Source organism: Emydura macquarii, unplaced genomic scaffold (genome assembly GCF_026122565.2).
Source record: "Emydura macquarii macquarii isolate MOO-44397 ecotype Brisbane River unplaced genomic scaffold, CSIRO-AGI_Emac_v2 contig_2452, whole genome shotgun sequence".
NCBI classification, from domain to species: Eukaryota; Metazoa; Chordata; order Testudines; family Chelidae; genus Emydura; species Emydura macquarii.
The window spans coordinates 8838-69785 of record NW_027132589.1 but is presented as its reverse complement, the minus strand read 5'-3'; the positions used below and the strand labels follow the sequence as shown (position 1 = coordinate 69785).

The window sequence follows — 60948 nt, the reverse complement described above, 5'->3', positions numbered from 1 at the left end:
GATTTTTTCCCACTGACTTCATTGGGAGTGTGGATTTGGCCTAATGTTGATTTTCATATGCTTCTATGAACAGTGTTGTTTATTGATTTATTAACACTTTTAGTGCTTATGAACGTACAACGTATGTTCAGCAGACTGACTCCTACATTGTCCAGCATCTGTCTTTTAAATAGAATAGCATAGTTCCAAACTGAATGCTGTGGACAGTATGTAATTAGGTTAAATTTATATTTTAACACTCTGAAAAAACAAAAGAAAATATATTTTGGGTAGGAAAAACTTAATAAAAATACAACTGAAGATAAAAATTGTGAAATTCAGAGCTAATGCTGAATAATCTCTATCATTAACTAGCCTTGTGGTGCCTGGTATTTGCAAATAGGACTTAGTGTGTTTTCAGTTACCTCTTGTATACAGACCTGCAAAATCAGTGAATAGGAGAGCTAACTATTAAGCACTAGACTGTGGTTGGGTCTAATGTGGCCATGGACAATAGTAGCAGAGATTAAGACCCTCCCCAAATCACTCTGCATGACTGCTTTAGACCTGCTCATATCTTATCTCCAGGCATGGGGATGAGGTCATGGCCTGAATACCCAGGTGACTCTGGCTCCCATGAAACTAAACAGGAGAGCAGGCTCGGTGCAATGGGTAGTCTGCTGCACTCTGTAAGGGGCTGCAGTAGATTACTGTCCTCTCCGTGCGACAGAGGAGCACAGGAGAAAATGTGTCTGTGAGGCACAATCACTTCTGAGGCTACTCCGATGGGGGCAGCTTATGCTCAGGGTTCTAACTAAAATCACAAGCTAGACATCTGCTTTGAATTTCAGGCTTCAATTTGTATTTCCCAGTTGCATGGTGAACCTCTGGTGCTATTTAATAACAGAAAGTAATACATTCTAGGGGGAGCAGAATCTGCCAAAGAAGAGGATGCTCTTGGTTTGGTTGTGCCTGATGAAGAAGAGGAAAGGGTGATCTGCCTTAAATTGTACACGATTTACAGATGTTCTCACTACTACAACGGCTGCAGTGGCAGCTGCAGCTTCAGTGCCCTCTTCATTCACCTCAACAAAGGTCTTGTGAAACACTTGTGACACATAGAGATCTTTTTTCTCAGACATCCCCGTGAAGTCAGCTTGGCCCTGATTGAAGGCATCTCGCATCCCCATGCTGCTCAAAGTGGATTTGAGGTCATAGCTCTCTTCCAGCTTGAATCTGGGCAGAAATACCTCCACTTCAATCTTCTCCATCATTTCTGGGCTAGTCCATTTGGATAATTTCTCATAGGTTAATTCCCTCTCAAGCTACAGTTAGTTAAGAAAGAGAGGGAATTAGACAATTAAAGAGCAAAGATGAAATTATGCTTAAATAAAAAAAGCATGAAAGACATGAAACACATACATAGCTACCATCTATGGTTATTGCCATCATTACAGGATATGCCACATACAAATGGGACTTGATCCTGCAAGGTACTAAGCGATTTATGCTCCTGTTTATCTAAAAGGGAGGTGATGTTATATGTGGGATTGGGCCCATAAAGCTGTTCCTTGTTTTTTCTATTTAAACATACATGGGAATGTTTCCCTCTTATGCACATATATAGTCCCCCTTAATATTAATAGAACATCTGCACGTGCATGCAAGAGAGACTTGTATTACGATTATTATATATTACATATGATTGATGGGCACGGGGTCTTGCAGACAAGTAAGAGGATGTGGTCCTCGCCCTGAAGTGCTTGCAAACGGAGCATCTGATTTTTCATGGTGTTGAGATCTCTCAGTTCCCACTGAGTTGAGGGCACTCAGCACCTACTGTGAGGAGCCTAGTCCAATGTGAGATGGGTTGCTAATTACTTCTTTCACTAGAGAATAAAATAAAGAGAGGGCACAGAAAACGGGGAAAGGGAATACAGCTCTTCGAAGTGCATTAACTGCAAGGGCTAGAGAGTCAGATTGTGGTCCACTTTGTGCTATCCAGGCAACAGAAATGGGACAAAAGAACTGGCCTAATGCACCAGTTTGCAATTCTTCTTGTTTAGGGGAATCGCCGTATATAGTAAGCTCTGCACTTCCACTCATAGTAATGCATCCATCACAACATAATGCTGAAAATCATGCATATTACACCAGACAATCATGCATTCACTAAATATAGATATGACTTTGTGGAATTGATAAGATGTGCACATATTAAAACCGATTCTCCCCTTGCTATAAGCCTTCTCCTTCCTCACTCTACTTCCCTATTGTTTGTTATGCTCTCTCATTGCATCACATCTGAAACTAGGCTGTAAGTTCTTTTGGGACACAAATCTGGTCTATTTATTCTGAAAAATTCCTTGCACTCTTTTGGGCTTCATATAGGCCAATGGTACTCCTTAATCTTGTATCTCTTGGTGGATGTCAGAACTGCTCAGTTTCACTTCCCAGTTCTAATCCTGCTGACAAAAAGGCACTTGTATGCCATAAATTTGTCTACAGCCATATGCATTAATGTAAAGGATGTTGCTAAACTCATGCTGAGTATTATCCTATAGCTGTCTCACACTGAAGGAACATTGCATTCCACTTTCATGTATCAGAAGTCTAATGGTTTTACCTGTTCCAGACCAGTAGATTTATCATCAATGTCATCTGGTAGCAGGATGAGCATGCTGAGGTCATTATTGACATATGGGAGCTCAGCGATTTTGACCTTCATTGTTTCCAAGTAGCATATTGGAAATGTATCTTTCAGAAACATCATCTGCACTGGTTTAGTCTTGGTCTGTGAAATTACATATCTCCATAAGAAAATAAATATCACTTCTTCTTCCTTGGAAATGTATGTGTTAGCAGTAAATGTGTATGATTTGCTTCAGATGAAATAAGAATAAAAGTTTGAATACAGTTTTCTTAACCAAAGTGATTGCATGGGGTTCCTTTTGTGAGAAAATGTTAATTGTCCTTTTGTTTGTCTCAAAGCATTGTTTTCTGTGTTCTGGACTGATCTTCCACTCTTCCCCAGTACATGCACAATAACTCACAGAAGGTGGGACAGAAGAGCCAGAAAATTCTGCAAGGATCACCTCAAAGAGTTTCCTGACAGTTGTTCCCATCACAGAGGAAAAGCTTTGGGGAGACAGAGCAGGGGGTGGGGGCACAGCCTCCCAAGACTGAAAGTTCTGTGGAACCTCTAAGTACAAGAAGAAAGAGGTCACTGCATGGAGTGGCTGCTTTGATCTCTTCTCCACCTTGACAGAAAAGAACAATGCTGCTTTTGGCTGACTCTGGTGGCCTAGCAGTAGCAGCTATAGAGTGTATTCCACAGACATTAATGATGCCTCATTGATAATAAATACAAAAATTCAGTGTTTGTAAAGTTTCATAGGCTCACGGAGATCACTTAGTTTCAATTAGGGAGCAGTGCTGTGCAAAAGGGAGGGGCGGCTACATTTAAATGAGAAAGTTAGTAATTTTGGTTTGCAGGAGTTTCATAAAGTCCTTTACAATTTCACTTCCTATGTGTTTGCAGTCCCTGAGTTCCAGTTTGTGTGCAGGTGTGAAGGAACCCAAAAACTTAAAGCGAAAGTCAGACAAAACTGTTAACTTCCCCCAGAAACCAGGAAAAACTTCTGCAAAACCATTGACTTTTTGCACTGTTCCCACACAATCTTTTAAATCCTTCCACGGTACTTGCAATTCAGCCCAGATTTGTTTAAAATGGTATCATTGCTTCATCCAGGTCTATAGACATCACTCATCACTATAGTATTTGAGGACCAGTTTTAAAAGTATTTGGGTGTTGCTCCACTCAGCATTGCAATGCCTAACTTACTTAGAAGCCCAAATCTCATTTTTAGAAGTGACTTTAGGTGCTATATGGAGGTTTCTTACTGTTCAATAGCATGAACATTGGTGGAACATACCTTGCTCATTCTGAAGGGGTGCTCAGATGTGTTTTCATCCAGAAATCTCTTTTCCCACTTTCCTTTGAAGTAAATGGCATTAACAAGGACCAGTGCAGTGTTGGAATCAACAGCACCCTTAGGCAGAAGATTCTGGATTTTCCCTTTCAAGAGGAGAAGAATTTTTAGAGGTATTTTTACTCCAGTGCAGTACTGCAAGTGGCTATTTCTAATCTTACTTTCTCATTGTTTAATTATCCATTGAGAATGTATATGGCTCAGAACCTCCGATCCCTATGTGATTTTCCAGACATCATTAATTTGGCCTTTAAAACCATTTCTGAAACCAACCTTTGTCACTGTGGCACAAGATGACATGTTGGAAAGGGAGTGAAAATAATGTAACAGCTTGGAAATATAAAGCCTGAATCTCCACTGCTTTGCCCCTTGTGGAGTCCTTTCTGCTCGTTGATAGCAGGTGTAAAAATCTGCCAAATCAGAACAGTGGCATTTTATATCCATTTCACCCTTCTTTTGCACAGGAGTAAATGACAACACAAGGGGCAAGGCTGTGAAGAATCAGGTTCATGAAATAGGGAGTCCATGGTCATAAACCCTGCTCCTGTAGTTTAAGCAGTGATGGGGGGTCAGACTCTGCAGGAACTAATGATTCTTTAGATTCTTTCAGGTTCTAAAGACTGCTCCCCTGTTTCTTTTGGGATTTAATCCAAAACTCATTGAAGTCAATGGGAGTCTTTCCACTGAATTCAAAAAATTCTGGTTCAGGCACTTGAAGCTGTTCAGCAGTCCATTTGTCTGCCTGCTGCCTCTCCCTCCTCAATTTCCATATTAGTTCCTCTAGTGCCTGACTACAGGAGGAGCACATGTGGAAATACAGCCACCTACTTAAAAGGAATGAGTAAATATAGTGGGAGAAGAGCAAAGCTGTCATTGTTTGCCCTTAGCTTACCCTCAGTTTGGCTTTCAACCCAGGAATTGATTTCTTTTCTGACTTGTTCTGCAGCTTTTATAAAGTTAACTGCTTGTGGCTCTGCATGGTAATATTCTTTAACAAATTCTATGTATTTCTGAAAGGAGAGAAAATTTGCTTTAAAATAAATTCAAATTGGCATCACGTAAAAAAATTCAGATTGCTCTACAACATAAGTACTGAAATACTAAAGAAAGCTCAATTCAACTTATGCTAGATAAAATGTAAAAGATCTACGGTACAGTATATTTAATAATTAGAGCTGTTTGAATCTCAGAATTTCAATTCCACTGGAAATTCCCACATTTTGAAATTTCCTTTCATCCCTAATTAGAACAAAAAGTTAAAATTTTGAAATTTCCTGTGAAATGATCATTCTGAAAAAAATTATTTAGGAAATATCAAAATGATCTTATCATAAGGATAACTGGAATACTTGTGTCCAGTTCTGGTGCCCACAATTCAAGAAGGATGTTGATAAATTGTAGAGGGTTCAGAGAAGAGCCATGAGAATGATTAAAGGATCAGAAAACGTAGTGATAGATCCAAAAAACTCAATCTAGTTAGCTTAACAAAGAGAAGGTTAAGAGGTTACTTGAATACATTTTATAAGTACCTAAATGGGGAATACATGTTTAATAGTGAGCTCTTCAGTCTAACAGAGAAAGGTATAACACAATCCAATGGCTGGAAGTTGAAGCTAGACAGATTCAGACTGGAAATCAGATGTACATTTTTAACAGTGTGGAGTAATTAACCATTGGAGCAATTTACCAAGGTTTATGGTGGATTGTCTATCACTGACAATTTTTAAATCAGGATTGGATGTTTTTCTAAAAGATCTAATCTAGGAATTATTTTGGGGATGTTCTATGGCCGATGTTATACAGGAGGGCAGACTAGATGATCACTATGGTCCCCTCTGGCCTTAGAAAGCATGAACATTTTCCATTTTCATAACGTTGAAGTGCTTTGTTTCAACTTTGTTGGTTCAACTTTATAGAATATAATATAAAAGTCAAACTGATAAAGTCAAAACAAAGCCCTTTGACTTTATCGAAATGAAGTGTTCTGATAATTTTTCATTGGAAATTTAGACAAAATCTATATCTTCCTGCAAAACATTTCAGTTTTGTCACATGAGCATTTCCTGTTGGCAAACTGTTACTTTGGAAAATTTTCAATCAGTCTGTTAATCTTTCATTTTGATCAGTATTTAGTGTCCTAAACATCTTTCAAAACTTTCTCTTCAGCTTAGTAAAAATATTCAACTTACGCTACAGAACTGGAAAGTCTGTTCCTCATACAGTCTGTTGGCAGTTTTGAGCAAGTAAGAAGTTTGGGGTTTGTTAATTAAAGAGATCAATGCCTGGAATTGAGAATGAATGTCTTCAGCTTTGCTGTCCTCAGGTTCCTTAAAAAGGGACACAATTAACTTGTAAATCACATTTCTGTCTGAAAATGTTGTATAGTTGTAACTCCTAAGATTACTACAATTGAAAGAAGTTAACGGGGGAGAGATTCCTCTATTTTTTCAGTTTATTGGTTTTGTGCATTTGGCTGAATTGTCTGTAATCAGATTAATTGTTTCCACTGAATAGTTTCTCCCTTGCTTCAAAGACCTTTACAAACATCATCAAGTGACTCCTAACAGCTGCAGCTATATTGGGACTCAACGTTTGGACTCCACTCCTGAGCCATAAAGACTGTGATTTTCAACACAGGGTCACATCTCAGGTGGAGGTCACGTCTTCGAAGGAGTACACCTGTATTGGGGATGAAGAATAGCTTTCCCTCAGCATGAGAAGTAGCAAAGGGGTGCTGTTACTGGAGAATTGTAAAAAGGGGGCAAGTTAGGGGGCTTAGCAGGTGTGAGATAGAGGCCTCTGTTTCTCTTAAAAATCAGCAGACCTTGTCTAACAAACCATCCTTAGTTAAGCAAGCATCTTTAGTTCCTTCTGAGGAACTACAGCTGGTTCATCTGCAGGAAATGTTGGTACCAGAGCTTCTGAGACATTTTCAGGGAGAATACCCAACCCAATCTCTGACCTGCTTCCAAAATGATGAGAGGAAAGAGGCTTGTCCGAGGAACAGAACACCTCAGGCAGCTCCACCCTCCCGTCTAATGAAGCAAAGCTGATTCATCAGAATGCATCTGCTGGTTTGTAGGAGAAATAGGGGCATCGTTCCTCCTGCATCTCTCCAGCACCACATGCATCTGGCCATTCTCCTATCTTCCCACAGGCACTTCCCAAATTTTCCCTATACTCAATATATTTGCACATACCCCACTCCCACCTTAACTTCCACATCATGCTTTCTCATTTTAAATCAACACATCATGCCCTTCACAATTGCACATATAGCCTATGTGACTATCCAGTCTCTGAGGTCAGAGTTCAGGCTTTGCATTCCAATGTGAGTTAGAGGAATTCTGTGTGTGTGTTGTGTGTCTGTATGGCTTAGATGGAAGGGATTTCCTTGGGGAGGTGCAGAGTCAGTGATGTGTTGCATTGGTGTTCAGGAGTGTGCATCAAGGTACCTTTCCTGCCTCTGAAGGTTTGAATGAGTGTGTTTTGCACTTAAAGCAACCTTAATTTGTTATTAACTATGATTTTTGGGATGGGAGGAGCAATATAGATGTAGGCTGAAAATAAACAACCAGTAGCATGATTCAAATTAGTGCTGCTGTTGAACTTTCCTATTCCCAGAAGAACAGCAGATTTATTTTTCTTGAGATTTTTGTACTAATGAATACCATCTTCCTTTTCTTTGACCTCCCACGAGAAGTTCTTGTCACCTGCAAAGAGTATCCAGTTCCTGTCATTTTCTTAAAATGAAGCACCTGTAAGCAGAGTTTGTAAACATAGTAAAAATACTTGAAGAAAGCTATCTAAGACAGGTGTACACACAAATTGCTGACTAATTATAACAAATTTCAGGTTTTGACAATTAGGTTACTAGAAATCATTGATGGTTACTACTTAGCCTGCTAAGAACATTATGTCTATGTTTTTCAATGAAGATTGAATGTCATATTCACACAGCCATATTGCTGGCTTAGTAACAGATCATTATTGTGAATCAAATGGAAATTAAATTAGACATATGGTCAGACCACATGTGAGATTCATGACAGCATCAGCCATTTATTATTATACTATATTTATTATTGGGCATCATTGATGTGCTAGATGCTGTACAATATATAAAGGCATAGTGCTGCCCCAAAGGTTTACAACCCATATTAAAAAGACAATACAGTTTAGTTGCATAGTACATCAAATGGCCATATAAAGATGTAATCACAGAGCCATCAATGATCATATAAACTCCTGGTCAAAGCATAGATAGCAGCAGCAATAAAACGCAATTCAAGGTATGATCCCTGCAAATTACAGTGGTTGTGCAACTCTTATTTTTATTAACAACAAAATTCAGACAAATGTAAATAGACTAAAAAAGGACTAAACTGAAAAGATTTCAATTGTGAGTGGAAGCAGACTGTCTGGGAAGAGCTATGGAAGAGTAAAGCCACATTTTCAGTATGGCCATTTATTTATCTATAGAAAGCTGATATTCACATCTTAGAAGCATGTTTAAAAGAAAGTTAAATGGAGTTAAAAAGGAAAGCTAAAATGAAAGGTCAGTTTCTAAACTATTGGGGCAGCTCCTATCTGGCAAACCAGCAGCACCCCTTTGGGAAGTGTGGGAGCAAATGAGATACAGGGGCTAGCGAAGGTGTGGGGAGATGATGGGGTCCTCAGTATGAATAAGGACCTTTCCCCCCTCAGTGTTACCTGTTGGATAATCAGAGAATCTCGATCCAAAGAGCATTCAGGCAAACCAAAATAAATAAATGCAATCTCTGTCCTAGGAGGGTAAGGAGACACCTGGAGAAGTTTCTAGGAGCCATTCAGCTGGCCTAGGATTATTGTGCTCCGACAGTGTGGGGTACAGATAGTTACCAGCAAGATATTTTCTCCTGGTAGAATTCGGTGGCAAACTGTGTGAAATGAGTAAAAATCGCAGTGAATTTGTTATTCCCTAGTCTCTCCAGCATTTCCATTCAACATTCATTCAAGGCTATTGTGTTTAATACTGTGATATCAGGCTGTTGTAGCATGTGTAAGAACCATCTGTCATATCGAGACATGTACAGTGCACAGTCAAATTTCAGAACCTACCTCAGCCATCTGGGTTGCAGTGTTACCTTTTGCACCCACATAAGTCATGGCCAGAGCAGATGAGATACTCCAAGGGGAAAAGAAAATGTTTTTGCCTTTGAAAGATATATTCAGCTTTTTGAAAAGGTCAAGAGTAAAGCTACCATTTGATGCTGAGAGAGAGTCCATTGCTGAAACCTAAGACAAATAGATGAAGACACAGTGTAACAGTTTGACTTCAGTGGGGCCAGAATTTTACCCTTGTTCTCCAGCTTGTGTTGTTTTCTCTGTATCGTGACAAACTAACTTTCCTCGGAAACTGGAAAATGTATCTAAGCAACAATGATTCCAGACTCTCTTACGACATCCGACCTATAATCTATTCTGTAAATCGATCCCTAGGTACTTATATGACACACAAATCATGCAGGGTCTTATTCTTATTTAAAGATTGATTTCAGTAGTACTTAGGCACCTAACCTGCTTATTTGCTTTTGAAAATCTCATTAGACACCTCTCTGCATCTTTAGGTGACTAAATACCTTTGAAAATCTGGCCTTCAGGCCTTGGCCTCTTCGGTTTCCCTGACCGTCAACATGGTGCATTATGGAGTATCCAAACACATACTAAGTCCTGGATTCTTTTGTTATGTGAAGACTAATAGGAGGGTGACAAAATACAAATCTTTCTCTTCCCCCTCAGGAGAACAACAATTTAGTCCTCAACCCACTAATTTACTGTGTTGTACCATCTCACAGCAAGAATTACCACATGCAGAGATATATCCTTATTTATCTAATTCAATATTTTAAGGATTGGTTTGTTATCTACACAAGAAAATTCTCTCTTTGATTCATTTTGCCCCACATCAGCTTCTTTTCTTAAACTCTGTAAATATATAATACTTGCACTCTGTTTCTAAGAACTGAAATCTAAACTAAATTTACAATGAAAATGTGCTAACCTTATTTTCTTGCATGACATGGATGTTATCATTCAATCTCCCCAGGTGGGCAGGCTTTAATTTATTCAGAAGAAGTTTCAAAGAAAGCTCATTATGTCTATACAAATATTTACATTACCTCAGATTCCTGTGAGAGAGAAGAAATTAGTTGTATCCTCGACCAGGTTCTGGATCTGTTTGTTAGGCAATAAATATGTTTGGAAATATAAAACAGTTGTGCTTCCTTCTGGCCTACATGTTTCACCACTGAGATTTTCACCACATAGGTTCATCCCTCCTCCCCACCAGTTTCCAGAACTTTCTGTTGTAAAGTTTGACCAGATTGTTGACATACTGTATATTTGTTTGGCAATAAGTTTAGAAATAAAATAAAATTGCAGCCCCCTTTCTTTCTAGCCTGCATTCTGCACTCCTAGTGCCCTATGTTTCCCCACCTAAACTTACCCCTTCTCCCCACCAGTTTCTAGAACTTTTTGCTGTAAAGTTTGACCTGAAGATTGACCCATTGTATGTATTTTAAACAGCAATCTTAGAGTTAGAAGATGAATACAATGACCTTCTAGAGCTGATATTTTAGGTACAAGGATAAGCAAAAATACCACAAAGTGACCTACTGTAAGAATGGCAGGTTATGTTGTCCATTGCAACTCTCTTTTTGGCAGTGGTGAGACTTTTGTTTAAAATTAGTGCAGTTAGTGTTTAATTTATGACACAAATGTCTGTCTGTCTTCTGGATGGGTGTACTGTGTGGCCTGATTCTCCACTGCATTATTGCAGTTTTAAATCACTGTCACTCTATAAATTTCAGTTGACATCTATGAGGCATATCCATGTAAGACTGGAGTAATGCAGGGATCAATTAGGACCTGGGACTCCACCATCCTCATTGAAAACAGTTAGTAATATAGAGACTGCCATGCCAGATCAGACAAACAGTCCAAGTGAGCCTGGTATTCAGTCTCCAGCAGTGATCAATACTAGACGTTTAAGTGGAGGATGGGAGACCCTCAAAATGGGCCTGTCAAAGAATGTGTGGAATAAGCACTAAAATACTCCCATGTTGGAAGTTTTTCTCTGATTCGATGCAGTCAGTGGTTGCTGTGTGTACTGAAGGATGAGGGCTAATATCCCTTTTTATTTTAAAGGCTGGACTAAAGAACACCCCTTGGTGCAAAAAATGATCCATACTCAGCGCACTGGAGGCTGAGGGATTGAAACATTTTTTTAAAATATAAAGGTTTCTTTTTGCTTCATGCTGAGACCCAGCATGAAAATTAATAGCCCCTATTCAGCCAGGAGTTCCTGCTCTCAGAGATAGCAGAAAAAGAATTCTTAACTGCACAGGTACCCTCACCCTGCATAGGCTGGCTTTCTATTTTGAAAATCCAAGCCTATTAGCTGTATGAAGGAGTGCTTTTCTTGAAAGTATGTCTGTGTAGCCATATACCATAATAGGGACGACTTTGGGGTTACATTTTAGCATTCAGCTTTATCATGTTATATTCAACAGGACAGTATTTAGAGGAAATGTTTGTTCAGTCATAGTGAGAATAATGAAATAAACCAAGTCTGATGTAATGTCATTTCAAGTTTGTTCTTTTCCCATTCAGGAAGCAGAACCCAGAAGAGAGGTGTGTGCTGCTTCCTAGTAGTATTGACTTCCAAAGTGCTTGCAGGCGAGTGGCAATGTTTTGAATATACCTGGAGATTCACCAGTGTACCCAGTTTATTTAATCTCTGCCCTGAATTCAAGGAGATAGAAGCATCTCCAGAGAACCTAGGAAATCCCTCCATAAGCTCTGTGATTCTAGTATTTTATTCCACTGTAAACGATTACTAAATTAGAACAAACAGCACCAACACGAATGATGATATGGTTATTCATAGAAATACTGCAAGATAATTATGGATAAATATTTAGGGCCTGATTCTCCATTGTCTTGTTTTTCACCAGTGTGACTCCATTGATTTCAGTGAGATTACTCCATCATTAAACTAGAGGAAGGCTGTGGAGAATTAGTCCCTAGTATGATGCTGGCTGAAAGTAAAATTCTTATAAAGCAGACTGTTTTAAGAAAAATGCATTTTATTACTTATACTTTACTCAGTTATTTTTTGTATAGCACTTGCCCATTGGTATGTTCCCTGCACAGGAAACAGAACACTTTGAAGCAGTCTGCGAACAAGAAAAAATGCCAGTAGAAATGTAAAGATTACAAAACATTTATATTCAAAATTGTTTTATTGCATTGCTAGCTCAGCCTATGTTAAGTCAGTATAATTCATGAGACTTTTTGGGCCAGATCCTCATCTGGTGTAACTGGTTTAGCTCCAATGACTTCAGTGGAGGTGTTCCAATTTGGACCTGCTGAAGATTTGACCCTGCTTGTGTACTCTTTGTATCCCTTCTGCACAAGTCATGGTTTTATTTCTGAGATGTATTTCTTGATATCGGATTGTTTTTCTGCTTTGTGGTTGTACTGAGAATGACTGTTTATTGAACTCTTTCTAAAAAGCAGCCAGTGCATTTCTACTGAGCATTTGAGAATTATATAGCCAATACTGTCATTATCAAGTTCTCTAACTACATGAACACAAGAGCAGATTGCTTGGCAATTTGCACTATTTGTTGTTTCCCAACATTGGCCAATAATACAGGAAGTGAAGACAAATGATGCAAGCTATTTGGACACCCGAGGCGATGTCTTTGTGGTACAGTCCTGCTGCTGCAAGATCCTGTTTAGTAACAGAAATCTGAGTTTTTACAGGGAGCAGAATCTGCCAAAGAAGAGGATGGTCTTAGTTTTATTATGCCTGATGAAGAAGAGGAAAGGGTGATCTGCTGCAAACTGAATGGCAAAAAGGAGACTTCGTGATGTCATGGAAGCTGGAGTGGCAGCTGCAGCCTCAGTGCCTTCCTCGTTGATCTCCACAAGCACTTGTGAAAAACATGGGACAAAACTAGATCGTTTTCCTCAGACATCCCTCTGAAATCAGCTCGGTCCGGACTGAAGACATCTCGCATCCCCATGCTGCTCAAAGTAGATCTAAGGTCATAACTCTCTTCCATTTTGATCCTGGGCAGATACACGTCTACTTCAGTTTTCTCCATCATTTCTGAGTTGGTCCATTGGGATAATTTCTCATACGTCAAGTCTCTTTCTAGCTACAGTTAGTTAAAAAAGAGAGAATCAAAAATTACACATTGAAAGTAAAACTTTCTAAACCTTGATGTCCTTCATAATCCTAAATGCAGGAATTGTAGAGCTTGTTTATAAATTCAGTGACGATCACTGAAAAGCTTCTTACTAGTTTACAGCTCTCTTCTTCCACTGTAAAGCAGTGTGTTTTCATACAGCAGGTTAGTGCAGTAACTGGAAGATTTTAAACAGTCTTTAAAGCCAGAACAGATGATCATGGTCATCTAGTCTGACGTCTTGCACTTTGCAGGTCACAGAATCATACCCACCCACTCCTGCAATAGACCCATAAGCTCTGGCTGATTTAATGAAATCCTCAAATCTTGATTTAAAGATTTCAAGTTACAAAGTACCCAGCATTTACTTTAGTTCAAACCAGCAAGTGACCCAGGCCCCACGTTGGAGAGGATGGTGAAAACCCCACGCTGCAGAGGGTCTCTGCTAAGCTTACTTGGAAGGACATTCCTTTCTGACCCCACAAAGTGAATATTTTCAGTGTTAAATATTTGTAGCATAATAATAGCAGAGTCCTGTTTACATGATAGTAACGCAATTGCTTTATTGTTGTAGCTGCTCAGCTTTTGGCATTCTAGCTGATGCAAATTCAATATACCAGAAAAGTCTGATTGTTAATTAATTGCACTTATACATAGTCACTATTTGTTAGCTGAGTTGTTCTAAGTGACATTTTTCTTTATTTAAAATATTTATCATATGAAAATACATGTGAAAATCAGGCCATCTAGGATTTCTTCAAGAGGGGAGCTGGAAAAGAACTAGGATGATGGAAATGCCATCAGCTTCATTTCTTCTTGCAACTGATCCAGCAGAGCTTCCGCCCCTCCACTCTCTCCTCCCACAAAACTCCAATTAAAGTTAATGGGAGTCTTGCCTAAGTAAGGACGGCAGGATCAGTACATTGGCGCTGCAGGCTCTGGTGTCCTTATAGATATCTGCTGGGCAAACCTTCAAATATGTAGCGATTGTTTAATATGAAGTGTTCCCATCTATCCTGGCTATTGCCAAGGGTTCTAGTAGTCTCTGGCTTTGCTTGGGCTGAAAGAACTGCCTTTCTTGCAGGATTTTGAGGCTTCTGTTTCTAGGACTGGATGACAGCAGGAAGTGCATAGGTGTCGGGAACATGAAAATCTTGTTAACGTTCTAAAAGGTTCAGGTTCTGAGTGTTAGACAATGTTTTGGGTCTGTCCTTATTTTTTCCTCAGCCAGATTTTTTCACCAGTTCCTAATACAAGATTGTTGCCTGAATTACCATCAGACAGCAGCCATGTGAACATCTAGGGTATAAAAACAATTGAATCCCCCTTTTTAATATGATCAGGGTTTTAATTTCTTTACCATTGCTACGCCAGTGGTGTCATCACTGATGTCATCCAGCAGAAATATGAGCATCCTGAGGTCATTATTGACATATGGGAGCTCAACCATGTGCGTGCGCCTTGTTTTTATGTAGCTCCAATTAAATTTCCGTCTCTGGTACATCATCTGCACAGGCTTAGTTGTGTTCTGCAACAAGGCAGACAACTATCACTTTTAAAGGATCAGGTTAAAACAATATAGTTAAAAATTAAGGTTACATTTTCTTGCCTGTGTTACTCGGTTACTGATACTTCAGTGTCTCAGTTTGACACTGAGGATATGTCTATTCTGCAATTTAAGCCTGGGTCTGAATCTGGGCTCAAGCCAAACCCCCCTTTCCCTCTCCCACACTGCAAATGTGCTAACCTAGGGCTCAGACATAAGGTCCAGGATCCTGCAGATCTGGAGGTTCCCAGACCATGTTAAGTTGGGACCTAGAGTCCGAGCCCTATTGGTTTCCTGTGTGCACATGCCTCTGGCATGACTCAGGTCCCAGAAGTCCTCCTGATGTATCCCAGAGTTCCCAGAGGCTGAGGAACAGGCTGCCACCACAGCGGCTGGAAGTGTCATTACTACCTGGCTGAGTGTGTTCCCATTTCCTGCTCCAGCTACTCTCTGCTGCTGTGTGGACCTTGCCTGGAGAAGGGAGCAAAGCTGATAGGTGGGAGCTGGCTCCCGGCCACTGGGATGTTGGGGGTCATCCCTCCTCCAGCTGTGCTGATCCGAGAGCTTTGCTGCTCCCTCTCCCTGAAGGGCTGTGCTTGGTCCCAATCTGCTCTCTGTCCCTTGCTCCCGGGCCCCCCATCCTCCCTGGGGCTGCGTGTGCAGGGGCACCTGGGCAGCAAGCACTGAGGCTGGAGAGTGGGAGCCAGCCCCAAAACTTCCCTGCAGCCTCCTGGGAATCCCTGGGGGGGGGGGGGGGGCTCTTTTGAAAGCCAAATGTCTTTGCCATTTTGAATGAGCCAAATTGCAACAAACAGCTGGTATTTCCCAGATTTCACAGAGAGAGAGAGAGAGAATACCTCCTACGCCTGGCTTCCCTACCTTCTCTTTACCCCGGCACCCTGCTCTGTCAAGTTGTGCCCCCTCCTTCACGGCGCTGTATCTTCACTATATTTTTCTAGGACAGAATGTGAACAATTCCAGCTCACATTAATGTGTGCTTACCATCTGGCCTCCTTCCCTGTTTATGGGTATTAGAAAGCACTTCTGGTTTATATGGGGAGAAATAAATTAACAGCTTAATAGACACTGAAATATCAGCCCAGTATGGGAGAGGCAGACGTGTTCTTGCGGTGGCTTCTTGCACTGTGCCACATTGACGATGTGGTGGTCAGTACAGCTGCTCCAGCTGGGGCTGGGCATTCTTCATGCCTCGTCTTCAAATATAGAACATCCTCCCCTATCCCTCACCTCCTTCCCTCTGCCCATTCTTAGTAAAAAATAACCCAACTCTGTTTACACTTCTGAACAAACCCGTATATTCATGGAAACATGCAATGATGAAACACACTTATTTTCCCTTTTGCACATCTGACAAACAGTCAAAGGAGCTTTACGTCCTTTATGGACTATGTAGGAGCTGCATGCTGATTCTGCAGAGCCGGAAGGCTTTTCAGTGCTTGTGGCATATTAAAGTGTCTTCTCTCTTCCTCCTACTGAAATATGAACGTTCAAGGTACCGCCCAGCAGGTTCAAGACGGTTCTTTGTTAAAAGTGTCTTGGTGTTCAGTCCGTTTTCTTCTTTTATGGAATGCTTCCAGACTGCTTTGAGACTACTCAACGACTTGTGTACCATTACTGTATTGCAGTTTCTCCATTTTTCTAGCTCCTTGCTGGACAAGCTATTTTCTCTGAAATACCAGGTGTCACTGTACCGCCACTGCACTCTGGCTAAAAAATTTGCACTACTACCCCCTATCCCAGTCAAGGAGGTTTATTCTTTTATGACAACATTTAAGCAACCAGAACAAAATCTTACCTGATCCCCAGGCTTCAGGGCCACCCCTCCCAGGGGTCTCTGACACTTCAGCTACTGTCTGTTTCTTAGCCTCAGCTAACTTTGCTCACCCCCTTGGAACAGCAGCCACAGGGTTGCTTCCCTGATCCACTCCTTGCTTGAAGAATGCACCGTTTGAGTTAGCGCCACTCCTCTGTGGGATTTGTTGCTCAGGACTCAGTTTGCCACAGTCCTTCCCCCCAACTGGCTACTAGCAGCTTTTTATAGACCCAGGTGTAACCCAGCCCTCTTTAATTAGCTGGATTAGATTCACCTGCTCCAGGCCAGGGACGCTGCACTTAGTCTATCTGAAGAGAGCAGCAAACCTGTGACACCAGGAATCTGGTGATTGGAGCTCTGGGTGGCTCATTTTCTTTTGATTCAGCCCAATGGGCTCTGCAAGCTCTTCCAAATTCATCAACACGTACCTCTATATGCTAGTTATTTTCAGATTCTATAATGTCCAGAACCTCAGTTTTATTGTCACATCAACCATTTTCCTGATATCAGCCATTTCTTTACACATCTCTTCTTGAGCTTCTGCATTCCTAATTCTTTGCTCAGTCACATCAAATGTTTTAATAGTTTGTCTTGGAATCAACAGTATACTTTTTTTTTTACTCACCCATAGAGTGAAGTATGACGTTCGGGGAGTTCTTAATGTTCTTTCTGAAATCTAATTTCCATATTTGAGCCCTCAGAGAATCTGGACCTCGATACCATCCTCTCCCCTTGCGTCACTGGGTTACTTGGGCATCAGCAGAAGAATTGCACTGAGTGTGGATGCTGTGGACTGTTTCAACTGATTTCTAGCTCTGGACGGATCTTTTGCTCATATTTATAAATACATGATAATCAAATGGATAGTTGAAATCAGGTTAGGACAGGCTTTTTGGAGCATGGCATTCGTAGGACCAGTCAGAAATGGTGCCCAATCTCACTTCACAAAAACGGTGAGCCCTTCAGTCTACATTACTTTAGCGTACTTATCGGCGTCTTTATTTTTAAAAATATCGTGGCAGGGGGAAGGGAGCACAGGGAAAAGGCATACACTAGCAAAGAGTGTGTGGCGAGAGGGGGAAAACGTCTTTGAAACAAACTAAGAATATGTAGCATGAAACAAATAACGAAGCATTATTTGAGCTACATTTCTATGTAAGGAGTCAAATTCAAATTCAGAATTCAAATTCAGGCCTAGTTCTTTCCTGCTCTTTTAAGTAATGTTACTCACATGAATAAAGTTACTCAGACACATAAGTGTTTGAATAATTGGGCCCTCAACAGGCAATTCGGTCAGATTCTGGGACCCTAACTCACTCACTTTCTTACAGAGTCAGAGTAAGGCCCCAGTCGTGCAAACACGTGCTTAATTTCATGCAGGCAAGTAGTCCCACTGATTTAAATTCAGTGGGACTGTTCACCTGTGTAAGGTTAAAGACATATATAAATATCCATTGTATCAGAGAACTTGAGGTGCCAGAATTTGTCCCAAACCTGAAATTTTTTCAAAGGTGTGAATCTTTGAGCATATAGGACAGAGAATGCCCAGTGACAGTTTGTCAGTTCTTGGTCAGATAAAGATGGACACAATGTAAATGCTTATTTCGCTAGTGTAGAGATTTGTTTGTAGTCTTCATTAAAATCCTCTTTCTAGTCATGCCTGTGCATTACGTCAGTGAATCGGGATGTGGGGGTTGTTTCTACATTTAATTACTTTGCTGCTGAGATGTATTTTTCAAATGAAGCCTGTTTTTACTGTAGTGAACAACTACAAAAGTCTAGAAATGCTGCAGTTTAAAGCAGTCATTGGAAGAAAGAATTAGCACATTACTGTTGAGAATTTAAGTTGAAATTCACTACTACCAGTATCAGGTCCACGCAAAATACATTAGGACAGTAACACCTTTTTCTCTTTAAATGTAATAGGGTCACTTGCCCTGTTTGCTGTTTCTGAATCTCCTATTGACCAAGATATAGGAAAGTGAAGAAAAAGTATTTAGACATTCAAGAAAATAACCTCGTGATACTTTCATGCTTCTGCAAGATCCTGTTTGGTAACAGCAAGTTACACTTCTTAAGGGGCACAGAGGTCTGCTAAAGAAAAGGGTGGTCTTGGTCTTGTTATGCTTCATAAAAAAGAGAGATAAGTGTTCTGCTACAAATTGTGTGTTGGCACCAGACCAATATGGCACCATAAAAGATCCAATGGCAGTGCCTTGTAAAATCAGCTTGGTGTGGATTGAAAGCATCTTTCATTCATGTACAGATCAAAGTGGATTGAAGTAATACTTGCTTCCAACTTGATCCCCAGTGGATGCATGTCTGCTATAGCTTTCTCCATCACTTCTCTGCTACTCCACTTGGAAAACAACTTATTAGCCAGTTCTCTTTCTAGCTTCAGTTATAAAAGAGAGTGAGTAAATCAAAGATGGAAAGCATAACATATTGGCCCTGTCTACATTAAATATTGTTTTTTGCCTTAATATGACTATTCTTTACATATACCCTAGTGCTGTTTGAAAATACACTGAAAATCAATGGAAAACTCCTTGCCAGTTTTATTTACTTGTCCCTGTATTTCGGAAAGCATTGAGTTCTCTTTCAGTATACAAGGTGTGAAATTTTGAATAATCTGGTTTTGTTTGTAAACATATGAAATAAGAACAGTTCTAAATACAAGCCATTTGCATCAGTAAAATCCCCAGAATATATTGTGTGTCTGGTGAGCCATGTGCATAGCCTTCCTCCCAAACTCTTACCCCAACAAGACTAAAGGAAATCATATTGTACACCTAAACTGATATCTGGAACTTGGATAGTTGGAGAGGTGTAAATATAGACAGTATCTGGCACTCTATTCCCCTGGACAGATGGAATGCAGTTTTCACTGACATTTTGTCCAAACCCAGAGCTAGAGCAGAATTTACAGTTTGCGCCTGTCTTTGCAGTGGACTAATCCTAATCCAATCAAATTCCCAATTTTAGGGTGTTTGAAAGATGGTCTAATAGAGCTTGGGATGAACAGATGATTAAATGGGCTAAAGAAGGTGGATTTGGAGAGGAACGGTTTTGGTTAATTTTAGCACCTGTTCAGAGCCTGACCTCTAGTGGCTGACTTGGTTTTTCACAGATATGACTTTTCCGTATACTTCAGTCTGAGTCTCAGTGCTAAGTTATGGGAACTTTCATGTTTATATGTAACAACTTGGGACAAGGAGTGTTTGCTGTTTAATTGTACTACAGTAGTGCTCAGACAACACATCCTGACTGTGGCAAGTGCTATCACACACAGTCCTTTTAATCCCATTAAAAACGTTTAGGAGGCTAAATCAGTACATTTAAATTAAGTAGCCAAACTAGTTATTCAAAGTGTTGCACAAGTCATTTCCTAAAATTTTACAAGACATTAAATGTCTCAACACTATTCTCCTTAATTAGGGCGATGAAAGCTTCTCATACTCTCAGCTCACTCAAAAATTGCATATTTTAAAGTTAGAATGGAAAATATTGCGGTTCAAGTCCTGTTTGGCCCTGACAAAATGTTGATTCTAGGCTGTTTCATTTTTGTTTTCTTTCCCTGATAGTTCCAGAAGTGGGGGCAAGAATTCCTTTTAAGTACAAATTGTTATTGGATGGGCAGCCTGCTTTTCAGTTTAGATTTCTTTGCCAAAATTTGTGAAAGGATAATCATCTGTCTGAGACATCGATGGCCCATCAATTATTTGGACAAAAACATTACTGACACTTCACTGTCACTGCTACTATCAGATATAGAGCTGGAATAACTGGGATTTATTGAGGGAAAGAAATACGTGGATAGTGTGTCCATTTTTCTTGGCTGCTTCATTGGATAATTGTTGTGGCAGGATACAGTGAAAATGGATTGGTTCAAAAAATGTCACTTTGTACAGAAAATAGTATTTCTGGGTTGAATGCTTATCTGCGGAAACACCTACCAGCAGGGTAGAGCATCACTGCAACGCAGGACTCTTTAAAATGACTAGCATTTAATGTAATCTTCATTTGCTAACTCAAGTGAGCACCGAAAGATTTCCAAACGTCTAACAGACGTGTGTAGAGTACAAGTGGAGAAGCTGCCGGTTAGTCTGCTCGCTGGGCCAAGGAAAGTGGCTTTGTGTTTAATACATTGCTAAGAGAGTCCAACAATCTCAGTTGAAATAGACACAGCCACTAGCAGTGCAAAGTGTTCCCATTCAAATCTCTTTAAACAGCACAAGCCAGAACTTTTTTTGTTGTGCTAACACCCAGAGGCCCCAGTCAGGATCCATTCATACGTATAGGACCAGACAGCCCCGGGCCAAAAGTGCTTACAACTTGTAACAAAAACTGCTGTACAAATATGGTTAGTAATTCCAAGGTTCCTTTCTTTGTTTTGTAGAGTTCTGTATTCAGCTTCTTTGTTACCTGCAAAAATAAGGCCTTTCAACGCCCTCTGTGCTTTTTGTATTTACTTCCTTCCTTTTAAATTACACATCTGACATGGCTTTAGATTCATCCTGAAGCTCTGATCCAGTGCTGTTCCTAAGCATGCAGATTGAATCGGTGTCAGTATTTTTGTTACTTAAGCAACTCTCAATAAGCTGGGTGGAGTCTGTTTAAATTTTCAAAAAAATACAAGTCCTCTTTGGGCTCAGACCAAGCAAGTGAAAATCCAGCCCCAAAGGAAATAAACAGCAAGAACCGTTTCAGCCTTAAGTATTCACACTGCTGATAGTCACACTATTATTCTGTAGTTCAGCTAATAATGGGAGGAGAGCAGGAGTGAAATAGACAGACCAGAAAGATTCCTAAAAAAATACAGATAAATGCTATGATTTGTAGATGAGATCAGAACTGCTGAATATCCAGATCTGGTGCAGTCAGTTCCTGTCATTGCTCCTGGTTACTGACAAAGAGCAGACAAAATACAATTAATGTGCTGAGAAAAGAAACAGAAAGGAAATACAGCACTATATATCCAGTTGCTGTTCATAATGAAACTACCAATATGCTGATGCCCTCTGTGTTAATTAATTGTTGCTTTATTAGGGGAGGAGAATCATGTTGGATTTTTTGTGATGTATGAAATGGAAGAAAGGATGATCAGCATGAAGCACTACAGGAGGTATGTAAGAGGTTTTTACAATAACCGCTCCAGTGGCACCTGCTGCCTCAGTGCCCTCTCAATTAATATCGACATAGGACTGATGGATTACTTCTGACACATTCAGGCCCCCTTCTGTAGATATGCCAGAGGGATCAGTTGCATGAGTAAATAGGTCAGCCATATCCAAAGCTGTTAAAATTGATTTGAGATTCTGTTGCTCCTCCAACTTCATCCGGGGTAGGTATACTTTCACTTCTCTCTTCTTCATGTTAGTAGAACTGGTCCACATGGTTAATTTCTCAAAGGTGATTGTACTTTCAGGCTATCAAGACAAAAACAGGGATATCAGAATCATGCAAATATGGATCAAAAGCTGCAAAATACTGAACCAACTGAGGGAAGGCAGCTAATGAATGCATCTATGTTGAAAGCTGTCTTTCACTAATCTGGACGTAAATTATTAAATTTAGTAATTGTGATCTGCCATGTGCCAAATATGCTCCTTAATAACCACACAGCAGTACTTCTGACTTATGCATGTCAAGTGTTTTTCTTAGATGCTTATTCAGCCCCTATGTAAGAGAAGCTATAGGATTTGACGAATTAAACTATGCCCTCACTTACATCATTTTATCTCTATTACCCTAATAGATTTGGTCCTTTGAGTCCCATAATCTGTTTGCAATAGAACTCAACTCTCCACATAGAAGTGCAGAATTAATAAGTTGGTCTATCTTCTTTTTTTTTTTTTTTTTAACTAAAAACATCTTTTTTATATCACATCACAGCATCTGTGAGAGAATATGTCCCTGTGTTCACGTGCTACACACTGTTGCAAAAATCTTTCTACAATGTATGTCTTGTGAGGTATCATTTAAAAACTCAAAACTTGCTGATCAATAATATCATGGCAAAGCGCCCAGAGCAACATTATAAGCATGAACATAAGCTGAAATCATAACTAAAAGTATGTTTTCCAGATAAGTCTAAGGAGTGGCCAAACCAGTTCCTGAGAGACAAAGAGCAGGCTGATGCCTCAGCCAGTGTAAAGAAGACTGATGGACCATTCCCTGCTATGTGGCCATTCTTTGGCAGAAAAAGGGGCTGGGGCAAAAAAAAATCTACATTTTAGCAAAGAAACAGCATGGAGTTCCCTTCCACATAGACTGCCTGTTGCCTAGCTCCCAGCTGGAAATGCTTCTCAAAGGGGGGACAGGACTATAAAAAGAAGGGGCAGCCACCCTCTCTCTCTCTCTTTCTCCTTGCCCATTGTATTCTCTGCACCTGAAAAGACAAAGGAGGCAGCCGCTGCACTCTGGGAGAGGGGTCCTGACCTAAAGAGTTTGGTCAGTAAGAATGCTGAAAACATATGGTAAGAAAACTTTGCTTTCAATCCAATATGGTTTGTTAAATTAGACACCAGTAAGCATTTTGTCTTTATTTTTCTTGTAACCATTTCTGGCTTTTATGCCTCATTACTTGTACTCGTATAAAATCTCTTTCTTTGTAGTTAGGAAGCTTGTTGTATTGTTTTATATAGCCCGTGTGTACAAGTTGAAGTGTCTGGGTAACTCCATTTGCGGTAACAAGTTGTGTAGATATTATTCCCTTAAAGGAATAAAGGATTTAATAAACATGTGCTGTCCAGAAGAGAGCTGGGCACTACAGAACATTCGTTCCTGGAGGAAAATCTGGGACTGGTAGTGTGCTGAGATCGCCCTGTGGTAATCCTTAAAGTTGGTAAGTGCCAAGGTGTGGCTGGCTGACTGCAGCACACTCAGGCATGGCTCGGAGTGACTTACATGCTAGAGGCTGTTTGTGAGCAGTCCAGGTTGGTGGCTAATGCAGCAAGGCATTGTAAAGGGCACACAGGGTGACAGAAAAGGAGTGAGACAGCTACTCATTGGTCTGGATTATACCCTGGTATGTCACAGCATGATCCTTATTACTTTGTTTGTGGACAAATTTCTGTACTTCAGCTTGTGAACAGCTTGAAAGCTTTTACATAAAATTGTTGAGAGAGAACATTTTGTGTGAAAACTCCAGCATAAATGTGCATTTGCCAACACAGACTTTCAACATATGCAGCACAGTGGTACTTGCTCTTTGTTAACCTATTGAATGAAATGAATACTGTGCATCATCAAACTTAACTTAAAAATTACCACAACATATAGTAAAGCCAATATATATGGTTTGACCAGCCTTAGTGCATGTCAGTATACAGTCATGTAGGAAATTAGACCTCTTGAAAGCCAAGGTACACGGATAATAGTTGCTTTGTTACTAAGAACCCTTCCTGTGCTGGATGGGAACTCATTCCAATCAAACATATTCTAACACCCAATGCTTGGCCCTTGTGATTGTTGACCTCATGTAAGCCTCCTTATTTGCCTACACAGCTATCACATTGCCAAAGTCCAAATCTGTACTTTGTGAATTGTTTTGGGATACCTTGGCTATGGAAGGCACTATAATGAACAAGTTATATTCTATTAAAGAGTGTCTTGAGGTAACTTCTAGGGACTGACTGAACTTTATCTCATCAAGGCCAGAGCCATCATTTGGTAGCAGTATGATCATACTCATTTGACTGTTAGCATCTGGAAGTCCCAGAATCTGGATCTTCTCTGTCTCTATGCAGGCAAATTAAATTAACCAATGTGATGCAGCATCTGCACAGCTTTGCTTACTTGCTGAAAAATAAATGTGAGAAAACATGTTTTTAAAAACACAAGCCCATACGTCTGCTTAAAACTAACTGAATAATATCGTAGAACAAGACTCTTTCTGAGAGATCCTTTGGTCTCATTTTTCTTGGTTGCACATTTGTATTGGCAGGACATAGTATTAGGAATGTAGTTAATAGGAAAGTTCCCTATGAGGAATACAATGCACTGAAAGAAAGATGACCTGAATAAATCTGAAGTAAAACTAGATCTGGTATAGTTTCTAGACTGTGGTCTTTTTGGCGTCTACAATATGATAGGTAAATCTATTAAAAGTAATAGGTGTATTCATGTATCATGCCCGATTCAGCCTAAAAGGCATTTCTTTGGTGTCTTCTTACTTAAATTCCTTCTCCCACTTTCCTTTGAAGTGAAAGGCATTAACTAAGACCAGCGCAGTAGACGTCACCATAGAGCCTGGACCAAACACATTTTTGGTCAGATCTTTAGCAGAGAATCAGGGAGGAAAATACCATAATATGTGTTCATTTGACAATTCGCTAAATTAAGTATAGTGATTTGGTTGGTTGGTTTTTGTGGATTCTTTGAAGCTATGAACTTTCATCTCAGAGTTTACATTGTTGTTGTGGCCCCGTTTCCATCTTTATAAAGGATGGTAGTTAGAATTCTAATCAGATTGCTGGAGCCTGGTGGGTTAGTTAATACAAACCTATTAAATCTGTACCACTGGCATGATATTTCTGAAATAAGATGAGGGATATAATGATTAATTCAGGCAAGTCCTATGGCCCATGTTATACAGGAGGTCAGACTCCATGATCACTGTGGTCCCTTCTGGATTTATAATCTATGAATGTCTGATTATATTGTATTCAGTAAAACTGATAAGGAGTTCTAAGTATTAGCTGACAGCTCTGTTATCCCAGAAATTATCACTATCCCATATAAGTAATTAACCATACTTCTAATTTACACAGTCACTCAAAAAAGATAGGTTACAAATCTGATTTCCCTAGATTCCTCAGTATATCTGTCTTTTTCTGCCCCCTCAACTCTGATCCTGCCAGGAGCACTACATAGACACAAAATTTAGTCCATGCAGACCTAGATCCATGGAGGACCGCAGATCGTAAGCTTTTTTTGGGTGGGGATTCCCTTTCTGTTGTGTCAATAACTAACAAATAAGCAACTTGCACTGGGGCATAGGCCAGTGTTCTAATATTCAATAGAGCAATATTGAATCCTCCCTGATGGGTTCTCTATTCTAGCAAAACAGGATCATAGAAATGTGGGACTAGAAAGGACTTCGGTAGGTCATCCAGTCCAGTCCCCTGCACTCAGTTAGTACTAAGTATTGTCTAGAGCAGGGTGGGCAGTAATTTTCACAGAGGGCCACTCCACGAATTTGAAACTAAGCTGCCCAACACTCCAGTTACCTTGGCAACTGGAGCATCGGGCAGTTTAGTAATTCTTGGCTGGTCACTTCCCTGGATGGCAGTCTGGACAGAAATGTTAGCTGGGCCAGATCTGGACTGTGGGCTGTATTTTGCCCATCCCTGATCTAGAGCATCCCAGACAGGTGTTTGTTAACCTGCTCTTAAAAACCTTCAAATAATGGAGATTCCCCAACTTCCCTTGGTATTTTGCTCCAGTGCTTAACTACCCTGACAGTTAGGAAGTTTTTCCTAATGTCTAATCTAAATCTCCCTTGCTACAATTTAAGCCCACTGCTTTTTGTCGTGTCCTCAGTGGTAAGGAAAACAATTTATCACCCTCCTCTTTACAACAATCTTTGATGTAGCTGAAGACTGTGAGCATGTCCTCCCGCAAACTTTTCTTCTCCAAACTAAACAAACCTTATTTTTTTCAATGTTTCCTCATAGGTCATGTTTTCTAGACATTTAATCATTTTCTTGCTCTCCTCTGCACTTTCTCCAGTCTGTCACATCTTTCCCAAAGCGTGGTGCTCAGAACGGGGCACAGTACTCCAGTGGAGGCCTTATCAGTTCCAAGTGGAGAGGAAGAATTATTTCTCTTGTCTTGCTTACAACACTCCTGCTAATACTGCCTGGAATTAAGTTCGCCCTTTTACCACAGTGTTACATTGTTGACTCCTATCTAGTTTGTGATCCACTGTAGCCCCCAGCTCCTTTTCTGCAGCACTGTCAGGATCAGGGCCCGCAGCAGAGCTAGTCTCCAGGCAGCCTCATCAGTACAGCTGGTCTGTGGCAGGCTGCCTGATTAGCCACACACCCTGACTGGCTGCAGAGGACAGTGCGCTGGCACTTAAGCATACTGGTTTTTCAATGCTCATGCACCACCACTGTGCCTGCTTCTAGGTTACCTTGTTCCTGCCTCACACCCAGCCTTGCCTCTGCCCTGTCCCTGCCTTGAACCCCACCTGGCCTGCTACCCCACTCGCTCCATTTCCTGATCTCGGGTTTGACCCTTGGGTCTGGCTCTTAACCACAGACTCTAGCTCGACCCTTGGCTCTGGTACCCTGTTTCTGCCTTCTGGTTTTACCCTGGGGTTTGGCTCCTGACGACTGACTATGGCTCTGATCCCGGTCACTAGGCCTGCTGCTCTGGCCACTAGGTTACACCACCCTAATCTGGGTCAGCTGACCGGTACTCCTTCCTAGGCAGTCATTTCCCATTTTGTATTTGTGCAATTGATTGTTCCTTCCAAAGTGGTAAGTGTTTTAGGAGTGAGGAAAAGGAATAGACTGGTGGAGAAGGGGGAGAATGAGAAGGAGGGTGCTGCTCTGGTGGAGGAATAGAGGAAGCTGGTGGGGAAAAATCCCAAATAGTGGACCCGTTTTTTCCTGCTTCCCTGTATCTCCTTCACCTCTGTTACAACTCTCTGCCCTTCCCACTACTCCTCAACCCTCTGATTTATCATTCTACAGTTGCCATTGCCATCTGACCATTCCCATGGCCCAGCTGTCACAATTTTTACCACACTTCCTGTCCTCTCCTGAACTTCCAGAAAAAAAGAAAATAAAAGGGAGTTAACAGGTTCATATTTCTAAAGGAATCATGAGAACTTTAGTTTTTCCTTTTGTTTGGATCCAGATCTTAACCATGCCACTTCCTCCTTAAAGCTATTTAATATATCGTGCCATTGTATCATGACTGTCCACTACAGGAAGAAACCCTTTCTCCTCCTGATTTTGAAGTTTTGTCACACTTCAGGATTCTAATCAATGATGGTAACATAAAAGAAATACAAGCCAATACCTGGCCTGTCCGTACCATTTGTCTGGCTTGCCATCCATGAGTTAAGCAACGCTCCGGCTTCTTCTGTAGCATTTTTAATATCAACAATCTCCAGGTCTGCTTTCTACAGTTTCTTAGTACACTTAAGTATTGCTCTAAAAAAAGAAATTACATTCAACTGGTTACTCAGTGTCTTAAAAGAAATTCAGATTGTAAAATGAATGCGAGTAAAAGAATCTCTGTCTTTTATGATTGTGCTTGGTATCCCATTTTCTATATTCCATTCTTAATAGAGCTGATTATTAGAGCTGGGTAGGGAAAATTTTCTCATCCCAAAAGGGACAAAAGATCAAATTCACAAAAAATTTTCCCAAGCTAAAGAACTTGCCCAAAACAAAAATCGGTGGGAGGGAGGGGCTGTGCGAGTCATTTGAAATATTGAAATGATCAAAATGTGTTTTGTTTCAGTTTCAACTGTTGTGAAACTATAATTAGTTTAATTTAAAAAACAAAGTCATTCTGAATCATTCCCAGGCTGAATCATTATAAGTTAATGGTCTCAAGGGTTCGCAGGCTTCTAAGAGGTGGGAACAGAATCTGGAAAGATCATTGGCCATCAATTGGACTCCCTTTGGTCAGGGCATTTCCTTAATGACACTCAAAAAAAGTCTTTCACTGTGCCACCAAATCTCAAATGTCCAGAGTGGAGGACCTCAGTTTTCCCTTTCATCTTGTCTGCATTCAGCCAAATATTCCACTCATGGCACCTGTTTAAGAGTTGTCATAGCTTGCTACTGAGGTTTTGGATTGCCTCTGCGTTGACATCTCCTTCCACTGCAATAAGAATGTTATCAACTACACTTTGAGGTGCCCAGTTCAATTTACACTGGAACACTTCAAGGGCAGGGCTGATGCCCATAGACATTTGTACTCACGGCAGCTGCCAAACGGTGTGACAAAGGTTGTCAGGTGGCTGAATGGCTCATCTAGCTCTATACACCAGAACCCATTCTTGACATCACAAGCAGTGAATGCTTTTACCCTGGATAATTCAATGTCCTCAATCATTGGCAATGCCTAGTGATTTTTCCAATGGTTTGGGATCTATGCACATCCTCAGTTTACCTGTTGCTTTTCTCACCACAACTGGGCAGCTTATCCACTCGTTAGTTTCTGTGGGTGTAATGATGCCTCTTTCAAGCTTGCCAGATTCTTCTTCAGTGACTTCACCAGAGGTAATGAAACTCTGCATTTCAGTAGTTTCCTGGGCTGCATGTGGGGATGTATTTCTAACTCCAGCTTGCCTTCTAGGTGTCCATCTCTTTGCCTTATGTCCTTGTATCCTGTTAGAATGCTGGACAGCGTGCATGGTGACTGATATCTCTCCTCTCTCAAATAAAGGATATTCTGGTGTTGTGCTAAGATCAAATCCATGGTTTACATTGCCCTGTTGTCCAGCAGTGGGTGATAGTCTTTTGAGCAAATAAGGAACAATAAGTTCTCATTTTGTGGATTTCTTATCGACCATCTGTATTTTCCCACTGGCCTCCAAATGATTTTATTATACATAACCACACCTAGTCACAATTCTACAGTCTAATAATGCTGTTTATCACAGCTGATCTACCCTACAAAGTTAGATCAGCTTAGCTGATACATTTCACACCCTGTGCAATGTAGTTAAGCCTAATTAAACCCCAGTGTAGAAACTGCTAGGTCAACAGAAGAATTCTTCCATCAACCTAGGTACTGCCACTCAGAGAGGTGGGTTTACTACAGCAATGGAAGAACCCCTTTTGTTTCTCTAGTGAGTGTCTAAACCAGTGGTTCCCAACCTTTTCTCTTCCATGGCACACCCTGATACCTTTAATTGTTTTCAGGCACATCACCCTATCATCTCCAAATGAGCTCATGATATTCATGAGCCAATCCAGAACTCTTCAAGTAGTTTTTCAAAAAATTCCATGGCACACCTGCTCAGGCCTGATGACACATTGGTTGGGAAACACTGGTCTAAGCGACAGCACTACAGTGGTGCAGCTACAGCTGTAGCCTTTCTAGCATAGACATGGCTTCTGTGTTCCAGTCAATCTGGCTGGAATGGAACTAGTCATTGATCTGCTAGCACAGCTGCAAACATGGCAATGAATGGCTGGCAGACTTTTCAGTGTTACAAGTTCCTCCGTGCTGTCTGTTTCCTCTGTTTCTGGGTGCTGCTTTGTTTGCATGTTAATCACACACTCTTCTTTATTGTGTCTCTTTCTAGACTGACCATTGCCACCATATTTCATGTATCACATGTGGGGTAATAAGATGAGAAGATCCATGTTCCTAAAACTAAATTGCTCTTTTTTAAGAGAACTGTTTACAGAGGTGTGTGATGTTGTGTTTAACCCACACAGGTGGTGGAATGGTTAATGTGGGCCAGAAAGACCAATACACACATGTGGCAGCACTTGGAGGTGTGGGCTTGGCTAAGTTAAAGGTGAGTTTCAGCTGGGGGAGGATGTGGGTGATTTTTATAAAAGGAGGAAGCCCAGAGTAGAAAAGGGCTACAGGGAGAAAGACTACAGGTATCTTTCCATTTCTCAGGGTAACACATCACAGGGGAAGTTCAGGAGGGAGTTTTCACTCTGGACTTGATGGAAGATGGAGCAGGGGGAAAGGGCACTCTTGAAGTGGGCCTGAGAGAAGGCCACCCCACAGAGAGAAAGCCTTTGGAGGGAGTGGAGTTGAGGATCCAAACAGAGCAAGATTCAAGGAGGGTAGTCCCTGAAAGTCAGCAGTCTGTAGAAGAATGGAAAGTTACAGCAGGAGGGAGACACAAGATGGTTTTAAAATTCATGCCTGGAAAAAAGCTGGATGCTGCTTTCACTGACATCTGTGTTTTGCTTTTGGGCTGGGTTAACAGACTCCAGGAAGAAGCTCTGGGGCTGCTACTATGGTAGAAGTGTGGGGTGGAAGAGGAGTCTGGGTGGCGTGGAAGATGGCAGATTGATGACCAGTATTCTGTAGGTCACTGTCCATGTGGCAAGCGGCAACCCTGGAAGGAGAGAGACTCTAAAGTGACTGGCAGGAAAGCAGATTCATGAGAAGAGAGACCTCCCCAGCGCCAGAGCAGCTGTTGACAAGGAGTGCTAGATGATAAGATGCTACACCACACCCAGCCACAAGGGGTGCACCTGCAGTGAGTGCAACTGCAGCTAGTTTTCCAGCTCTATGCACAGACTGGCTTCCTGGTGCCTGCTCCAAACTCTTCCCTCTCAGTTCCTAGAGGGTTGTTACAAGCCCTAATTTATGGGCAGGAGGCTGCTTTTTAGCTTCTCACCTCTTATGTACTGAGTACTTTGCAGCTTACAACTTTTCTTTTGCGCTTTTTTCAGGGGACATAAATCATGCTAAACACTGGTCAAGGTAGATTATATTGGTTTATTAGAGAAACCATGTTTTGTGACTCCCTGTATCAAGGTGCTATAACCTTCCTTGGAGCCTGGGCCCGAGGAAGGGTCACGATGCCTCTGCTGGGCAGATCAGGGTCCTGCATGCCAAATACCCTGGGAGCAGCGGGGCGGAGCCAAGCCAGGAAGCGGAAGTACAAAAGGCCTGCCTAGCAGCTCTGTCAGGGGGAAGCTGCTGCAGATGAAGGCTGTGGTCTGGGCCTGACTCAGGCCCCACTGCCGTGCAGAGCAAACACCCACTGACTGGACCCTCCAAGGCATGCCCAGGCTGCCGGGTGCTAGGGACTGGGAAAAGCTACAAGAGAGCGCTGACTAGGAGAAACCTCGCAGGCTGGCCTTGATCTAGAGAGCTGCCCATCATCGGGGACCCACGGGAGCTGCCTGAACCTGTTGTGCCAGAGGAGCCCCTGGAACCTTCTGACCTGGAGGAGCTGCCCTCCGCTGATAGCTCCGAGGGCTGACAATGAGGGACTTGTAGGACTCCCGCTAGCTGTCTACCCCAGTGACTTGGAGGAAGACCCCTGGCTGCAGGTACTCGGGTGCAGGGTGGGAGGAAGTAGCCTGAGGGCAGCTGACTATAGTATGGCTGAGTTCGTGGTCGAACCAGTCGACATGTTGTGGCCGGAGTCCTGCTGACCCAGTGGCAGAGTCTCTTTGCCACTGATAGGGCCCTAGGCTGGGATGCAGTGGAGTCAGGTGGGCCTGCATCTCCCTTCCCTAAGCACCGCGGGAGTGCTTGGCTCCTCTGAACCTGCCTGCCCTACCCTGCCCCACCTGAGGACCGAGGGCAATAGACCGCTTAATAGTCCCTCCTGCCTAAGGGCCAGGGCTATAGACTACTTTGCCTTCCCCAACAGACTGCTTAACTTCCCCGCCTGCTTGAGGGCCGTGGGCTATAGTTTACTTCACCAGCCCCGCCCTGCTTGAGGGCTGGAGAATGTAGATTACTTTGGATAGCCTGCCCCGCCTGGGGGCCGGGGCTAAAGATTTGGATCCTGCCAGCTTTCCCCCATAGAACAAGGTGCTGTGGCCTTCCTAGGAGCCTGGGCCGTGTCACCACCAATACTCCCCATTTATGATTAGGAAACGGGAGTATAAAGCTGGAAAATGAAATTTAATAGCACTGCCAAAATATCAATATTTATTATTAGTACTCACTTGTCTACTTAAAAATGATTAGAAGAAGTCATATGTCAGAGCCCTGCTTAGGGAAAGCATCCGTATTCAGGACAGCACATAAACACTTGCTAAGCACAGTGGGCATAAGTACACACCCAAGTGCTGTCTGGAACAGGGGTCTATATAATGTCTATTACCAATGACCTTCTGTAGTAGCGTTATACTCTTACTACTTCCGTCTTACGACATGCAGACAGGTACATCTTCAGCTTCTGTTTGGCTTATTTTCCTGCCACTACTGAAAATGACAAACCATGTAGTAATTTATTGAATGCTTTAACTGATAGCTGTAAAAATGATACGCAGTCATATGGGTTAAAAAGTCAAAAGCTAAATACATTTATTACTTCACCAAAGAAAAGCCATTCGTTTACAATCTTGTGAGCACTGCAGAAGTACAGTTATTTTTCCCATTTGCCCTTTTTGAAGAGAATTAATTACAATTTAGATTTCTCTGAAGAGTCTATAACATTTTTCTAATTTCATTTTAAATGCTAAACGACTGATTGGAAATAGCGATATGAAATTTGGATGATCCCAAGTTTCCTGTCACAATAGTCTGACAGCTGGTGGCAAACAGCTGGATTTAGTCAAATTATAACCAATTATTTTTGAAAAACTGCTAATGCAACTGTGATGCTCCCCATGGGTGCCCAGGGTTGCGAAGCACTTCACCGCCACCTACCCCTAGCGTGAAGTAGTCTTGTCTGTGCCTGCTGTGGGTCAGCTACTTGAAGCCTCTGGCAACACAGGGGCCTCCAGGGCCCGGAGGCCTTGTTCTCTCTGCACAAGTGGTGATAGACACACATCAACCCTCAAGTCCTCAGAGCGTTCCCAGCAGTTTCCGGTCCCTTATCCACTGAATGCTCAGTCACAAAATTACCAGACCTGCCATTTCGCAGGAATGGTACACACTAGCTTGCAACACTCAACTCAGTAACATCACTTTACTTAACACCACAGCACTTAGATATATTTATAGTAAAAACAAGAATAAGTTTATCATCAAAGGCTAAAGATTCAAGTGATGGTGAGGAAGAATAGTGGAATCAAAGGGTTACATATGAAACAAAATAACATGCTTTGTATAGACTAGCTAAACTTAAGTAGAAGGTTAAATGCAGGTGTCAGGAAGTACAAAGTTCCCACAGCATTCCTAACTCACTCCCTGCTTGTAGGAGTTTGTATCAGTGTACAGTGTTAACTTTATATTCAGGTACTAACAGGTCAGGCTGTTTTCCAACTCTTCCTTCTCCCTCTGCTCCACATCATGTTGATCAGTGCCTTCCTCTACAATAGTCCTACTCATTTCAGCAGGATTACATATGAAGTAAGCACAATTCTGCGAGTAAAGGTGTACTTCTGTATTCTAGTTTAAATGAATTACTACTGTATTATTATTAGTAGTAGTACTGAATTGTTACTATTATAAGTTCGTATTAATATGCCTAGTAAGGAATTTATTTATCAAAAACCATTTCCTGATTCTTTTTTGTTGTCTATATTGTCACAGATATACTTGAGGACAGGTATTTTGAAATAAATTACCAAAATAATTCAAACTGGCATGATTATTTTGTGTTATTTTCATACATAAAATTGCAGAATTTTGCAGAATTTTAAAATATTGTGTGCAGAATTTTTAAGCTGTTGGCTCAGAATTCCTCCAGGAGTAGTAAAGATGGCAGAAGGGCAATAAAAATAACTGTGAGAACAATGAGCCTGATAATTCACCTGCTACATTGCTACAACTCTGGACCAGATTCTCCACTGCAAGAGTTTGGTCAATATGTGTATCGATACCATTCAGTTCAGGATGATTAATAAAATTCATAGCTCTTTACTTCACTACTAATTATCAAAGTTTGGTTCAAGGAGGTTCCTAGTGATGTGAGACTTGACAGAGGTGCCCTTCCTCAGGTGCTGAGAGAGAGGGACTTCCTTTAAGTAGGAAAGAGAAACAAGTTTGCGTAGGAGGGAAACAGCTGACAGGGTAGGACTGTAATGCTAGTGCTAATATTACAGTCCTGCCATGAGTACAGTGTGCATTTTCACCCATAACTACGGAGTCACTAGCTAGATACAGTGGAAGGAAAGGAGAAAAATGAAGAGAAGAAACATTTCTGATGTATTTTCTGAATTATGTATTTGTGGCCCAGGATCTTTCTCATGTTAATTGGAGATTTTTCTTTAAGGGGAAGAGAATCTACCATAGAAGAGAATGCATTTGGTTTGTTGGTGTCTGATAAAGAAGAGGAAAGGGTGATCAGCCACAAACTGTACACGTATTCCGACTGAGGTTACACCTACGCCAATTCCAGTTGCAGCGGCTGCCTCGGTGCCCTCTTCATTCACCTCTATATAAGCCTTATGGATAGCCGCACTCACAGACAGACTATCTCCATTTGCTATTCCAGATAAATCCGATTCTTGAGGGCGAAACACATCGGTCACTCCCAAAGCCTGTAAATATTTGATGAGTTGAGCAGTTGTCTCAATTTTGAACCGAGAGAGTGACACCTCCACTTTATCTTCTTTCAAATGATGGGGGCTGAGCCAAGTTGTTAATTTCTCATAGGTAAGTTCCTTTTCCAGCTACAGGGATAAAGATACATGGGAATCAGAATCATCAAGACGCCGAAGTGAGTGAGAAGGTGGGAAAAGTGATTTTCATTCACATCATGGTAACTGTGTCAGGCATGATTCTTACAGCGCTACCGGGGTCAGCAGCATGTAATTTTCTAAGGGCATGTGTGCACAGGGATAGATGATGCAGGCCAGCCATTGGTTTTCTAACTCAAGATCATGGGGCTCAGGCTCCAGGGCTGAAAAAATTGCTATGTAGGCATTCAGGCTCAGGCTGGAACCCAAGCTCTAGGACACCCCATCCCCTCAGGAGGAGGAAAGGTAATTTTGTCCTAGACTGTCTGTCCAGGTGATCAGAGATACACAAGACACTGCCATGTTCATATTCTGGTTCTAAGATCATCATCATCGTATGTAGCTTTACCTGTGTTAGACCATCGTAGTTGTTCGGCAGCAGTATGTACATACTCAGGTCACCACCTTTGTATGGGAGTTCAAGCACCTGACAGCCATGCTCCTCTATTGTAGCCATTCTATACTTGCCCACATGATACATCATCTGCACGGTTAGGCGTGTAGTCTGAAAGCAATGGGAAGTAGTAACAAAATGAGATACATCATGTTCTCCTGTCATTTTTCCATTTATTAAATCTTCACTTGGACCAAAATGCTACAGTGATTATTCAGGGCCAGATTATCACCTTCCAACTAAGGGGATAAAGTCCTCTTGAACCTCTTCAAACAGCTCACAACAGGTTATTTATCTTTGCTTCCAGGGAAAGGGGTCAGTGAGGTATTGGAGGATGAAGGGGACTGGGGAAACCCTTAAAGCCCATCCCCATGGTTCAGGATTCTGCCATGCTGCTTCTCCCCTGACCCTTTAAACTGAGATAGCATTTATTATCTCCCTGTGCCTGCACTCAGACACACACACCTCAAGAAAAATAGAAGGTTTAGAGGAAGAGTTAATGCGATTCCCTTGGACCAACACTTTCAGAAGTTGCCACTGGTATTGTGTTGGTTATCTGACTTGAGAACCATGCTGGGGATATTAAAGCTATGTCTTCAACCTTCCATTTAATTTAAATCTCAGTATAAAAGCATGTTCTCAGATCTAATTAGCCCAGAAATTTACAAAACCGAAAAACAATAGAAATGTGCAAAACAATTTCATGGAACAAAGCTCTACCAGGAACAATTTTCCTTTAGGTACACAAATGTTTCCCTGCAGCGTTGCCAACCTATTTTTGCTGTGTTGTGCTAATGTATGACCAACAGAAGGTGAAACTGAATTGAAGCAAATACAAAGTTGTCTACACTACATTCATTGCCCAAAGAACATGGGAAAGGGCGGAGTACTATGGGGACAATGTACAGAATGTAACCTACAAAAAAACGCCACTTTCAATATTCAAATTTCATGAGAGAAAAGAGGAGGGAAACAAATCTGGTTACAGAATGTGGAAACTGAACACAGACTAAATGGATCTTTTGGTGGCTGTCACCATAAATGTGGTAGCAGGACAACTTATTGTAGGTCTGAAACCAAAGCAAACCAGTTAAGGCTCTATGTAGAAAATGATTAGAAGCCAGGCTGTGGACTGCTCCAAATTAGGTAAGAAGTGGGGGAAGGCACAAGAAGCCTTACTTAGGCCCCTGCTCACCTAACTGCACCAACAACCCCATAACTGGATGGGGAGAAAGCAGGGTTATGTCCTGAACTCTTCCGTTCCTGCCAGAAAAGCTAACAGGCCACTGGGGTGGGGTAGGGGCAGTTGCTGCAGCTTTTTATACATGGACTTCCCTTGTGCCCCAGGTTGCTTTGTGAGGCGTTGTACCTGTGTCAGGCATGATGCATTTTACTTGCAGAAGCTTTGGGAAACAGCTCCGTCTCCACCCCCGGGGCCGGTCCTTAGGCCATAATGCACCCTGGAGGTAAGGGGCCATATCCCATGGTAGTTACCTGTTGTCTGCCAACTATGTAAAATAATAGGAGCAATGATACATGTATTTGTCATCTACCTTGTTAATGAAAAAAGCTCTTCTCTCGGTGTTTTTCTCCTCAAATTTTTCTGCCCATTGTCCTTTGAAGTAAACAGCATTCACGAGGGCTAACTTAGTACTGGCAGAAAGAGTGTCCCGAGGAAAGAGCTCCTTGATCTTACCTTAAAGAAATGGAGGCAAATTATTTTGTTTTGGCAGATTGGTAACTCTAATTCTGTCTGTTGTAATAAAATTGATGCACAGTGCATGTATGTACATGTGTGTAAGAATATATATGTGACACATGAAAGATGTTAGACGGACAGTCCTGAGAGGCTGAAGTCCTTTATTCACAGAACAAGTGCAACGCAAGCAGCATTACTATAACTATTCCCCACTGACCTACTGACGTGCCTCAATGGAGAATAGATGTCATCTCCCAAAAAGGCCATTTTATTCTTTGCTTCTACTGACTCATCTTGGCTCCAGGTCAAATTTTAAGTAAGATGCTGTCATTCACTTTATCTATATGCTCATAAATCAAGATATCTTTAGAAGGTCCCACATCCCCCCTCCCCCCCCCACACACTGCTTGCCCCAATATCTTTTGCCTCTCATTTGATATTTCCTTAAACTCCATGTGGTCAGGCACACAGGTGGTCTCATCCAGCAAGCACTGAAGTTGTGAGAAGAATTCCAATTGATTTCAGTGGGTGTTGCACTAGGTCCAGAGTTTGCTGGCTACTCTGATTTCCTCAAATATGTTTTGTCTATGGGAATTAATGATCTAGCTTTGGGTCACTGAGATCATCAAATTGTGGAGATCTGACACTGCAGCTCCATACTGGGTGTGCTCCAGTTATGAGGAAACCTTTTTCTCCTCCAGCTTTTTAAGCACGTTGTAGACTTTACGCTCCTCGTTGTTTTATAAAATATCAAGAAATAGCAGCCAATGGCTGACTTGTCCTTACCCTTTGTAAAGGATTCAACCCATAAATTTATCTGCTGTCTGGTTTCCTCGGCAGCATTCAGAAAATCAGCTGGTTTCAATTCTGCCTGGTATAACTTTTGTATGCAGGATAGGTATTTCTGTACAATAAAAGATAATGCCAGAATAATACATCAGAAAATAGGTCTCTTTTTAGCCTGCCTTCCAAATAAAATAAAATGTACCTGTTTTTTAGTTCTGCAAAGCTGCAAAAAGTGTGTTTGTACATCCTAGAGACAGTGTGATCTAGCAGAATGAAGTGGACCAGTTGAGTAGAGTGTAGAGATAGAGGACCACATAGGTTTGGAGAGTTTGCATAAAACTGTCAAACACTGAACCTTTTTGAGGTTCCTCCAGCTGATAAATGACTCTGCCACTGACTCATTGTGCGACCCTGAGAGAGTCCTTTAATCTTTGTCTTTCTTCCCCATCCATAAAATACGGATAGAGATACTACTTTTCTCCTCTCTCTCTCTATCTGTCTTGTCTATTTATATTGTAAGCTTTGGGGCAAGGACCATCTTTTACTATGTTTCTACAGCATTCTAGTACAACACGGCCGTGAACTGGCTTCAGACCCCTAGGTTGTACTATTGTACAAATAGTAATGAATATTCAGCAGATTTAAGTAGTTTTGCTGCAGTGAGGCTGGTTTACTGTCTGCTTTTACATGTGATCTTATTATGTAAGGCTGATTTACTGTCTGTTTTTAGATGCAATAAACACAGATGCATGTATCCCCCTGGCAACCCAGCCACCTGAGCAGGCATTTACAGAACATCGGGTTCTGGTTACACAAAGGAAGGTGGACCTTGGTCACTCTTGAGTAACCAGAATATCTGATTGTTGCAGGTCCTCTCATGGTCCTTAAATGCCTACTCATGCCCTACATGATTCGGGGACTATTCTTATGTAGGCCACTTCCGACTCCCATTCAGTGGAAAGATCTGATAGATGCTGCCCTCTCTTGCAGCTGCCAATGCTTAGGTTTTCAGTTTTACTACAGTGGACTGCATAACAGGAGAAAGTGGTGGAACAAGACCCACTACAAATCTTTCTGTCAGTTCTACCTGAATTTATGCTGGGAGTAGAACCATGTATATAAGTCTCTGTCCACTACTGTCCTTCTCTAACCTAGCGTGTCTGTGACTATATAGTTATATGTAATTATTGAATATCTTGGAAGCACTCTCCTTTAACATTTCTAACTAAAGATGACTGCAGTGGTACTTCCGCATGACATTTCAAACTCGAAGTTGATTTTGAAAGCTGACTTGTGAACAGTTGTTGGGCCTATGAAATTTCACGCAAATCAAATGGGGAGGCCTCATAAATAACTTGAAATGAATTGGTTAAAAACATAGCTTGAAATTTTGTAGAGGAATAATTCACCCCAGAACATAGTTAGCAATTGGATTCAAGATGCATGAGCCAGAATAATTCTAGCTCACTCTCTCATCACTGTGTTGCTTCTAGAGTGCTAAGAAGAGTAAAAAGCATTAAAATCTTAATTTTGTCAGTGAAATAAACAGATACTACTCTAAACATATATATCTGAGGAATCTGGTGCCACAATTAAACAGTTACTTTTTTGGCTATGGAAACTCTCTAAACTTTATTTTGCTGTTGGTGTGCTGAAGTAATTATATAAGTAATAGTTACAAAGCTGAAGACAAACAGAGGTGAGAGTAATGTTCTGTATAAAACAGGATTTGAGGACAAGGCATAAATAATATTGTCTCTTTTTTATATTTTTGGACAGTATTTAGCCCAATGAGACCCTGGCCTATAGGCACTACCAAAATAAACAGTATTAGTAAACACTTAGAAATTATGCTTTCAATGCTGTTCAACATACCTAATTACACTTAGGTTCCAGTGCTCTGCGACCAGGGGGGAAATGAGCAGAAGCTGTAATTAAAGCTTTAGACTGAAGTTATCTTAAATATTCCATTCTGGAATCGGATGGGTTTATTTTAAGATGATTGGCTGCCATACTGTTTGGTACATCCATGGGATCAACTCTATCCCTCATCTAAGTTTACACAAGTCCCATCCAAGTCAGCAAGAAATGGGACCTCAGCTGAACTAAGCCCATGTTCATCTCTATCGGTCCTACAATATCACAGGCCATTAAAGTGAAACCCAATGCAATTTACCTGAATAAAATTGAATGTCTTTTCTCCATACAGTCTATTGGCAATAGCCAGCTCATAAGAACTGGTGGGTTTGTTGATGGCTGAGAAGATGTCATAAAACTGGGAATGGATCCCTCCAGGTACATCGCATTGATCATCAGGAACCTTCAAATAACAAAAAGTTGCTGTCGTTTATTTCTGATTGAAGAAGGCTGAGAGTCTTTGTTTGTTTGTTTTTATAATCGTTGTCTTATTATACCATTCAGATTCAATAATTTAACTGGATTTGCCTTCTCTGATTTTTTTCTTGTTCCTGAGAGTCTGGAAATCTATGGCGTGAAAGCCCTATTCTAAGGGCTAAGTAATTCATGGCTTTTGGGCTATGCCACTCGTTACTTATGGAGTAGCACATGTGCAGAGTTGAACAATGAAAAGTTTTCAGGGCAGTACAGCTGGAAATGTTTTCCCTTTGTCTGATTGATACATGCAAATGCGCTCGCGATCATGATAGGAGCTCACTGATATGGCAAGGTGCAAACTGAACTGATCACTGGTGAATGCAGTTGAGATTATTGCATCCACAAATCAAGCATATAACTGTACAACATTTTTAATACAAAAACCCCCCTAACCTTTACTCCTTGCTCTCTTGTATACCTTTTTTATCCTTCTCCCTCTACATTCTGTCACCCACCATCACAGCATTTCCTCCCCTATTTTTATGTTATAATTCAAATGTGCCAATTTTGAATTGAAATTCATATTCCCCCCATAGTTTGTCCAATTCCAACATCTGTTCTAAGATACCCGCAGATAGGGAGGAAGAGGTAGTCTGCAGCTGCTCTAAATTATCATCACTTACATTTGCTTCAGAAGAACCTCGTGTTACTGGATTTTCGTTTTCTGCATATTCAAGGAAATGAAGCATCTGAAGTGGAAATGGAACATTGCAGCAGTCATACACTATATTGATTTACTTTTGATGATGTGTGAAACTAAACTTGTCACAGAAAATTCAGTTATCTGTCTTACCTACTGTCCTTTCTACTGGAGATGGATATCAGGCTTTCAAAAGGCAGGTGTTCTCAGCTTTTATCACTGGATGCCCCAGTGCATCCATTGACATCAAAATTAGCAAGACGTTTGTTGAATGCTACTTAAAATCAGTAGAAGGGAGAGCTATATTTCTATGATTGTGGAACTCATTGTCTATTTCTGCCCATAATAGTCAATCTGTTAGACCTTTTACATTATGCTGCAATAGGGGCTATACATTCAGTAGGGTTCTGCAGGTGTGCAGTGATCTGCAATAGTGGATTCTCTCACAGGATTGGGACTTGGATAAAAGTTTATTTTTAATAAAACCTAAATTTAAGGAACAATCTGAAGACCAATGGAAATGATTTCATAGTTTGCTAGGTTTAATTCTAAAAAATGCAGTCTTTGTTTGTCAAATATAGATTTAGATCCTACCCATATTTAAATGTATAGGAGTTTTGCCATTAACATCAATGGTAGTAGCATTGGAATCTAAATTGTTTGTAATTGCATTCCTCTCACAAGCAGATCCCTTTACATCTGCTAACTGTATTGGGTCACATGTCTAGTCTTCAAAGCAAAATATCTGAAAGTTCTAATAATATTAGTTGATATAGTCAAGGGCTGATGACACACGATTCTTGATCAGTTCTAACTCCTGTGCAATCCAAGCTTGAGCAACTCAAATCAGTTTCCAGTGAAAAATGTGAATCGTAGAGGCTCATGGGATCCAAAATAGGTTTATACTTTTGCCAAACTAGATGTTCAATTTATTTTTTCATAACTATGACCCAAAGTAGTCACACTTTAGTATTAGTGAGTCTGATGTTCAGCACGTTCATAGTAAGCAACTAAAAGAGACCCTGCATCTGAGATACACACATTTCTGAAATAACCATTTAGGCTTCTTATCTCTCCTTTGGTACATTGCACAATACAAAAATGTCACTGGGTGGGATGTGTAAAATGAAGATGAGTGGCTGGAAATTGCAAACATTGAGGAAATGTTCCTCTGGGTTTTATCTGAGACGACCTCTTCTGCTGGTGTTGTGCTATTTGGCAGGAAGCTGAAATATCCCAAAATAGACCAGCCTCAGCAGAGGGTAAGTGAAGCTGCAACACAGAGCACAGTCTCACAAATATTAATAAACTTGAGTACCATTATGCACTACTCATGTACATGATGTAACTCATGTAGGGAACGATTTGCAGGATCAGGTCTGGAGGGAGAAATCTCTTGTTCATGGGCTGGAAATGTTATTTCCAGTTTCCAGTAGTATTCCCAGCCTGCAACTTCTGCCAGGCACCTTTTCAACTCCATAAAGTTCAATTCTATTCAACATAGAAATGCTTTTGAGACCTTAATTAGGGCAATTGCTACTTGTGCAATCTACATTACCCATGGAAAAGGGAAACACTGAGTTACAAGAAAAGAAAAAACTTAGGTGACATTGCACATTGGAGTGGTCTACCATTTTTCTATAAATACGAAAGTATAAAACAAATGACTTATTGATACCTACCTTTTGTATCTGGGTTTGAGTATTACCTCTGGCACCAAGGAGGACCATACCCAGGGCAGCAGAGATACTCAAAGGAGAAAAGATGATATTTTCAGATGAACGATCTTTGTTCAGTACTTCGAAAAAGTCAAGGCAAAATTTGGTATGTCCTTCACAGGCGGAGCTCATTGTGGAAATGAAAAGCTGCCTCAGGAAAAAATATAAACAAATCAATAGAGTTCAACCATCTCTTTTCTCAAGCTCTTACTGCATCAGAAGGTTTTGGTGACTTTCTTGCTAGTTATACACACACGTCTAGCCTCAGGGTGGAGCAACCACCTATATAATGGGGTGGGGATAATCTTGAGTTGCTTACCCATAAGTCTTGGGAAGAATGGGATACAGGCTTTTAGAAGAAGAATTTCCATTGAGAAAGTAGCCTCATCTCCAATTTCTTCCACTTCTGTGGCTATTCTACAACACTACAAGGAGTAAAAACTACCAGCTTAGTTTCTTGGAGCAATGAAACATGCTGCTGCATCTCCGCATCTGATTTCAGGGGAGTTACTCATGATTTACAGCAGTATGAATTCAGAATCAGGCCTTCTGAGGGGGATTATTGAGTGCTCTGTTATTTTATTGTATGTGATCAGGGCCACTTTTAGGCTCTCTTTTGCACCAAGATATAGTTAAGTTAAGACATTCATCTTGGGTGTGGGAGACCCACGTTCAGTTCCCCCCATCTACCTGATTTGGAACAGTGAGTTGAATTTGAATCTCTCACCTCTCAGGAGAATGCCACCGCAACTAGGCTGTCAGGCAGTCCGGAGTGGGTCACTCTCAGTGAAGCTGTTCCACTTTGTATTAATTAAATAGTTATTTTGGCAGGGACTTGAATGTGGGACCTCCTCCTCTGATATGAGATTCTTTATTATGAAAGTGGATGATCTAGCGGCTTTCCCCTTCCAAATTCTACTTCACTGTTCCTCTGAAATTGTGTTATACAACAATACCTTTCATTCTGTAAGCAAGACATGAGAAATAATTTTGCCACTCTACTCAGCACTGAGAAGGCCCCAACTGGAGAATTGTGTCGAGTACAGGGCAGCACACTTTGGGACAGATGTGGGCAAATTGGAGAAAGTCCAGAGAAGAGCAGAAAAAAAATATTAAAGGTCTAGAAAACATGAACTACAAGGAAAGATTGAAAAAGTTGGATTTGTTTAGTCTAAAGAAGAGAAGACTGGGGGGGTAGAGGGGGGACGTAGAAGTACGTAGAAAGTTGTCATAATGAGGAGAGTGATAAATTGTTAGCCACTGAGGACAGGACAAGAAATAATGAGCTTAAGTCGCAGCAAGGGAGATTTAGATTTGACATTAGGAAAAACTTCCTAACTTCAAGGGTATTAGAGGAACAAGGTGGGTGAGGTATCATTTTTTATTGGACCAACATCTGCTGGTGAAAGAGACAGGCTTTCAAGCCACCCAGACATCTTCTTCAGGTCTGGGAAAGTTTTCTCAGCATCATAGCAAAATGGAAGGTGGAAGAGATCATGGATTGACACCCCATCCCAGTAGGAGTTTTTAAAAACAGGTTAGACAACCACCTGATGATTTAGATAATACTAAATCCTGCCTCAGTACATAAGACTGGACTTGATGGCCTGGTCAAGTCCCTTTCAGTCCTTCATTTGTATGATTTTCTTACTTAAATATTTTGTTTTCATCTCAGACTCTTTTCAAAAATATACAAATTTACTGACCTCTGAGGTTGAGAAGAAAATTTGTGTATTATTTTAATGCAAAATGCTTTGTTATAGAAAATTTATTTTCCTGCTCATCAAAATCTGGCAAATAATATGTTTCACAAAGTTTATGATTCTATGTAGTAATGTGAGATGCTTTTTAAAGTTACAACACATACAACATTTCATGTAAACTCTGCAAGACAAATTTTGCTCTTACACTGATATAAATGCATCGTAATTTACCTTAAACCAACAGAATCTCTGGGGATCAGCCCTTCTGAAAATCAGGTTATTTATTTAGGTCCCTAAATCTGGGTTTAAATGATTGCCTTTTGGCACCCACATTTGACAATTTTTCCAGAGTGACTTGCCCCCAGTCACACGGGAATTTAGTAGTAGTGTCAGGAATAGACTCCAGCTGCAGCCTTGCACCTTTAGCACATGATTCTCTGCAGATGTAAAATTCTGCACAGCTGGATTAGTCTGTAAAATCCTAAAATGGATTGGTTCTAGGGAAAGGAAATGCCCTTCACCAATCATAGCATAACAAAAACATGACATTTATATGGAAGAAATGCTTACCTGGTCATCAAAGATTAAGTTTGAAGCGTGGTGTCTTGCAAGGTGTTGGAATATAAAGCATTTGCAACACACACTGGCATTATCATTTTTCCAAAATTATTATTTATTATGTCCAAATGGTTGCTTAAAGGTAACTTGCATAACTAATTAGAATGTAATCCATAGAATAACTTTTGTCAGACATAAAGAGTAATTATTGTTCTTGTATAAAGTGTGGTGACTCCAGCAAATATAAGAAACTGTGAGTCAGCTTGTACCCTTTGCTGTATATTTGCACAGATCCTCCAACACAAAGTTGCCCTAAATCTGGTGGATTCAGCCCCTTTGATAATCCTCCTCCATAGAGGGATCCTTCACAGCCATAGGGACAAGGTAGCCATGAGGAATGAACAGAGTGCGGCTAAGGAAAAGGGAACGTGCATAATTTTATTCAAATAAGGTGGTCCATTGAATTCACATTTGGTTTTGATTCTTGCAGTAGTTCTTGATTTTTGCTTTTGTGGGACAAAAAGGACCATTCCACAATGTACTAGTTAACTACCGTTTTCTTCTTCAGTCCTCCCCACTTCCTTACTACCCAGATATCTGTTATAGGAAGCACAGGGCTGCAAAGACCCATAGATTAGCTGCATGACATGCGTTTCATTCACCACATGGATATTGTGTGTCACCTGGTAATTGTAATTGGATTTATTAATTAATTCTTTAAACCCAGCTATAGTCTTCTCTCCATATTTATAGCTGTAAAACATTAGCTCTTTAGGATAACAGCAATTTAGTTGTGGTTTCCTGCTGTCTTTGGTTTGTGGGAGCTTTTGAATTTTCTAGTTTAGTGTTCTTCTCCTCTGCTAATGATCTGCCAAATGGACTTACAATGGCTTTCATTTCCTACTAACATGTTGTACATCAATATGGAATTCAGTACTATCGTGAAAAGAACTTAGTTTGTCTTTATTCAGAATTTGCACTGTCAAAACTCCTATTGGAGATGGTGAAAGATTTTCCAGATTAAGGACCAAGTAAATACTAGGGGGTCAGATTCCAATATATGGACTGAAATTTAGTAGTGCCTTACTCTTCTAGTGGTCCAATTGATTTAAAGGACCCTTGGGGTGAAATCCTGGCTCAGTTGAAATCAACCACAAAACTCCAGTTGACTTTAGTGAGGCTAGGATTTTACCTTTGTCCTTAGCTTGTCTTATTTTCTCTGTATCATGACAATCTAATTTTCCTCAGAAACTGGAAAATGTATTTAGGTGACAACGCTTCCAGACTCCCTTACAATATCTAATCTATAATCTGTGCTGTAAATATGTACAGTACAATTGTACTAGTATGACACACAACATGCATGTTCTTTATTATTATTTAAAGATTGATTACAATAGAATTTAGGCACCTAACCTATTTAGCTGCTTTTGAAAATCCCAGTAGGCACCAATCTGCATCTTTACTTGCCTAAATACCTGTGATCATCTGGCTCTCGGACCTTAGCCACTTCAGTTTCCCTGGCTGTCAACATGGTTCGTTATGGAGTATCCAAACACATACTAAGTCATAGAGTCTTTTGTTATGAGAAAACTAACTTAAAGGTGGCAAACTAAAAATCTTTTTTTCCTTCCCCCTCAGAGGAACAACAGGTTAGTCCTTGGCCCACTAAATTTGCAGTGTTGTGCCATCTCACAGCAAGAACTATCGCATGCAGAGATTTATCCTTATTTATGTAAATCAAGATTTTAAGGAATAGGATTGTCATCTACTCCAGATATTTCTTCCTTTGATTCATCTTGCCCCACATCAGCTTCTTTTCTTAAAACTCTGAAAGCATATCATACTTGCACTCTGTTTTCTTAGAACTGAACTCTAAACTAAATTTAGGATGAAAATGTGCTAGCATTATTTTCCTGCATGATATGGATATTATCATTTAATCTGCCCTGTTGGGGAGAGTTTAACTAATTCAGAAGAAGTTACAAAGACAGCTCACTATGTCTATACAAATATCTACATTACCTCAGATTCCTGAGAGAGAGAAGAAATTACTTGTGTCCTCGGTCAGGTTCTGGGTCTGTTTGTTAGGCAACAAAGACGTTTAGAAATATAAAACAGTTGTGCTTCCTTCTGGCCTACATCCTCCACTCTTACAGCCCTGTATGTTTCACCACCTAGGTTCACCCCTGCTCCCCACCAGTTTCTAGAACTTTCTGTTGTAATATTTGCCCCAGTTGTTGACATGCCGTATCTTTGTTTGACAATAAATAAGTTTAGAAATTAAAAAAAGATTGCAGCTCTCTTTCCTTCTAGCCTGCATTCTCCACTCCTAGTGCCCTATGTTTTCCTACCTATACCTACACCTTCCTCCCACCAGTTTCCAGAACTTTTTGTTGTAAACTTTGACCTGAAGATTGACACATCGTATGTATTTTAAACAGCAATCTTAGAGAGTTAGAAGATGAATACAATGTTCTTATAGAGCTGATATTTTAGGTACAAGGATAAGAAAAATACCACAAAGTGACCTACTGTAAGAATGGCAGGTTATGTTGTCCATTGCAACTCTCTTTTTGGCGGTGGTGAGACTTTTGTTTAAAATTAGTGCAGTTAGTGTTTAATTTACACCAAGCAACACAAATGTCTGTCTCTCTTCTGGATGGGTGTATTGTGTGGCCTGATTCGCCACTTCATTATTGCAGTTTTAAACCACTGTCACTCCATAAATTTCAATTGACATCTATAAGGCATATCTGTGTAAGACTGGAGTAATGCAGGGATCAATTAGGCCCTGGGACTCCACCATCCTCATTGAAAACAGTTAGGAATATAAAGACTGCCATGCCAGATCAGACAAACAGTCCAAGCGAGCCTGGTATTCGGTCTCCAGCAGTGATCAATACTAGATGTTTAAGTTGAGAATGTAAGACCCTCAAAATGGGCCTGTCAAAGAATGTGTGGAATGAACACTAAAATACTCCCATGTTGGAAGTTTTTCTCTGACTCAATGCAGTTAGTGGTTGCTGTGTGTACTGAAGGATGAGGGCTAATTTATTTTAAAGGCTGGACTAAAGAACACCCCTTGGTGCAAAAAATGATCCATACTCAGGAAACTGGTGGCTGAGGGGTTGAAACATTTTTTAAAATATAAAGGTTTCTTTTTGCTTCATGCTGAGACCCAGCATGAAAATTAATAGCCCCTATTCAGCCAGGAGTTCCTGCTCTCAGAGATAGCAGAAAAAGAATTCTTAACTGCACAGGTACCCTCACCCTGCATAGGCTGGCTTTCTATTTTGAAAATCCAAGCCTATTAACTGTATGAAGGAGTGCTTTTCTTGAAAGTATGTCTGTGTAGACATATACCATAATAGAGACGACTTTGGGGTTACATTTTAGCATTCAGCTTTATCATGTTATATTCAACAGGACAGTATTTAGAGGAAATGTTTGTGCAGTCATAGTGAGAATAATGAAATAAACCAAGTCTGATGTAATGTCATTTCAAGTTTGTTCTTTTCCCATTCAGGAAGCAGAACCCAGAAGAGAGGTGTGTGCTGCTTCCTAGTAGTGTTGACTTCCAAAGTGCTTGCAGGTAGGTGGGAATATTTTGAATGTACCTGGAGGTTCACTAGTGTACCCAGTTTATTTAATCTTTACCCTGAATTCAAGGAGTTAGGAGCATCCCCAGAAGAGGCAGGAAACCGCTCTGAAAGCTCTGTGCTACTTGTATTTTATTCCACTGTAACTGATTGCTGAATTAGAACAAACAGCGCCAACAGCAAAATGTATGATGATATGAGTTCTGCATAGAAATACTGCAAGATAGTTATGGATAAATAGGGCCTAATTCTCCATTGCCCTGTTTTTCACCAGTGGGACTCCATTGATTTCAGTGAGGTTATTCCATCATAAAACTAGAGGAAGGCTGTGGAGAATTAGTCCCCAGTATGATGCCGGCTGAAAGTAAAATTATTACAAAGAAGACGGTGCTAAGAAAAATGTATTTTATTTCTTATATTTTACACAGTTGTTTTTCGTACGACATTTGCCCATTGGTATGTTCCTTGCAGAGGAAACAGAAGACTTGCAAGCAGTCTGCAAACAAGAAAAAAGTGCCAGTGGAAATGTAAAGATTACAAAACATTTACATTCAAAATTGTTTTATTGCACTGCTAGCCCAGCCTATGTTAAGTCAGTAAATTCATGAGACTGTGTGTCAGATCCTCATCTGGTGTAACTGGCCTAACTCCATTGTCTTCAGTGGAGGTGTTCCAATCTGCATCTGCTGAAGATTAGCTCTGCTTGTGTACTATCGTATCCCTGCAGCACAGGTCGTTGTTTTATTCCTGAGATGTTTTTCTCTATATCTAACTTGTTTTTCTGCTTTGTATTTGTAATAAGAATTTACAGACAGTCATTTTAAAAAGCAACCAGTGCATTTCTATGGAGCATTTGACTGTCATCGCCCAATATTGTCCTCTAACCACATGATTACAAGAGCAGACTTCTTGGCAATTTGCACTATTTGTTGTTCCCAAATCTATAAAGGTTGGCCAATAACATAGGAAAGTGAAGACAAATGATGCAAGCTATTTAGACACTCGAGGCGATGTCTTTGTGGTACAGTCCTGCTGCTGCAAGATCCTCTTTAGTAACAGAAATCTGAGTTTTTACGGGGAGCAGAATCTGCCAAAGAAGAGGATGGTCTTAGTTTTATTATGCCTGATGAAGAAGAGGAAAGGGTGATCTGCTGCAAACTGAATGGCAGAAAGGAGACTTCGTGATGTCATGGAAGCTGCAGTGGCAGCTGCAGCCTCAGTGCCTTCCTCGTTGATCTCCACAAAGCACTTGTGAAAAACATGGTTCAAAACCAGATCGTTTTTCTCAGATATCCCTCTGAAATCAGCTCGGTCCGAACTGAAGGCATCTCGCATCCCCATGCTGCTCATAGTAGATTTGAGGTCATAACTCTCTTCCATTTTGATCCTGGGCAGATACACGTCCACTTCAGGTTTCTCCATCATTTCTGAGCTGGTCCATTGGGATAATTTCTCATACGTCAAGTCTCTTTCTAGCTACAGTTAGTTAAAAAAGAGAGAATCAAAAATTACACATTGAAAGTGAAACTTCCTAAACCTTGATGTCCTTCATAATCCTAAATGCAGGAACTGTAGAGCTGGTTTATAAATGCAATGACGATTACTGAAAAGCTTCTTACTAGTTTACAGCTCTCTTCTTCCACTGTAAAGCAGTGTGTTTTCATACAGCGGGTTAGTGCAGTAATGGGAAGATTTCAAACTGTCTTTAAAGCCAGAACTGATGATCATGGTCATCTGGTCTGACATCCTGCACATCGCAGGCCACGGAATCATACCCACCCACTCCTTCAGTAGGCCCATAACCTCTGGCTGAGTTAATTAAGTCCTCAAATCTTGATTTAAAGTTACAGAGAACCCAACATTTACTGTAAGGGAACCAGGTCTCATATTGCAGAGGAAGGTGAAAACTACCAGGGTCTGTGCCAAGCTAATCTGGAGGGAAATTTCTTCCTGACCCCATATAGTAAATACTTTCAGTGTTAAATATTTGTAGCAGTATAACAACAGAGTTCTGTTTATGTGATAGTAACCCAATTACTTTATTGTTGTAGCTGCTCAGCTTTTGGCATTCTAGCTGATCCAAATTCAACATACCAGAAAAGTCTGTGTGTTAATTAATTGCACTTATACATAGTCACTATGTTAGCTGAGTTGTTCTAAGTGACATTTTCCCTTATTTAAAATATTTATCATATGAAAACGCATGTGAAAACCAAGCCATCTAGGATTTCTTCAAGAGGGGAGCTGGAAAATAACAATGAAGCTGATGGCATTTCCATCATCCTTTCTTCTTGCAACTGATCCAGAAGAGTTTCTGCCCCGCTTTCCCCCAGCAAAACTCCAATTAAAGTTAATGGGAGTTCTGCCTGAGTAAGGACGGCAGGATCAGTACATTGGCACTGCAGGTTCCGGTGTCCTTACAGATACCTGCTGGGCAAACCTTCAAATATGTAGCGATTGTTTAGTATGAAGTATTCCCATCTATCCTGGCTTTTGCCAAGGATTCCAGCAGTCTCCGGTTTTGCCTTTCTTTCAGGATTTTGAGGCTTCTGAATCTAGGACTAGATGACAGCAAGAAGTGCATAGGTGTCAGGACCATGAAAATCTTGTTAATTTTCTAAAAGGTTCAGGTTCTCTGAGTGTTGGACAATGTTTTGGGTCTGTCGTTATTTTTTCCTCAGCCAGATTTTTTCACCAGTTCCTAATACAAGATTGTTGCCTGAATTACCATCAGACAGCAGCCATGTGAACATCTAGGGTATTAAAAACAATTGAATTCCCCTTTTTAATATGATCAGGGTTTTAATTTCTTTACCATTGCTAGGCCAGTGGTGTCATCACTGATGTCATCCGGTAGCAGTAAGAGCATCCTGAGGTCATTATGGACATATGGGAGCTGAACGATGTGCGTGCCCCTTGTTTTTATGTAGCTCCAATTAAATTTCCCTCTCTGGTACATCATCTACACTGGCTTAGTTGTGTTCTGCAACAAGGCAAAGGAGGACAACTGTCACTTTTAAAGGATCAGGTTAAAACAATATAGTTAAAAATTAAGGTTAAATTTTCTTGCCTGTGTTACTCGGTTACTGATACTTCAGTGTCTCAGTTTGACACTGAGGATATGTCTATTCTGCAATTTAAGCCTGGGTCTGAATCTAGGCTCAAGCCAAACCCCCCTTTCCCTCTCCCACACTGCAAATGTGCTAACCTAGGGCTCAGACATAAGGTCCAGGATCCTGCAGATCTGAAGGATCCCAGACCATGTTAAGCTGGAACCTAGAGTCTGAGCCCTATTGGTTTCCTGTGTGCACATGCCTCTGGCATGACTCAGGTCCCAGAAGTCCTCCTGTTGTATCCCAGAGTTCCCAGAGGCTGAGGAACAGGCTGCCACCACAGCGGCTGGAAGTGTCATTACTACCTGGCTGAGTGTGTTCCCATTTCCTGCTCCAGCTACTCTCTGCTGCTGTGTGGACCTTGCCTGGAGAAGAGAGCAAAGCTGATAGGTGGGAGCTGGCTCCCGGCCACTGGGATGTTGGGGGTCATCCCTCCTCCAGCTGTGCTGATCCGAGAGCTTTGCTGCTCCCTCTCCCTGCGGGGCTGTGCTTGGTCCCAATCTGCTCTCTGTCCCTTGCTCCCGGGCCCCCCATCCCCCCTGGGGCTGCGTGTGCAGGGGCACCTGGGCAGCAAGCACTGAGGCTGGTGAGTGGGAGCCAGCCCCAAAACTTCCCTGCAGCCTCCCGGGAATCCCTGAGCGGGGAGGCTCTTTTAAGGGCATTTGGTTTTCAAAAGTTTTTGCCATTTTGAATGAACCAAATTGCAACAAACAGCTGGTATTTCCCAGATTTCACAGAGAGAGACAGAGACACAGAGAGAATACCCCCTACCCCTGGCTTCCCTACCTTCTCTTTACCCCGGCACCCTGCTCCGTCAACTTGTGCCCCCTCCTTCACGGCGCTGTATCTTCACTATATTTTTCTAGGACAGAATGTGAACAATTCCAGCTCACATTAATGTGTGCTTACCATCTGGCCTCCTTCCCTGTTTATGGGTATTAGAAAGCACTTCTGGTTTATATGGGGAGAAATAAATTAACAGCTTAATAGACACTGAAATATCAGCCCAGTATGGGAGAGGCAGACGCGTTCCTGAGGTGGCTTCTTGCACTGTGCCACATTGACGATGTGGTGGTCAGTACAGCTGCTCCAGCTGGGGCTGGGCATTCTTCATGCCTCGTCTTCAAATATGGAACATCCTCCCCTATCCCTCACCTCCTTCCCTCTGCCCATTCTTAGTAAAAAATAACCCAACTCTGTTTACACTTCTGAACAAACCCGTATATTCATGGAAACATGCAATGATGAAACACACTTATTTTCCCTTTTGCACATCTGACAAACAGTCAAAGGAGCTTTACGTCCTTTATGGACTATGTAGGAGCTGCATGCTGATTCTGCAGAGCCGGAAGGCTTTTCAGTTCTTGGGACATATTAAAGTGTCTTCTCTCTTCCTCTTACGGAAATGTGAACGTTCAAGGTACCGCCCAGTTCAAGGAGGTTCTTTGTTAAAAGTGTGTGGGCGTTCACTCCATTTTCTTCTTTTATGGAATGCTTCCAGACTGCTTTGGGACTACCCAAAGACTTGTGTACCATTACTATATTGCAGTTTCTCCATTTTTCTAGCTCCTTGCTCGACAAGTTATTTTCTCTGAAGTATCAGGTGTCACTGCACCACCACTGCACCCTGTCTCCAAATGTACGCTACCACCCCCTATCCCAGTCGAGGAGATTTATTCTTTTATGAAAACATTTAAACAACCAGAACACAATCTTTAGTCAGTACCCGGTCCCCAGGCTTCAGGGTCACCCTCCCAGGGGTCTCTGACACTTCAGCTACTGACTGTTTCTTTGCCTCAGCCAGCTTTCCTCCCCGCCTTGGAGAAGCAGCCACAGGGTTTCTTCCCTGATCTGCCCCTTGCTTGAGGAACTCACCATATGAGTTAGCTCCATTCCTCTGTGGCCTTTGCTGCTCAGGGCTCAGTTTGCCTCCATCCATCCTCCCCCACCCCCCAGAGCTGCCTACTAGCAGTGTTTTATAGACCCAGGTGTAACCCAGCCCTCTTTAATTAGCTGGATTAGGTTCACCTGCTCCAGGCCAGAGGCTCTGTGCTTAGTCTATCCGCAGAGAGCAGCAAACCTGTGACAACAGGAATCTAGTGATTGGAGCTCTGGGTGGCTCATTTTCTTTTGATTCAGCCCAATGGGCTCTGCAAGCTCTTCCAAATTCATCAACACGTACCTCTATATGCTAGTTATTTTCAGATTCTATAATGTCCAGAACCTCCGTTTTATTGTCACATCCACCATTTTCCTGATATCAGCCATTTCTTTACACATCTCTTTTTGAGCTTCTGCATTGCTAATTGTTTGCTAAGTCACATCAACTGTTTTAATAGTTTGTCTTGGAATCAACAGTATACTTTTTTTTTTTAACTCACCCATAGAGTGAAGTATGAATTATGAGGAGTTTTTAATGGTCTTAATGAAATCTAATTTCCATGTTGGAGCCCTCAGAGAAGCTGGACCTCAATACCATCCTCTCCCCTTGCGTCATTGGGTTACTTGGGCATCAGCAGAAGAATTGCACTGAGTGCTGATGCTGTGGACTGTTTCAGCTGATTTCTAGCTCTGGATGGATCTTTTGCTCATATTTATAAATACATGATAATCAAATGGATAGTTCATAAAAAGAAGAACTTGAAATCAGGTTAGGACAGGCTTTTTGGAGCATGGCATTCGTAGGACCAGTCAGAAATGGTGCCCATCTCACTTCACAAAAACGGTGAGCCCTTCAGTCTACATTACTTTAGCTTACTGTAACGGCGTCTTTATTTTTAAAAATATCGTGGCAGGGGGAAGGGAGCACAGAGAAAAGGCACACACTAGCAAAGTGTGTGTGGTGAGACAAACTAGGAATATGTAGCATGAAGCAAATAACGAAGCATTATTTGAGCTACATTCCTATGTCAGGAGTCTGCTCTTCCATTTTCCAAGCAGTGGTTTGAATTTACTGGCACTCACAGTAGCCTCTCTTGTGGACTTCAAAGAAACCAAAAAGTCAGGAAGGCATTATTGCCATTAGAGCTGTAACAAGTGGTTTGTGGGAGAATCAAAATGTAGGAAGCAAGAACCTCTCCAACCCCCCGCAATTACCCCCTAATTATCTTGGCTAGACATTGGCAAATTCACCAGTTGTCGGGCGGATGCCAAGCAATTCTCAAGGCTGCCACTCTTATTGTGTTCACATGGTAAGAGTCAGATGTTCATTTTAAAAGGGGCTCAGTCAGGAATCCTCTCCTAAACTCTCTAGTGGGCAGGAGAGATAACAACAGTCCTATGTGGCCTCATTGTCTGATATAATTAAAGTTGCAAAACTAACACTAATCCTCTGTTTTGAGACAAACATCTTTCTGAAGCATTCAGACATTGAACTGAAGTTTTCCATGCTTAGTCTCTGTCAAAAGGTGACTTTTCTTGTCATTTTTCTAAAAATTAAGTAAATATCTTTGGCTCTTTTGAATCTGAGAGGATTTCTACTTTCAAAGATCTGTGTGAGGGTAACTCAGAAATGTTGGTACTTTGAAAATTCAAATTCAGGCCTAGTTCTTTCCTGCTCTTATAAGTAATGTTACTCACATGAATAAAATTACTCAGACACATAAGTGTTTGAATAATTGGGTCCTCAACAGACAGTTGGGTCAGATTCTTGGACCCTAACTCACTCCAAGTAGTAACTTTCTTACAGAGTCAGAGTAAGGCCCCAATCCTGCAAACACGTGCTTAATTTCATGCAGATGAGTAGTGCCACTGAATTGAATTCAATGGGACTGTTCACCTGTGTAAGGTTAAAGACATATATAAATATCCGTTGTATCAGAGAACTTGAGGTGCCAGAATTTGTCCCAAACCTGAAATTTTTTCAAAGGTGTGAATCTTTGGGCATATAGGACAGAGAATGCACAGCGACAGTTTGTCAGTTGTTGGTCAGATAAAGATGGATACAATGTAAATGCTTATTCAGCTAGTGTAGAGATTTGTTTCTAGTCTTCATTAAAATCCTCTTTCTAGTCCTGCCTGTGCGTTATGTCAGTGGAATCGTGATGAGGGGGTTGTTTCTACATTTAATTACTTTGCTGCTGAGATGTATTTTTCAAATGAAGCCTGTTTTTACTGTAGAGAACAACTACAAAAATCTAGAAAAGCTGCAGTTTAAAGCAGTCATTGGAAGAAAAAATTAGCACATTACTGTTGAGAATTGAAGTTGAAATTCACTACTACCAATATCAGGTCCACGCAAAATACATTAGGACAGTAATACCTTTTTCTCTTTAAATGTAATAGGGTCACTTGCCCTGTCTGCTGTTTCTGAATCTCCTATTGACCAAGATATAGGAAAGTGAAGAAAAAGTATTTAGACATTCAAGAAAATAACCTCGTGATACTTTCATGCTTCTGCAAGATCCTGTTTGGTAACAGCAAGTTACACTTCTTAAGGGGCACAGAGGTCTGCTAAAGAAAAGGGTGGTCTTGGTCTTGTTATGCTTCATAAAAAAGAGAGATAAGTGTTCTGCTACAAATTGTGTGTTGGCACCAGACCAATATGGCACCATAAAAGATCCAATGGCAGTGTCTTGTAAAATCAGCTTGGTGTGGATTGAAAGCATCTTTCATTCATGTACAGATCAAAGTGGATTGAAATAATACCTGCTTCCAACTTGATCCCCGGTGGATGCATGTCTGCTATAGCTTTCTCCGTCACTTCTCTGCTACTCCGCTTGGAAAACAACTCATTAGCCAGTTCTCTTTCTAGCTTCAGTTATAAAAGACAGTGAGTAAATCAAAGATGGAAAACATAACATATTGGCCCTGTCTACATTAAATATTGTTTTTTTTGCCTTAACGTGACTATTCTCTACAAATACACTAATGCTGTTTGAAAATACACTGAAAATCAATGGAAAACTCATTGCCAGCTTTATTTACTTGTCCCTGTATTTTGGAAAGCATTGAGTTCTCTTTCAGTATACAAGGTGTGAAATTTTGAATAACCTGTGGTTTTATTTGTAAATATATGAAATAAGAACAGTTCTAAATACAAGCCATTTGCATCAGTAAAATCTCCAGAATATATTGTGTGTCTGGTGAGCCATGTGCATAGCCTTCCTCCCAAACTCTTACCCCAACAAGACTAGAGGAAATCATATTGTACACCTAAACTGATATCTGGAACTTGAATAGCTGGAGAGGTTTAAATATAGACAGTATCTGGCATTCTATTCCCCTGGACAGATGGAATGCAATTTTCACCAATATTTTGTCCAAACCCAGAGCTAGAGCAGAATTTACAGTTTGCTCCTGTCTGTGCAGTGGACTAATGCTAATCCAATCAAATTCCCAATTTTAGGGTGTTTGAAAGATGGTCTAATAGAGTTTGGGATGAACAGATGATTAAATGGGCTAAAGAAGGTGGATTTGGAGAGGAACAGTTTTGGTTAATTTTAGCACCTGTTCAGAGCCTGACCTCTAGTGGCTGACTTGGTTTATCACAGATATGACTTTTCCGGATACTTCAGTCTGAGTCTCAGTGCTAGGTTATGGGAACTTTCCTGTTTATATGTAACAACTTGGAACAAGGAGTGTTTTCTGTTTAATTGTACTGCAGTAGTGCTCAGACAACACATCCTGACTGTGGCAAGTGCTATCACACACTGTCCTTTTAATCCTATTAAAAACGTTTAGGAGGCTAAATCAGTACAATTAATTTAAGTAGCCAAACTAGTTATTCAAAGTGTTGCACAAGTCATTTCCTAAAATTTTACAAGACATTAGATGTCTCAACACTATTCTCCTTAATTTAGGGCGATGAAAATTTCTCATACTCTCAGCTCTCTCAAAAATTGCATATTTTAAAGTTAAAATGGAAAATGTTGCGGTTCAAGTCCTGTTTGGCCCTGGCAAAATGTTGATTCTAGGCTGCTTCATTTTTGTTTTCTTTCCCTGATAGTTCCAGAAGTGGGGGCAAGAATTCCTTTTAAGCACAAATTGTTATTGTATGGGCAGCCTACTTTTCAGTTTAGATTTCTTTGCCAAAATTTGTGATAGGGTAATCATCTGTCTGAGGCTGAGATGGCTCATCAATTATTCCCTTAATAGTAATTCTTGGAAATGATAATGTGTCTTTCAGTCATCTAGCCTCAGTTATAGCTCTTATTATAAGAGCTTTGGACTAAAACATTACTGACACTTCACTGTGACTGCTACTATTAGATATAGAGCTGGAATAACTGGGATTTATTAAGGGAAAGAAATACGTGGACAGTGTGTCCATTTTTCTTGGCTCCTTCATTGGATAATTGTTGTGGCAGGATACAGTGAAAATGGATTGGTTCAAAAAATGTCACTTTGTACAGAAAATAGTATTTCTGGGTTGAATGCTTCCCTGCGGAAACACCTACCAGCAGGGTAGAGCATCACTGCAACGCAGGACTCTTTAAAATGACTAGCATTTAATGTAATTTTCATTTGCTAACTCAAGTGAGCACTGAAAGATTTCCAAACGTCTAACAGACGTGTGTAGAGTACAAGTGGAGAAGCTGCCGGTTAGTCTGCTCGCTGGGCCAAGGAAAGTGGCTTTGTGTTTAATACATTGCTAAGAGAGTCCAACAATCTCAGTTGAAATAGACACAGCCACTAGCAGTGCAAAGTGTTCCCATTCAAATCTCTTTAAACAGTGCAAGCCAGAACTTTTTTTGTTGTGCTAACACCCAGAGGCCCCAGTCAGGATCTATTCATACGTATAGGACCAGACAGCCCCGGGCCAAAAGTGCTTACAACTTGTAACAAAAACTGCTGTACAAATACGGTTAGTAATACCAAGGTTCCTTTCTTTGTTTTGTAGAATTCTGTATTCAGCTTCTTTGTTACCTGCAAAAATAAGTCCCTTCAACGCCCTCTCTGCTTTTTCTATTTACTTCCTTCCCTTTTAAATTACACATCTGACATGGCTTTAGATTCATCCTGAAGCTCTGATCCAGTGCTGTTCCTAAGCATGCAGATTGAATCAGTGTCAGTATTTTTGTTACTTAAGCAACTCTCAATACGCTGGGTGGAGTCTGTTTAAATTTTCAAAAAATACAAGTCCTCTTGGGGCTCAGACCAAGCAAGTGAAAATCCAGCCCTAAAGGAAATAAACAGCAAGAACCGTCTCAGCCTTAAGTGTTCACTCTGCTGATAGTCACACTATTATTCTGTAGTTCAGCTAATAATGGGAGGAGAGCAGGAGTGAAATAGACAGACCAGAAAGATTCCTAAAAAAATACAGATAAATGCTATGATTTGTAGATGAGATCAGCTGAATATCCAGATCTGGTGCAGTCAGTTCCTGCCACTGCTCTTGGTTACTGACAAAGAGCAGTCAAAATACAATTAATGTGCTGAGAAAAGAAACAGAAAGGAAATACAGCACTATATATCCAGTTGCTGTTCATAATGAAACTACCAATATGTTGATGCCCTCAGTGTTAATTAATTGTTTCTTTATTAAGGGGAGGAGAGTCTTCCAAAGAAAAGAAATATGTTGGATTTTTTGTGATGTATGAAGCAGAAGAAAGGATGATCAGCATGAAGCACTACAGGAGGTATGTAAGAGGTTTTTACGATAACCGCTCCAGTGGCACCTGCTGCCTCAGTGCCCTCTTCATTAATATAGACATAGGACTGATGGATTAATTCTGATACATTCGGGCCCCCTTCTGTAGATATGCCAGAGGGATCAGTTGCATGAGTAAATTGGTCAGCCATATCCAAAGCTGTTAAAATTGATTTGAGACTCTGTTGCTCCTCCAACTTCATCCGGGGTAGGTATACTTGCACTTCTCTCTTTTTCATGTTAGTAGAACTGGTCCACATGGTTAATTTCTCAAAGGTGATTGTACTTTCAGGCTATCAAGACAAAAACAGGGATATCAGAATCATGCAAATATGGATCAAAAGCTGCAAAAAACTGAACCAACTGAGGGAAGGCAGCTAATGAATGCATCTATGTTGAAAGCTGTCTTTCACTAATCTGGACGTAAATTACTAAATTTAGTAATTGTAATCTGCCATGTGTCCAGATCTGCTCCTTAATAACCACACAGCAGTACTTCTGAGTTATGCATGTCAAGTATTTTTCTTAGATGCTTATTCAGCCCCTATGTAAGAGAAGCCATGGGATTTGATGAATTAAACTATGCCCTCACTTACATCATTTTATCTCTGTTACCCTAATAGATTTGGTCCTTTGAGACCCATAATCTGTTTGCAATAGAACTCAACTCTCCACATGGCAGTGCAGAATTAATAAGTTGGTCTATCTTCTTCTTCTTCTTCTTCTTTTTTAACTAAAAGCATCTTTCTTTTTATGTCGCAACACAGCCTCTGTGACAGAATATGTCCCTGTGTTCACATGCTACACACTATTGTAAAAATCTTTGTACAATGTATGTCTTGTGAGGTATCATTTAAAAACTCAAAACTTGCTGATCAATAATATCATGGCAAAGTGCCCAGAGCAATATCATAAGTATGAACATAAGCTGAAATCATAACTAAAAGTATGTTTTCCAGATAAGTCTGAGGAGTGGCCAAACCAGTTCCTGAGAGACAAAGAGCAAGCTGATGCTTCAGCCAGTTAAAGAAGGCTGATGGACCATTACCTGCTAAGTGGCCATTCTTTGGCAGGAAAGGGGGCAGGGGGCAAAAAAAAATCTACATTTTAGCAAAGAAACAGCATGGAGTTCTCTTCCACATAGACTGCTTGTTGCCTAGCTCCCAGCTGGAAATGCTTCTCAAAGGGGGGACAGGACTATAAAAAGAAGGGGCAGCCACCCTCTCTCTCTCTCTTTCTCCTTGCCCATTGTATTCTCTGCACCTGAAAAGACAAAGGAGGCAGCCGCTGCACTCTGGAAGAGGGGTCCTGGCCTAAAACCTTTGGTCAGTAAGACTGCTGAAAACGTATGGTGAGAAAACTTTGCTTTGAATTCAATATAGTTTGTTAAATTAGGCACCAGTAAGCATTTTGTCTTTATTTTTCTTGTAACTGTTTCTGGCTTTTATGTCTCATTATTTGTACTCGTATAAAATCTCTCCCTTTGTAGTTAGGAAGCTTGTTGTTGTATTGTTTTATATAGCCCGTTTGTACAAGTTGAAGTGTCTGGGTAACTCCATTTGCGGTAACAAGTTGTGTGGATATTATTCCCTTAAAGGAATCACGTATTTAATAAACATGTGCTGTCCAGAAGAGAGCTGGGCACTACAGAACATTTGTTTCTAGGGGAAAATCTGGGACTGGTAGTGTGCTGAGATCGCCCTGTGGTAATCCTTAAAGTCGGTAAGAGCCAAGGTGTGGCTGGCTGGCTGCAGCACACTCAGGCATGGCTGGGAGTGACTTACATGCTAGAGGCTGTTTGTGAGCAGTCCAGGTTGGTGGCTAATGCAGTAAGGGCACCCAGGGT

The 60948-nt window shown here is 40.9% G+C and overlaps 1 protein-coding gene and 3 pseudogenes across 4 annotated transcripts; all 4 read right to left on the bottom strand.

The window, feature by feature from the left end:
• Positions 1-695: 695 nt before the first annotated feature.
• On the bottom strand, positions 696-9242 carry LOC137162669 (serpin B10-like). Of its 4 annotated transcripts, none has more exons than XM_067562574.1 (7): positions 9072-9242; positions 7643-7729; positions 6161-6298; positions 4864-4981; positions 3915-4057; positions 2606-2773; positions 696-1304 (listed from the first exon to the last, which is right to left on the bottom strand). In XM_067562574.1, exons 1-7 carry the CDS (start codon positions 9237-9239, stop codon positions 900-902), a joined length of 1227 nt encoding a protein of 408 aa, XP_067418675.1. In that variant the 5' UTR covers positions 9240-9242; the 3' UTR covers positions 696-899. The 4 variants fall into 4 exon arrangements, with proteins under 4 accessions (XP_067418675.1, XP_067418673.1, XP_067418674.1 ...); XM_067562572.1 differs by lacking the exon at positions 7643-7729 and adding an exon at positions 8328-8340 and having other exon boundaries at positions 6161-6284; positions 9068-9239; XM_067562573.1 differs by lacking the exon at positions 7643-7729 and adding an exon at positions 7764-7773 and having other exon boundaries at positions 6161-6284; positions 9068-9239.
• Positions 9243-11307: 2065 nt separating this feature from the next.
• Positions 11308-28975, bottom strand: LOC137162683 (ovalbumin-related protein Y-like; annotated as a pseudogene).
• Positions 28976-34433: 5458 nt separating this feature from the next.
• LOC137162690 (serpin B3-like) lies at positions 34434-42667 on the bottom strand (annotated as a pseudogene).
• Positions 42668-48789: 6122 nt separating this feature from the next.
• LOC137162682 (uncharacterized) overlaps positions 48790-60948 on the bottom strand; it is an 18345-nt pseudogene continuing 6186 nt past the window's right edge.

Coding starts and splice junctions, on each gene's coding strand:
- LOC137162669 (XM_067562574.1), bottom strand. CDS start 9,239: ATGGACTCTCTCTCAGCATCAAATGGTAGCTTTACTCTTGACCTTTTC. Junction 7,730..9,071: donor CTGCAACCCAGATGGCTGAG/GTAGGTTCTGAA, acceptor CTCTGCTTACAG/GTGCTTCATTTTAAGAAAAT. Junction 2,774..3,914: donor ACCCCTTCAGAATGAGCAAG/GTATGTTCCACC, acceptor GTAATTTCACAG/ACCAAGACTAAACCAGTGCA.